General features: G+C 39.2%; 8 protein-coding genes across 24 annotated transcripts in view; 4 read left to right on the forward strand and 4 right to left on the reverse strand.

Moving 5' to 3' along the window:
• The first annotated feature begins 1,304 nt into the window (after positions 1-1,304).
• Positions 1,305-2,234, forward strand: LOC131325358 (E3 ubiquitin-protein ligase RING1-like). Its single transcript, XM_058357568.1, has one exon. The coding sequence runs from the start codon at positions 1,495-1,497 to the stop codon at positions 2,050-2,052; it is 558 nt and encodes a 185-aa protein (XP_058213551.1). The 5' UTR covers positions 1,305-1,494; the 3' UTR covers positions 2,053-2,234.
• Positions 2,235-3,152: 918 nt separating this feature from the next.
• Positions 3,153-7,578, reverse strand: LOC131325359 (vacuolar protein sorting-associated protein 2 homolog 1-like). 2 transcript variants are annotated; one of them, XM_058357569.1, is made up of 5 exons: positions 7,415-7,578; positions 5,910-6,040; positions 4,661-4,765; positions 3,890-4,150; positions 3,153-3,521 (listed from the first exon to the last, which is right to left on the reverse strand). In XM_058357569.1, the coding sequence occupies exons 1-5, from the start codon at positions 7,449-7,451 to the stop codon at positions 3,375-3,377; spliced, it is 681 nt and encodes a 226-aa protein (XP_058213552.1). In that variant the 5' UTR covers positions 7,452-7,578; the 3' UTR covers positions 3,153-3,374. The 2 variants fall into 2 exon arrangements, with proteins under 2 accessions (XP_058213552.1, XP_058213553.1); XM_058357570.1 differs by lacking the exon at positions 7,415-7,578 and adding an exon at positions 7,093-7,333.
• A 9,130-nt stretch (positions 7,579-16,708) lies between these two features.
• Positions 16,709-19,508, reverse strand: LOC131325361 (protein BIG GRAIN 1-like A). Its single transcript, XM_058357571.1, has 2 exons — positions 18,610-19,508; positions 16,709-17,576 (listed from the first exon to the last, which is right to left on the reverse strand). Exons 1-2 carry the CDS (start codon positions 19,165-19,167, stop codon positions 16,953-16,955), a joined length of 1,182 nt encoding a protein of 393 aa, XP_058213554.1. The 5' UTR covers positions 19,168-19,508; the 3' UTR covers positions 16,709-16,952.
• A 2,924-nt stretch (positions 19,509-22,432) lies between these two features.
• LOC131325362 (protein Brevis radix-like 4) lies at positions 22,433-30,172 on the reverse strand. 7 transcript variants are annotated; one of them, XM_058357576.1, is made up of 7 exons: positions 29,940-30,172; positions 29,745-29,829; positions 29,380-29,602; positions 28,849-29,228; positions 25,572-25,707; positions 24,685-25,085; positions 22,433-23,008 (listed from the first exon to the last, which is right to left on the reverse strand). In XM_058357576.1, exons 3-7 carry the CDS (start codon positions 29,500-29,502, stop codon positions 22,915-22,917), a joined length of 1,134 nt encoding a protein of 377 aa, XP_058213559.1. In that variant the 5' UTR covers positions 29,503-29,602; positions 29,745-29,829; positions 29,940-30,172; the 3' UTR covers positions 22,433-22,914. The 7 variants fall into 7 exon arrangements, with proteins under 7 accessions (XP_058213559.1, XP_058213556.1, XP_058213562.1 ...); XM_058357573.1 differs by having other exon boundaries at positions 29,693-29,829; XM_058357579.1 differs by having other exon boundaries at positions 29,936-30,172.
• A 3,148-nt stretch (positions 30,173-33,320) lies between these two features.
• LOC131325363 (alpha/beta hydrolase domain-containing protein WAV2) lies at positions 33,321-40,895 on the forward strand. 4 transcript variants are annotated; one of them, XM_058357583.1, is made up of 8 exons: positions 33,321-33,786; positions 36,819-36,854; positions 36,988-37,066; positions 37,212-37,266; positions 37,366-37,482; positions 38,564-38,728; positions 39,298-39,541; positions 40,531-40,895. In XM_058357583.1, the coding sequence occupies exons 1-8, from the start codon at positions 33,549-33,551 to the stop codon at positions 40,545-40,547; spliced, it is 951 nt and encodes a 316-aa protein (XP_058213566.1). In that variant the 5' UTR covers positions 33,321-33,548; the 3' UTR covers positions 40,548-40,895. The 4 variants fall into 4 exon arrangements, with proteins under 4 accessions (XP_058213566.1, XP_058213565.1, XP_058213564.1 ...); XM_058357582.1 differs by having other exon boundaries at positions 40,627-40,895; XM_058357581.1 differs by having other exon boundaries at positions 33,410-33,786; positions 38,561-38,728.
• Positions 40,896-43,099: 2,204 nt separating this feature from the next.
• On the forward strand, positions 43,100-47,264 carry LOC131325364 (PHD finger protein ALFIN-LIKE 4-like). 2 transcript variants are annotated; one of them, XM_058357584.1, is made up of 5 exons: positions 43,100-43,362; positions 43,542-43,574; positions 45,331-45,559; positions 46,375-46,510; positions 46,748-47,264. In XM_058357584.1, exons 1-5 carry the CDS (start codon positions 43,281-43,283, stop codon positions 47,009-47,011), a joined length of 744 nt encoding a protein of 247 aa, XP_058213567.1. In that variant the 5' UTR covers positions 43,100-43,280; the 3' UTR covers positions 47,012-47,264. The 2 variants fall into 2 exon arrangements, with proteins under 2 accessions (XP_058213567.1, XP_058213568.1); XM_058357585.1 differs by having other exon boundaries at positions 43,126-43,362; positions 46,766-47,264.
• A 3,829-nt stretch (positions 47,265-51,093) lies between these two features.
• On the forward strand, positions 51,094-54,275 carry LOC131325366 (ankyrin repeat-containing protein BDA1-like). Of its 2 annotated transcripts, XR_009199671.1 has the most exons (3): positions 51,168-51,869; positions 53,113-54,028; positions 54,208-54,275. XR_009199671.1 is itself a non-coding variant. In XM_058357586.1 (2 exons), exons 1-2 carry the CDS (start codon positions 51,288-51,290, stop codon positions 53,953-53,955), a joined length of 1,425 nt encoding a protein of 474 aa, XP_058213569.1. In that variant the 5' UTR covers positions 51,094-51,287; the 3' UTR covers positions 53,956-54,275. The 2 variants fall into 2 exon arrangements, 1 of the variants encoding a protein (XP_058213569.1); XM_058357586.1 differs by having other exon boundaries at positions 51,094-51,869; positions 53,113-54,275.
• Positions 54,276-56,617: 2,342 nt separating this feature from the next.
• LOC131325367 (protein PLASTID MOVEMENT IMPAIRED 1-RELATED 1) overlaps positions 56,618-61,311 on the reverse strand; it is a 5,845-nt gene continuing 1,151 nt past the window's right edge. For 3 of the 5 annotated variants that reach the window (XM_058357592.1, XM_058357587.1, XM_058357590.1), the window contains 2 exons: positions 58,717-61,160; positions 56,618-58,149 (listed from right to left, as the gene is read on the reverse strand). In XM_058357592.1, the coding sequence (XP_058213575.1) occupies positions 56,991-58,149; positions 58,717-61,160 (3,603 nt within the window). In that variant the 3' untranslated portion in view covers positions 56,618-56,990. Of the gene's footprint in view, positions 58,150-58,716; positions 61,164-61,311 lie in introns of all 5 variants that reach the window. The other 2 variants (XM_058357591.1, XM_058357589.1) reach the window with 1 other exon arrangement.

Below are 61,311 nucleotides of genomic sequence, written 5' to 3' on the forward strand. Positions count from 1 at the left end.
AGATTGGGCGAGAGGGATGCCTTAAAATCCTTCCCCTCTCGTAACCTAGCTCCCGAACCCATATATGGTTATGATAGACCGGTGCTTTCACATTTTCAAATCAAACAGCGCAGCAAGCGTTTCAAGTTCGATTCCTTGGGTGTCAGACCTTCAAACTCAAGTGACGACTCTGAATTGAGCGCTCGTTTGAAAAAGTGCTCCTCAATCTGCCTTTTGTTCTTAAGGGCATGTCGCCCACAACATGCTACTACAAAAAATAACAAAAAAATTTATCCTTTTATCCCGTGCATCAAACGGAGACAACAAAATTAAAAATGCGTAATTTATTTACCTTCCTTATATGATACTGTAAAACCGTTTACCGGTAAATTATTATAGTTTTGGTTCCACTCCCTCATATACAAGACATAAAAAGTTAAATGGTTGCCATGATAATTAGGTTGCCTTGCTCTACCTTAATCTAAATACTGTGCCGCATTAGCATCAGGTGTCATGTAAAAGTACATAAAAAAAAAAATTAACGCGTCTTGGGTCACACCAACTTTTCCACCTCTAGAAATAGCCTTCTTTGTCCTTCTATAAAAGATGGCTAGCCACCCAACCCTATGTCGAAGAAAATGAGGGGTAAAATTTGTAGCCGGTATACGGCTATTATGATAGGACTGCTTGTGTTCCCCCACATTGGAGCTATCTCTTTCGAAAGCCTCAGAAGCACACTTGCAGACCATGTGATTATTAAACACATTCTAGCTAGTAGGACAGTTTGATTTACTCCCAGAGATTAATTAGACTTGAATTTCCACTTCTTTGTGTCTTTTATTAGTTTTACTTGGTCTAATCCGTGGTAATTAACCATCTTTAATTTTATAACAACATTACCTATTAATGCTTGCTTAATTTAGTCATAAATGAAAGCTGGGTGTTTCATGCTTGATACTTGGTACTTACTATATGATTTCCTTTTGGTTTACGACATGATGTAGACCCCACAAGAAGTGTAGCAAGTTAGCTACCGCTATACGTTAGCTAGCGGCACTTTCAAACATACAGGACTCTAAAAAAATAGAGACGGCCAGTAGAGATGATGGAAAAAATAATACTACTCCAATAACGAGTTTGGTGTGATGAGTACATTTGTTTTTAACTACTAATTTCATCGCAATATTTTTATACAATATATATGTCACGAAAGTTTTGATAGTTAATATATTTAGCAGAATATATGACGGCTAGCAGAATATATAACGTCGTTATCAGTCTTTCTTCAATTTTCCAGAGAGAAATGAGAGAGGGAGAGAGAGAGAGAGATTGTCTAAAAGTCCTCTATTTTTAATTTCTTAGCCCTCTAATCTTCACATCATTGTCAATCACTCGTACTAAATATGCAATTTTCTCTTCAATACTCAACACAAACCATTGACTTCTTCTTAAAACTCACATTTTTCCATTTTTCCCCCACCCCCCCCAAAAAAAAAAAACTACTAAACTGATCATATGCCAACCCATCTCTCCCCACCACCACCTCCGCCGCCGCCACAATACAACATGCCCGTGTTTTACTACGGCCTGCTGGTAGTCGGAACCACCGGAATCATCCTCGCCCTCTACAACCTTATCATCATAAGGTTGTGCACTGGGCAGCACCACCACCTCCACCGCCAGTCCCGGCCCGGTCCGCCGCGTCCGGCTAACCGGACTCCGGTACCAGGCTCGAGCCGGAGCTTTGATAATCAGAACACACGCCTGATGTCGAGTTTCAAGTACAAGAAAGGCGAAGGAGCACTGAATGGTCGTCAGGATCAACAGGATTATGAGTTGGAATGCCCTGTTTGCTTGTCTGTTGTTGAAGAAGGGGAAGAAGTGAGGCAATTGCCAAGGTGCAAGCACTCTTTCCATGCCCCTTGTATTGATATGTGGCTCTACTCTCACTTTGACTGCCCGGTTTGTCGGGCTCCGGTGGAACCGCCGGTTCTCCGGCTGCATACGGCCGTGATGGATCATCCATCAGAGAATTCCAGAGAAGGGATGATAGATGCAGGCAACTTAGTTTAGTCTAGTTGTTTTCTTCTTTTTCAACGATTTATTTCTGTCTATATAAAGTTGTAATCATGTGCATTATCTGTAGTTTTGTGAACAGAAAAATCTGAGGGGACAGATTCCAATAGTCCAATGCAAAATGTTGGGTGGGCTTCTTCGTTTTGGTATTTGGATTTTGGATTTTGATTGGGAAGAGATAGAGAGAGAAATAAGAGCAACAATTGAGAGAAATTTTATTGAAAATCGTGCACAGTGAGAGAATTCAAAATCCCAAATCCTAAACCGAACAAGCTCGCAACTTTCTGGGTCAATCATGTTACCCTACTGAATTGATGAGGAAGATGATGTAGATTTTTGTAAAAAGTTAGTTGGACCTAACCCCTCTTTCAGATTAAATGTGAATCAAATATCAAAAATCCTACGAAGTATGCTAATGCCATACATAATACAACAGTATTATTGATCGCATCACTGTCAGTTCTACACCGATACCAAATCAAACTAAACCGAGCCTCAAGTCCCAATCAATTGGGTCGGTTACATGAATCATTTTTCTCGATTGAGCTCCGTCAAGGGCCGCATAAGTTCTACACCGATGAGATTATATATCTTTCTACCAATAGTTTCATCAAACAAACAGGCCGTGAAGTTGAGAAAAACAATCTTCTTTGGGGGCCATATGCATAAACATTGACATACAGAATCTTACTCTAACCCATAAATCAACACAACCCGCCCAGATGATCAGTCTAGCAGTTAGCCTAAGGGTTCGAAACCGAATATGTTGTATTCGACTCTAGCTGACGCCGCCTCTTCTCATTCTGTTCGCGGGTCTCAGAGATTTTTACCTTGGTCGGTGAATTCAATGCAACCTTTCAAGATTGAACACATTGCCAAATCCACTTTTCAAGATTGAATGAATAATCACAGTAGTCAAGTCTAATGGCAGACTTCGAGTCTGATAGGAGACTCTACATAAACACAACTTAATGAACCACACGTCTGTTTTAGCTAGAGAAACCGAGGTTAATTCCATACCGAAAAGAACTTCGAAACTAAATTGAGAAATTTTACAGAACATAAACTCAGTGAGTCAGAGGTAAGAATGAGAACAATTCAGGAAGAAATAATGGTATTTGGTAGACTTTGATAAAAAGAAATCAGGAGAGGCATACTCAACCTCTAGATGTAGACACACAAAGGCCATATTAATAAGCATCAAAATACAATTTTGTTGCAATATATCAGCTGTACGAAACCACAAGTGACAAATTCTCCGCGAATAATACAAGGTCTCATTCTTTTAACTTCCCCCGTCAATCTATACAAGCAGCAAACTACATTCTTCTCAAATTGTCTAACCTTGCCTGCAAATCACTGTCTATCCCAGTGTCGTCAGTTCCTGTCGCTCCTGTCGCTTCAACTTGTGGGACCTTATTCTTCACAGCTGGGGCAGCTACGGCTGATGATGGTGCATTTAGAAGCTGCACATAATATAGGAAATCCACAACATCAGAATTAATCAAATAGGTACGGTCATGGAACGGGTATGTATTTGAGTGTCGGATTCATTTCATTTCTATCTCAAGGCCATGGAACAAGTTAAGATATTCAAATTCTTAAGTATAATTGATTATTGTTTCTTCAACGAGTATTGTTTACAATGTGCTTAAGGGCATCATGGATATTAGGAGTTCTATGCGCACTTTATAGCAATGGAAAATGACTGTCGAATTGAATACGTCAAACACGGATACCGTATCCTTCTCAAAGTGATGAACTTCCAACATGAATATTTTGTGCATTAAACATCAACCATGTAATAGAGGTCATTGGGTGGTAATAGAAATACCTCTGAATTTATGTCGATTCCAATCTCATCAAGAACTTGGTTAACGAGATCTTCTGTTTCTTCTTCTTCCTCATCCCCTTCCAAAGCATCATCAATAGAGTCTCCCATGACCTCAGAAACCATTTCCATCTTTTCATTCTGCATCTCAAATTCCTGCATTATTTTCTGCAGTGCTGGCAAATTCATCTGCCTATTCATCTGGCCCATTGCCTTTGTTACACCTTTCATTGCCTCCCCCATGGCTTGTGTTGACTTCAAAGTCTGATTTTCAAAACAAAAAGAAACCAGAACTTCAGTACCACCACAAGATAACGAGAAAATTCTTATGAGTTTCGAATAAACTAATTAACAAATAAAATTTACCTTTGACATAACTCAAGCATAAGGACCAAAACTTGGTCCAAATAGCAAACATAGTTCAAACTTCCATAGTGGATTACAACAAAGCATCAAGTCCAACTTCAAATGTCATAAGAAGCACAAATGTGCAGAGGACCAGAATTCAACTATGGAGGAACAAAATGACAAAACCCTTTGATGAGCACACAACTATACTCAAGTTTCCTGTTCAACTCAAAAGAAGTACTATAACTTTTTCATTTTTCATGGAGCAAAATGTCCAAGAAGCATATTCACGCTAAAGGACTCAACCTCCAACACCTAGTGTAGATGAAAATATAAGTAGAAACGAATCTTATACTACACAACTTTAATGAAGGATATGATCCGAAAAAAAACTTCAATGAAGGATTGACAAAAATTAGAACATACCTGAATCCTGAGAGAAACACCTTGAAGCTGGGATTTAAGCTTATAAAATTTTTCAACCTGATGTCGTGTTCTGATAAGGTCTTTCGCCATCACCTTAACAGCTCCCTGGAAAACCAGTACTTCAAATCAAATACGTATGCTTGAGTTATGGCGTAGCAAAACTTGATCCAAACGAATTGGAAAATGATGTTATAAAAAACAATAAAATCCACCAAACATAGGCTATCAACATACAGAAAACAACTCCTCGCACTATAGACTAATGATAGCCTAGAGCATTCTATTAAATTACCGGAAAGAGGGAGGAGACGAAAAGAAATCTTTAAATCTTAGGCATCATAATTCCAATGGTAATAAACTCTATTCCCACACACATTCACATGCATGTGACTCTCAAACAGCAGGGAAAAATTATTCATTCACGGAGCTAAGGATGAGTTTATGAACGTATATCACGTGGCGGGGACTGCATATCAGAGAATTATGAAAAGTAATAAAACCGATTAGGAAGTAATCAAGTTCACAATCCTGACAGTTTTTTGAAAAACCAGCCAAGCTCTTCAGACTTGCTGAAGATAAAAATACACACAGCTGGATAAAGAATACTATCATCCTCATGCTGTCATCAAGAAGAGACTACAAACTTCTGCTGCACAATTTAGTTTACACTACTATCTCGACATCAAACCAGAGACCACTTTATATTATTATGAATTAGCAAAACCACACCAACTGTTCACAAGGAAATATGTCACTGGTACATTCACTCAGCTAAGTTTAAAACTATTGCTCATTGTTTTTGGCCACACACAAAATTGAAGCTAATATCAACTCCAAATGCACATAAATAGGACAAAAAGGTGACACTTGTCAGGAACTAAGGCCTAATGTGAAACTCATGCTTACATGGGAAAATAAAGTAACCAATATGTGTCATCCAAAAGACAAAATTAAACATCTGTCTGCAGAAAATATCTATCTCTCCTCATTGGCAAAACCAACTGGGAAAATTTGGACTCCCGCACAAACATAAACTTCAATTCCATATGACTCAAATTTGCTGTCACATCTTAATTGAATCATCCCTCTAAAAGGGGCCAGTGAGAAGACGACAAGCTTCCAAGATTTTGATCAGGTCTCAGATAACTATCAGTCTCTCACATAATTTTTTTTTAATGGCATCAGTCTCTCACATATGATGTGTATATGAAACTGAAAAAATGGTATTCAATCGAACAAGAGCACGTACCATCTGCCCTTGCTTTGCATTATTCTTTATCTGGACAATCAACTTCTTCTCTTGTGCTTGTAAACCTTGCCTCTCTCTTTCTATTTCTCGTATAGATTTGTCCAGCATCCTCTTATTTTCACGCAGGAGTTCTGAGAATAACATCCACAAATTGAAATTGTCAGGGTCTCAAAATTTGTTGACCTCCTACCATAAGAGGCAATCAAGCAACATGAAAAACCAAAATCCTAAAGGAAACTATCCTAATTGACTGTACAAGCCAGTCTCGACTCTCGAGTGCTATGGTGATAACTAAGCCCCAAAAGGCCCAGTTCATGACCAGGCTATAAGGCATGAGGAGATGATTAAAGTCACCATTCATGACTGTCAAATAAAAAGAAGCAATTGATCGACACTAATATATCCTCTATTTGATCAAAAGAATACCAACTTAACTGAATCCGCAACCATCCAATGTATACATGCTGACAGAGCATTACTCAACAAAGGAGATTCTCAATACCAGATATAAAAAAAAAACGCTTGTAAATAGAAAAATGTAAATTATACTCCTGATGCAGTCACGATTCCTAAAACTTACTTGAATGGACATGATAATATGCATATAACGAAGGAATACTAAGTTTCATTGCTCTAAGGTATAGACCCTCGGTTTGTAATCTAGAACTTTGGTATACGGTGATATTACAATGTAAGCTTCGTTAATTTGTTTACACTCGTCTCGTTGGACGAAGAAGAGTTATTTAGTGGGTTGAAATCAAGCAGTTTCCGCATCAGTTGGTTAATAGACTTTACAGCAATTCCTAAGTCAACAAGACAATCAATTGTCCCATTTGGTTACCAGCATCTTGCATGTTAAATGGATCACAAATACTGAAAAATGAAAATATTTTGGAAGTTTGGCGCATAACCATTTCTCTCGAATTGAACCCCTCAGAAGGTTCAGCTCTGAACTAGGCTAACTAGGCTTTCTGCAACCCAGCATGGCACTCTAACTAAATTAAATACACATTATACACACCTCAAACGATTAAAAAACAACTCCTTTTAAATCAATTAGAAAATAAATTCAACCTGACCAAATTAAATACTTTTCAAATTGCTACTAGTTTTCATCTGCAGTAAGTATCTGCAATTACTAAAATTTATTCTGACAAACAACTGGGAAACCAAAGTTCAAGACCTATATACTATGATCACGATCAGAAGATCCATCTGGCACGATCACAACAATAGAAGCCTAAGATTGCGTTATTCTTTGCTTACAATCGAAGTAAAAACCATCATCTAAACACCATCTTTAAACAACGACGGATCAATATTGTACAATCCAATTACAAACTCAGTTTTGTCGCGTAACGATGAATCCAAGCAATAGATATTTCAACAAACGTAGCACGCAAAACCTAACAAGAAACGCGCGCGATTCCAACCAACATATATAAGGGGAAAAACATTCTTTTTCTAAATATCAGCATATGTATGTATACAGATCGAAATTGAACCTGCTGGCGTCTTCCGCTTTCCAAATAAGAAACTCATCGCGTCGAATTCCGGTGAATCTCTCTCTCTCTCTCTCTCTCTCTCTCTCTCTCTAAATCCTCACAACAACGCGGTTTAAACAAACAAATGGTAGTTGGAAAATGAACAGTTGAACACGGAGAAATATTCCCCTTTTATGATCTGACGGTCCAAAACAATCTCGTGTTCGTGTGGCGGGTATCTTAGGATTCGATCGGGTCGGATTTTGATTGGATCGATGGCCCTGGTGGAATGGACTTTTGAGAGTTCAAATGGGCTGATTGGGCCAGCACATATATGGGCTTGTATTCCATGAAAAGATTCAATCTGGTTGTACTTGATTAATGTTGATAAACGACACAAGCTACTCGAGTTTGAGTATATGTTCGTCCGTTAAAAACTCGTTCGAACTCGGTTTGTAATAAAAAACACAAACCGAGCTTGAATAATTTTTTAAAGCTCGTTAAGCCTTCAAACCAAGCTCGAACAAGATACTATTCGTTGAGATCAGCTCATGTTTGTCTCGATTAAAGCTCATTCAAAATCGGCTTGTCTCGTTAACAATCTAAGCTTTAACATGTTTTGAAGCCCATTAAGCTTCAAACCAAACTTGAACAACTAATTGCTCGGCTTGTTAGGTCCATTTAGGACCCCCACATTTGATTGGATCGATGGCCCTGATATGGCCGGGCTTTTAATATTTCAAATGGGCTGATTTGGGCAGCACAGATATGGGCTTGTACTCCATGGGCCCAATGCACAAGCCTATTTCGTTGCATTAAGTGAAGGAAAAATGGCAGCCAATAACGTGTTTTGATAATTAATACCCGCCAAGGACATTTTCAGCATTAACAAATATTTTGAGCTTGTCTTTGACAAGTATTAATTATCAAAGCACGTCATGAACCGTCATTTTCCCTTAAGTGAATGGATCGTAGTATTCCCCGATTGTCGGCCCATTTGGGAAGTCCCACTAGTCATTTATTTTTGAAATAACTTAAGTTTTCTAAATAATCTTTTCATTTTTTTACACCAAGATTTTGGAAAATTATTTTTCCAAAGTACGTTAACTTCTGCATTGTCTCCGGTGGATATTTTGAAGGTATGGCAACTAGACAATATAGAGTGGATATCACTATTCCTGAGCCTATCTCTCGGCCCTGCCGCACCCCAGACGAGAATCCAAGTGTGAACTCATGGAGTTGTAGGCAAAGCGGGAGAGAGATAGATGGTAACCCAAATGTTAGTTTTCTTGTTACAATAGTGGATACAAGATGTATGTAAAACCAAATTCCATCACGGACTTGTTGAGTTTTCTTCGACAAATTTTGTTTAAGAAAGCCTACGAAGGTTGTCGGAGGTGAATGAGGCTCCTCAAATCACAGAGAATTAAAAGTGACTTATCGAGTGTCAGAACGAGAATAGAGGTCATTAAACACTTGTGAAGGTCCTAGAGGTTCGACGATGATTCCAAATGGATAACGACTCAAATTTGAGATGGATTTTGTGAGAGGCGGGAGGAGGAATTGGGGAAGAGAGTGTGAAAACCCTAAATTGATCCTATAATAAGTGTAAACATATTAAAGGGGTATGCCGAGTAAATACTCGGCAGAGATCAGTATAGGAATATGTAAAATCATTTCTAACTCTATCTTTTCTCTTTGAACATTCTACGACTCTTATTCGATCCCTGGATTTTTGATTTAATCGAAGTAAGAACCGAGGCGTGAGCGATCAAATCAAGGGATGGCAATCTCTTGTATTTGGTTCTCTATACCGTTAGTTATCCGAACCGTACCAATCAATAATTCAATACGGAGCGGACCGGATGGAATTATCATTTATTTGTTTTTTTGGGAAAATTACTGTAGTACTGTATATCATTTGTTGCATGCCACTGTTAAAGCTCAACGGACAAAAAAAAGAGAAGTTTAAGTGGCTGTTTCCCATGCGCAGAAAGGAAGCTGGCAAAACTGAAAGAAAATCTCTCTCTCTCTCTCTCTCTCTCTCTCTCTCTCTCTCCCAACCGTGTGAATTTTGAAAGCTGCCGCTGAAATTTTTGCTGGCTCCGACACATGGTGCAGATAGAGAGAGAACAGATACACGTGCGCACGAGGTACTACTTACGCTTTTGGAAGGGTGGACGTACGGCTTTGCCCTTTTGTTTTCCCTCTCTCTTAGACCCTGTTTGGAATCTTTGGATTAAAAGACTCCGTTTGGATTTGAAATATTCGCACAACCTGTACTCGTCTATTACGTCTATGCCTTTTGTTCTAGTAATACTGTACTATGTTTGGAACGGGGCCGGATCCAGTCCATTTGCTCCGGACCAGTTCGGTTCATTTGGTACATTCGAGTCGTCTAAAGAGTCGTCCAAAAGTGTTTTGAATGACTCAGATTTAAAACACGCCTTTAAATCTGAGCCATCTAAAATACTTTTGCACGGCCCGAATGCACCCAAATGAACCAAACTGGTCTAGAGCAAATGGACCGGATCCGAGCCCACTTGGAACTAAGGCTCTTTTTGGAGAACTTGGGGATGGAAAGGGAAAGAAAAGAAAACTAAGAGGAAAAGTTGAGTAGAAATTAGCGAAAAATTTGAACCAAGTATTTTTTAAACTTTTCTTTCTCTTTTTTCTAGAAAACCAAACAATGGGAAGAATTTTTTTAAGATTTTCTCTTTCTTTCCATTTCTTTCTCTTTCCAATCAGTATATTTATTTTTTCTAGGAAGACTTAATAAGCCAATAATCTGATAATCTTACTTAGGCTGCGTTCTTTTAAACTTAATTTAAACTTAACTTAAATCTGTGAATTTTTTCCTTATTTGAATTTCTTTCGTATTTGTTAGTTTTGCACCAAATTTTTGTGAGTTATTGATTCGTCTCGACAAAGAGAATCGGAAAAGTAATTTTTTACTTTTACTCAAGTATTTTGAGAAATAACCACTTTTAAAATTCAAATAAGAAAAAAACTCTTAGATTTAAGTTAAGTTCATAAGAACGCAGTCTTACTACTCCCTCCATCGGTCCGTCCCGATTTGTTTGTTTAATTTTGACATATGTACTCTTCAAAAAATTATCTACATCTCACAACCTATAACGTTTTACCACATAATTTCGAAAGCATCATGTTATAGAACTAATTGAAATATATCAAGTAAGCTCCATATTGCATATAAAAAATATTATAAATTAAAACATATAGACAATTTTATAGTAGGTCCCAAATAGTAAATAGGGACAAATAAATCGGGATGGAGAGAGTATCTTTTAGGCCAAACCAACCATCACATAATCATTCCTTGGGACTTGTACTCTCAATTTAATCACCATTTCACTTGGCTCATTTATAGAAGCTCGTTTAGTAAACTAACTCATGAGATCCAACAACCCGATAACAAGCAAGTCAAACCCAAGCTCTAGCTAGACTGACTATGAACGAACCGAACTCAAACACTTTAAAGCTCGATTCGATTTGACTCGTTTGAAACCCTATATATACATGTACCTCCCGCATAATCTAGCCCTTCAGGTCTTATGTGCCGTAGACTTGTGCATGATTGGTGGGCAACAGGATACTCAAGAACTCAAAAATAATAGCACTGATCATAAAGGACCAAATTTGAGGAAAAGAGACTTTGTTTGAAATCGGAACAATTTTCCGGGGGGCAGTACAGTATAGGAAATATGAAACTATCCAGAAATGAAAATGAATGATTCGTATCTTAAAAAATTTAATGGACCGTTTTTCATGTATCCTAACTTTTTTGCAATTTTCCACCTTAACTATATTGTATGAAGAATAGAATATAATTATTCTCTTCGTTTGAAAATAATTTTTCATATTTTCTTCCATCCTCCTCCAGCTCCAACCTTAAGCATGGGTCGCCCCCATGGCCCCATCTGCTACCACCCCCACCAAATAGGCTTTCTTTAAGCTCAACTAATGTAGCTAGCTAGATTCAAACTTTTTTTAAGTAAACTCCTCTTAAAAAACACTTTTGTAGAAAATGTAATATCCGTTTCTCCAAAATCTAAAGTTGATGAATTGTGAGAGAATGATCTGTTTCGTAAAGCGAAAAATAAGTATTTACAAAATAATAACCTTAACGGAACAGGGCCAGTCTCAAAATTTAAGGTATAATGTTCGTCGTAAACATATCCATCATCATTCTCCCCTACATTTTCTTCAAAACACAGCGTGCAACAATTTAGATCACGCAAACTTTGTAACAATACCAGAAGAAACCTCATAACGGATTTATACATAGACGAAGGAAAAAAGAAACAAAAATATGCTAAAATGACAAGAATATCTATAGTTGCTACCAGCCTACCACTCACTATTAAAGATCGATGGAATACAAATGTCACAACCCAAGGATTAACGGGGATACATGCCTTAAGGATCTTTCATCATTCAAAAGAATTCACTTAAGAAATACAGAGACGGGGAACAAGAAATAAACATGGTACTTCTCAACAAGTCAAACGCCATATATATTTTACTCAAATATACTCTACCCATTTTATTCAGATCAAAACATTTTATATTATATAGCACACTCTTGGAACATCCCTGCTACGCTGTCAAATAAACTTGTATTTTGAAGACAAAACTTAACGAAAATAAATATAATTGATTAGTAAAAATTAGGACGATTTTTGTAGAACTTAAAGATACTCTTCTATCGACTCAAGGATTCTTTGATTAGCAAAATAACTTCAAAGACTTTGACCAGAAATTAAATAGAATTAAAACATTTTAAAATATTAGATCGTGCCTCCATTATTTCCACCGCGCAAACCGATCCAAGTACTGGATGGCTACGAAGTCTGCATCAAAACCATGTTAATCTTCCTAGTGGCTTTTCTGTGTGATATATATATATATATATATATATATATATATATATATATATATTTGAAGTTTTCATATGCTATACAGTACCATAACAGATAATTGGTTTGATTAATCAGAGATGGAGATTGGAGACCACTGAGTTGGATCCTCCAATAACCAAGGGAATATTTATATAATCGAGTGGATGTTTTTTTCAAACCCAACTACCCCTATTTGCCTTTTTTTTTAGTCGCAAAAGTGAGTTTGCAAATCTACTTTTTCTATGCTCCAAAAGTTGGTTTGCATGTGTGCCATAATAATTTATGATCCTGCCATATTTTGACTTCTAAAGATTCCTTAATCATGGAGGAGTGTCCTCGATCTGTGTCCACCCATTACTCCAATGTTACATCAAGAGTTTGGATCGCTCTCTCCGGTCCAAATTTTGGATCAACGAGACAATAAAAATTTGGACCATATATACATGGATATAATCGATAATTTGAATTTGTTAAAAGTCAGAGTTTCTGAACAAATTCGAACAATTAATTGCAATAATGTATGGTCCAAATAAATTGTTCTGTCCGGTCAAAATTAAATACCGAAGAGGACCCAATATTAGCAAACCATATACTATTCACACCTATTGCCAGATGGTGTTTTTTTCTTCCTTGTGGACACAATAAGTTGATTAACAGAAAATTAATCATATTCTGCAAGAGAAACAATACCAATGTCAAGTGATGCTTAGTCAAAAGATTAGCATAAAAGATCAATTTGGGACGAGTGATGCTATTCGGCCAGCACTGTGTCTGTCTAAGTTGCCCAAAAGATAATTTTTTCCAAAAATGGTGAAGGTAAGTTGTGAACTAGGTAATCCTCTCTCTCTCTCTCTCTCTCTGACTTTTAATTTGCTGGGGGTGGGGTGGCTGCCACCTCCCCTTCTCCTCCCCCGCCTTGACTTCCCTTCTCTTTTTGATATCACCTTCGTTCCACTCTTCCTTGAAGGATCTTTGCCCTCCTTACCATTCCTTACCTCTACCTCCATCATTTAACCCATCTCCGGTGACGTTAACTCAAATTTGGTGGCTTGATTTTGCTCCAGAGGCTACGATCTTATGCTCTTTCAATTCATTCAACGTTGTCTCTACTCGGTCCGGTTTGTCTTTGATTTCTTCCTTCCACCTTCAACCCTAGCAGTAGATGCAGATCCGACGAGTTTGGGGTTGACGGAACATCGGCCAAATAAAAGAGACTGGAAGCCGATGAATTTATTTACTGTATTTTTAGTTTTTTCTCTGTGGAGTTGTTTCTCCATGTTTACTGTTTCTTTTCCCTCGGTGGGTTTCCCTAGTCTGGTCCCCGAACTCTAGTTTCCCTAGATCTAGTGGTGACTTTTGGGAAATAATATTTTCGATTTTGGTTCGTAAGTTTGGTGCTAGTGTTGGTTCACCAGCGTGCATCCAGTGTCCGTTCGCAAGATCGGGATTACGAGGTTTTGACGTTAGAACTTGAGAAGTTAGGCCTCATGTATGGTTATTGACTCATTTTGGGAGTGATAACTGTCTTTTTTATGTGTTCGGTTATTTTGTATGATTAACAATGAAACTTCTACCATTTTGAAAAAAAAAAAAAAAAAGATATTGAAGTAGGTAAAATTCCTACTTTTAAGAATCATTGAATATTATTCAAAGTGTTTAATTATTTGAGGTTTTAGTTAACACTCAAGTTGATTAAATTGTTAGAGCCTAGGGTCTAAGCCCTCGTTTATAATCTTTGTACATGGGATGCCATATGTGAGCGCAAGAGCTCAAATTCTCTGTACCCAAATTTTCTTGTATCGGTGTTCCGGTGCATTTTGGCTATATCGAATCACGACAAATGAGAATTTTCTCACATAATCCGATAACTAAAAATGCACGGATTTACTGTTGCATATATGCATTATTGAGTGCAGAATATTTGAGGGGAAACCAAATCTTTTGGGAGTATTTTCTTATTATTTCGTTGATGTGCTGCATGCTAGCTTTGTCATTTAAAATGCCAATGCAATCCCAAATCTTCTTTAAGTTGATTTTGTGTTGATTGATGCACATCTCTATCATCTCAATATCGCATTTAAACGTTCCTCCATCACGGATGTGGACTTAATTCGTTTGTAATTGGGCAAAAGAAGAGAAATACATAAAATAAAATAAAAGGTGGACTAGTAGTCATGGCCCGAAACACAAGAGTTTGCTCTTTTTTAACTTTTCAAGTTCGAAATCTCTCAAGTGCTATCAATTCCTTTGGGGACAGTTCGCGGAGCATTGTCTCCGGTTTTAAGGTGTCGTGGACGGTGGGTGTATGGTCCCTAGCTTAGATTAGTCAAGGTATCGTGCGAGTAAGCTAATCCGGACATCTGGCTGTTTAAAAAAAATTTAAAAAAGATGGACTTTTGTTCTCTTAATGAAGTTTTGATGTTGAGATTCTCACTCATGCAAAGCACAATTCCATTAAATAGTATGAAACAATTCCCCCATGATGAGGGGCGGGCGTTTAATTCCACTTCTGGCATGCTGCTGTTCTAAAGGCGTAGACTACAAGCCAAAGCAAATTATTTTGCTTCACATTCAAGGTATATGTACTTTCACTACCAGGACAATAATTCGGACTGTTCATGACTGTCTAAAATTGAACAACATTGTAACTTTTGACTGATGAATTTGAATAGAATTAAGAAAATTTTAAAAGACTAGATAGACCAATAAAAGAATAATCCACATACCCGACTGAAAATAAGTAACTGGAATTAAATTAAACTCGGTTAATTAACATTCAGCTAGTAGACCTCATATATAAGACACTTCTTAACATAAGAAGCTTGTGAAAATTATGGAGAAATTGGGAGTTGAACTCGTCACGGGGTGGAACAACTCCTTGTCCATCTACCACTGTTCGATTCTTAGTCTATTTTTCCCACTTTTTTTTCTAAACTTTCTACAAAATAGTAAATATGAGAAAGACCCCTAAGAGGTTGGCTTATTCGTCAATATCTTCGACTAAGAAGTTTGCTTCCTCTTAAAATTTCAGATTCGAAATCTCTCAGGCGCTATCAACTTCTTTTGAACGAATTAAACTTTGTTTTGACTTTAATCGAGACTCCACAAGCAGGCAATGGAATGATCTCCCATGGCCTCAAAATTAATCCGAAGGTACGTGTAAACTAACCCGGCCAGATGACTTGCCAAAATATAAAGATGAGAAAGATGGCATGAGAGACCCTCTCTCTGGAGCCCTCTTCTGAGAAAGGTGGTAATCGGGGATGCGTCACCTAACCCGGGATCACCGTTAACATAATCAAGTTGCTAATGCTAGGGTGGATGACAGTTGTTTTTTAATTTTTTGATTCTGGCGGCATTTTTGTCTTGTGTCTTCGTAGGAGGAGTACTCTATTTTTCGTATTCCTTCCCTACGCCCCCTAGCTTCTTTTGTTTATGTTTTTAGCCCTAATTTACACTCAGGCATGTTGCTTTCTAATTAACGTACGGTTGTGGTAGCTTAGTCGGTGGATAATTCACGCTTAACGTCCAAAAAAAATTAGAGTTTCAATATGCTTTCCACATGTATCAATGTACTTTTCTGAACATCTACGCATATTTCATAGATATCAGAGCACTTTTTGCATATTAACTATTGTCCACTAAGGTGAGGATTTGGGGGCCTAGATTTTAAAAAGAAATCTTCCAAAAAATATTTTACTATTCATACTGTTAGTTGTCGAAACGGACGGTGAAATTGAGCGTTGCTATATGCTGGCTATCATTTTCAATTTACACAAACTTTGTGATTGTGAGGTTTATTTATTGTTCTAGACTAGGTGTAGTACTTTGTACAAGCTTGTGACTTGAGCTAGCTAGCCTCGCTTTTCTATACTCCTTCCGTCCCCGTTCTTAATTGATTCCAATCATTTTTTTCCATTTCAAAAAGATTGTCTCATTTCAAAACTAAATGGATAATATATAATGGATTTTCTCTTCTACCCTTCCATTTTTAAAAATTGTAGTACAAAAAAGTAAGAAAATATAATGATTGAAGGATAAAATGAGAAAAATAAATTTCCAAAAGTGTAATGATTGTGTTTTCTTAAATAATTGGAATCCCCAATAGGGATTAAGGAATAGGGACAGATGGAATATTTTCTATTTGGAGTTCAACCTATAATAATTATTTGAAGAAAGGTCAAGTAGTCCTTAAAAGTGGCTTAAGTGAACAATATACGATAAAATTTAACAGTTTTACTATCAAGATCTTCTATTGAACACCATTGTGACTTTAGGTTTTTTTTCCTCTGCTAATGTCCTTAAATTCTGTTTAATATACTCTTTTTTTTCCATCCGCAGTTTAATGTACCTGATTACATATTAACGTAGCAATAAGAACTAGACTTCGATAAACATTAAGGAACAATTAATTGTTAATCTCGCAAAGTCGACAATCTCCCACAACAGTAGTACTGACGTACCCACATCCTAAATACTACATAATGTGCATGCGTTAGAGCGAAAACGCGCAAAAATATAAGCAAACTGTTAAAATTCGCGACAGCAAGAATTCAGAGCGCAAACGAAGGAGTCCTACCGAAAGATTACGCGACCAGCTCTCATCATCAGCCATAGAACTAGCTAGTACTATCAAACTAGAGAATCAACCCATTAACAATGGCGTGATTCTTCTTCAGACTAGTAGTTCCGTACACCGGCAGCTCCTCCCGGTACGCCAATCCAACCCCGCCGGTCGCGCCGATGTTCTCCAGCTCAAACAGATCAGAGCTAGTGCAGCTCATTCCATCATCGTATTCCTCATCATCTTCATCCAAATCTTCGTCCTCGAAACCCCTCGATCGACATTTATCATTCATGTTCTTGATCACCTCCTTTTCTATCACTGTAATCTCAGCGATTTTTCGAACAATCGGGGTCGGCATGATCCTCGGATCCTCTTTTTTGCCGCATCGACGAGGATCTTCGTCAACGAGGCAAAACCTGACGGACCTCTTCGAGCAATTGTTATTACTGCTGGTAAATTTATTCGCTCTCGAGGTAGAAGAAGGCGGCAGTTTGTTGAGGCAAGAAGACCTCGAAAACGAAGACGACAGCGAGCACGTCGTCGCTTGATGATGATCCTTCACGGATCTCGATCTCCGCAGCGAACTCAATCCGTCGAGCGATTCCCCGCGCTTCCGATTCTTCGCGTTCCTCGAATTGAACAGCGAGTTGAGGAAACTCGTGATCCGACGGCCGGGTGAGATTGGCTGTTTTACCTGGTGGAACATTTTCATGAAAAACAATTTAAATTCGCAAGAAGAAAAAAGAGAAAACAAATAGTAAAAAATTACTTATTCTTTGTTATTCTCCAACATTATTACGCCACTGTTTCAAAATAAGTGAATACTGTATTTAACTTCTTCTTTTTTGCTCATCGGGGTGTCCGAAACATTTTGTCTCAATTAATTCTTCGGATACATGCAGGGAAAAATGACAGCTCAAGACGTGTTTTGATAATTAATATACGTCAAGAATAAGTTAAGAATATTTATTAATACTGAAAATGTTCTTAACGAATATTAATTATAAACATGTCTTTAACCGTCATTTTCCCTAAATGCAGTCCCCGTCTCACATGTACCGGATAAATTTTGGACCTAAGCCTTGTGGGTAATCTCAAAGGGAGGAGTGAATCACGGAATTTTACCAAATGTCCTCCCCTTAGAATCAACCATAGACCTTTAATTTCATTTGAAAATTCTACTTTTTGCCGCAAAAGAGTTGATAATAATAATCGATCTTGAGATGTTAGGAGAGAGCAACCTCTTAAGTGGCCAAGTCCCAAACTACAGTGAGATAATGCAAGAAAGTGCAACTATTATATATATTTTGGACATCTCGGTTCTTTATTTGTTCAAATCTTTCTAGTGGTTGTAAACATTGGATGCTTATGCTCTGGTTGAACCTCAACAACGAGAGAAATATTAACACAAGAGAATAATTAAGTTATGTACGGATATGGGGTTTTCGTCTCCGTCATTTGTGGGCTCTATCATGCGTTCGGTAATTTAAACCATCCAATTTTACAAGGCCCGCACAAATAGTGTATTCACGCAAAAAAAAAAAAAAAAAAAAAACCTGATCAGACATTTATATGAATATAAAAAAATTAAATTTTGGTTTATAACTTACTCTCATCCGGAAGTAACATACAGTAGTTTAAATTTTGTTTAAATTGTTTCGTGTTCTAATTATATATGCTCGTGCTAAAACCACTTTTTTGAAAAATAGTTGTAAAATTAAAATTACCTTCTTCAGATCGCCGTAGAGCTTCAGAGCTTTCGACTTGGTCCTCATCAACAGCCTTCCTTCGCGCTTCGGCGTATTCTCGTACTCCGATCCAACAGAATAATGATCGCTTCGAACTTGCTTAGGCCTTTGAATCGTGAAACTAACCGATTTCGAGCCGTCCCTGTGAACGGACTCCGTTTCGGAAGACGAAAACACTCCCCCGCAGCTCGAATCCGACGAGCTCGAGGCCGAATTGTACGTTCTAGTAAAACCTCGAGCGATAATGCGGCTCCGTTTCTCGTCGTTGCTCTCCATCCATTTCTCGAACGTGAGAGCTTTTCGGAGGCTCCTTTCGTCCTCCACGGCATCGTTTCGGTTTGAATTTGAGTTCCTCTGTTTCTTCGCTTTCGTTGTGGCGGTTGTTTCCGCGGCCTCGTATTTGGATTCGTCGATGGAGCGGTACATCGCGTCGAGGAGCGAGGAAGAGAACGACGGTGTTTTGCTCCGTTGCTGATGCTGATGCTGATGTTGATGTTGATATCTCTCTTGACGCAGCGATCTCTCCCAGTCGTTCATTTTACCAGTTTTTACTTCCAAAAGTTTTATAAAAAAAAATGTGCGGAATGAGGTTAGAATTCGAAATTCAAATGTGCTTGATCTCTGGGAGCTTTGAATGTGTGATGGTAGAGGAATTCAGGAGCATATGAGAGGAAATAATTGAGTGATGGAAACGTGGGATGAGAGAGAGAGAGAGAGAGAGTGGGAATATGATGGAGAAGCAATGAGCATTGAAGATGGAGGGACTGTATTTTGATTCTTTGGTTGGTTGGTTGGTTGGGAGAGAGAGAGAGAGAGGAAAGCCAAAATCCACGGCTTGGATTTTGGGAAGAAACAGAGAGAGAAGTGACTGGAGCACACAATGCTGCAAGTGTGTGGGGGTTGCTCTATTTATTGGGTGCTCCTGTGCATATTTGCGCCCCGTTTCGCTAAAAAAAATGGTACTTACTTTTTAAATAAGTAATATATTTATTTTTTGAATTAAATGTGATGTATTTTGAAATATTGATCTGTCTCATAAAATAAAAAATGAGTACTCACAAAATAAGAACCTTAGCAGAACAGAACCTTGTGCGACTATCAAATGAGTGATTACTCAGTTCTCCTCGAACATAGTCATGTGGTGTTGTAGAAAGAGAAATTTTTGGTGTCGAGCGGATATTACGTGGCAGTATCCGTTGGCGATCCGGACCGTCCAAACGTGTTTTAGACGGCCCAGGTTTATTCTCTCTCTCCTCTCATCCCACCACTCTCTCTCCTATTCTTCTCTTTCTTAAATCCGGACCGTACGAAACATGTTTGAACGATCTGAATCGCCGACGGAATATCTCGTGTGTGATACTCTACCGGCACCCAAAAATTTCTCGCTACAAAGACCTCTATCACCAAATATTTACGTGGAATTCATGTACTTGGTCAATTAATACGGGACTTACTCAAATGCATAATGGTAAAGACTTTCAGAGCATAACGTGACGGAGCTCAAAAAAACAAGTAGTACTAATATTCTTCCCTCTCCAACCCTCTTGATGAGAGGGAACAGGTCACCTCAAGACCGAATCTCTCGATTATGTGGGTCTCGTGAGAATCTTGAGACATTGATCTGAAAATTATAAGTTCAATTTATACCCAGTACTTAAAATTATCTTTTTCCTGAACGAACATAATCCAGTTAATAAACCACCCATTTAAGATCTGTTGTGTATATCATAATCGAGCATATAGTTTTGCCAACACATTTTCTAATTTTGGAGTGCATTTATAAAAAAAGTTAACTGCAAAAATCATTTTTCATTGATCGTCGAACTTATACAATGATAACACACGTCAAAATAAAAATAGGCCCCAACCTGCGTGACAACAGATTCCTAAGTTCTTGGCGCAAAAGAATTGTCGCTCCGCAGTCCTTGACGCAAAAGAAGCATCAAACAAGCGATAGTTTACAATCACACACAAACACTTATGCAAATTCACTCACATCACATGTGAACCAACGCCAAAGAACCATTGAATAAGCAATATTCCTATAGTCACACATTAATACTTATGCAAACTCGCTCACATCCCATGTGGGCCTATATGAGATTTGAACGAGTTTGCGTAAATGTTTGTGTTGCAGTAATATTATTGCCGAATAAGTTCCTGTATATAAAGGAGTACCCGCGCTTGAATGCGATTGTAAATCAGAATGTGGGTCATGACAACTTGGTTGACTCTGCGCTGTGTGGAGGGTCAATTCCCTCTGTTATTACGAGTTTACCACCGTTTTCCCCAAAGTCCCGGAATCCAGTCTCTTCAATTTCGAAAATTTATGTACCTCTGTGTTGAAAAATTTTTTGATCTCATACAATTCAACAGTTGAAAAACCCCTCGTATGAAAACAAGGGTTTTCGGCAAAGGATCCTGCCTTCAAAGTCCCACTCCACGCATGCCAAAAGGCCCAAAACAAACAATTGGTGGCGGGACAAAAGTCCAAAAAGTAAACCATTTTCTACTGTGACAACTGTCGATCTAACCACGTACAGCTGAAATTATTCGGATCCTGAAAACTTTCAAAAGGACAACATTATTCTTTTTGGAACTTTAAAGTTCATCTCGAATTAAATTTTGATGATCGAAATCGTTCATTTTACAAGGAAATGTTAATAGAATACTCTGTAGACTTCGAGCAAATTCAAGTAAATCAGACATCGGGAATCAATAAGTAAATCATGTGTTTTTTTTTTCCCAGCTACTAAACAACGTATATATACAATTTAAAAGATTCGCAGCAAGAGTATTTGATTCGATCAGTAAATTAGTGTTGCCCGATCGACTCTATTTTCTCTATTCCCCATCTTGAAAAGCGTAAAACGTTCTTGCGATTTCTGCGAATGTCTATTCCTCATCTGAAAAAGTATAAAATCTTCTTGCGATTTCGGATAACATCAAAACAAAATAACATAATTATACATTACCCAAGCTTCAATAGCCTGCTTAGAGCAAGTTTATCAGTAATTAGTTAAAAAAATTTGTAAACAGTGCATATTTTTTATGTTACCTACTCATATTTCTTTTAACACTATACCAACACTATCTATTTAACCTATCATCTATTAAAATATACTTCTTTCTTTCTCAAACAGTGCAACAAAGTACAGTTTACAAAAAAAAGAAGAAACAGGAAGAGAGAGGGACGAAGAGAGGAGAGAGAAAATAATGTTATATATTACACATCTGATAAACAGTTGCTAGGTAAAAGTGTCGAAGCTCTGTTCACAAATTCATTTTAGCTCTTTGTTTACCTAATCAAGTGTAGGGCTACTTTTCCTCTTTTGATGAATTAAAACGGCTATAAAGCTAATTTAGCTTTGCTGGTAAAGTTGCTCTTAGTTATGTTGGGATTTGTCCCACATTTGTTAATTATCTTCTCCAAAACTAGTATATTAGTCTGGATGGCCTCTCCACTTTTTGCCAATTGGTTTGGAGTTAAATGCTTTAACATGGTATCAGAACTAAAGTTTCAGAGAATTTATTCCCCTTACTTGTGTCACAAGTGCACCGTTATTTGTTGTGATCCAAATGTTATATGGATCATTTGTTTACCTCTCCACGTGCGAGTCGGGGGTCGCACCTTGCGGGAGAGTGTTGGGATTTGTCTCACATTGGTTAATTATCTTCTCCAAAATTAGTATATAAACCTGGGCGGCCTCTCCACTTTTTGCCAATTAATTTGGAGTTGGATGCTTTAACATTTTTTGGTCTCATACAATTCAACAGCCGAAAGGCAAAAGAGATATGCATGTCTTAATTAAGAAAATCTTATTTGCGGAGGAGCCATAAATAAAATTTATGGCGCTCAATATCGACCGTTCAAAATACTTTTAGACAAACCGAGATTGCGCAGAGCCAGTGAATAAGTTTCCCTTTCACATAGTTTGCAGGTCAAAATCCAGTACTCGTCTTCAACTTGTATACCCAATAAAACTCCAAATACAGAACTCATATTCTTTTGCAGTAAGCATTTCTACATCACAAGGATGATGCAGAGAGAGAGAGAGAGAGAGAGAGAGAGAGAGAGGAAGGGGGGGGGGGTGGTGGTGTTTAGAAGTAACTGAGAACCCTGGACGCCTCCAATATGAATGCAACTCTTCACAAATAATATAAAGGTGCTAGCAGCATCTTGTCATGGTCTTGAAGAAGAAACTTCAATGGGAATCACAAAGAAGAACTTACGGTGAAGGAACCACTTCCTCTATCACCAGACCAAAAACTACTTGAAACCATCTAGTCACAGAGTCGATCCAAGTATTGTCTGTGTATCCTGGTTCGATTCTCCTCCCACCAGAGTCTAGCATGCACCTCCCCAAACTTTTCTCGACTGCAAACCCAAATGAAATTTAGAGCGAGAACTCAATACGGTCACAGACAACAATACAAAACAGGATTAAGGAGGAGCGAGCAAAAGTATTTTTACCATGCTTCATGATTTTCGCCTTTAACTTGAGACACTGGACAGGTAAAGGAGGGGGGAGGGGAAAAAGCAGCATAAGCTATGAAATTTCATTTCCAAGTTAAATTTCTAATTAGTGCATTCCGAAAGCTGAAACACTTTAGAGTCATGTTTGGTAACGAACATCAGTTTATTGGCCTAGACATTGGGCACGAATAAAGCCCTTTAACTCCCTATGTCAAACTTGTTCCTAAACCTAAAAAAGGAGAATGTAAACTATGCTACAACCACGCACTGCACAAACAGTTACACAAACACTCACGTGATGTGGGGGCAGCCACACACACTGCACCAGAGTTTTCCTAATCCAAGACTACGGCAGCTGCAAGAAATTCACCAAACTCAGTTTGACTCCCAAAGTGACTCACACGCGGCATTGTCAAGTAGTTATGGTTAGACTTGAGAGTAAGCAACTGACTGCATTGAAAGCCAATTGTATTTCTACTGCAGAAGAGAAAGTTCCACCGGGACGGATCATCTTTAGCGCATCAAATGTATCTGTTCTCTAATACCTAATTCACCGAGTGACAAATCATTTCACAATCAATCTCTCTCTCTCTCTCTCTCTCTCTCTCTCTCTCTCTCTCTAAATTCTCTATAGAAGTTACAAATAATCTGCAGCAATGGCTCAAGCGACCTACTTTTTACAGTAGATTTAGTACCACGCCGCTGATGGCTCAAGGGACCTACTTTTTACAGTAGATTTAGTACCACCGCTGACCAACTTTCGCGTAAGCTACCAACACGCAACGCAAGTTCACTTGACTTCTCCTTTCTATCCTAATAGGAAACATATAAGGCATTTGACAGTTCAACTGTAAAATGACCCCCCTTGTTGAGGTAGTATATGCTGGTCAGCTGGTGTAAAACAGTGGGTCGCCCGCTTAAATCATCAAACCTTATTTGATTTCTCATCTATCCAGAATTAGAAATTGGGTTTGATAACAATTTACCCTACCCATTGACACTGCCACATTGACATGTTTATGATTGTCTGACAAACTGAGCAGCGTTTTTAAGAAAACAGATTAGTATGTTTCTTCCATCTTAGTTCTGCCATCAACATAGAAGGCTGCAAATTTGCACCTTGACTTGCCTCCTTCAAATGAGGAATCATTGCGACGATTCATTCAACTCAATTACTGAACAAAGCAATATGGAAAACAAGAGACATGATGTTCATTCTCTACCAGATGGCTTAAACTACATTTTTCATTTATGCGAGCTGAAAAGCAGAGTGTGGGTTCATTGCTGGGCTGTCAACCAGCACAATAGAGCTTGTCTAGGAAAACTTATTACACTCAATCACCATTCACCAGCATTACGCAGCAAAGCTCCTTCATGAGAGGATTTAGGATTCACCACTTTGGGGTGCGAGCCTTTGGAGTTTTGTGATTATCATATATATGACTCCCTAGTAATAAGCAAAGAGTTTTCTGGAAATTTCAGGAGTCCTTGGATCTAGCACCATCTTTACTAGGATACTAGAACAAGGTATGCCCGCTAAAACAAAATTGATATAAGTGCTTACACAGAAAACTAACCTGAATCTGACACGTCTGAGTTCCCTTTTGCCACCAGGCAGTACTCTGATCGTAATATAAACCCCTGGTTCATCCTGCTCAACCCATTCAGTCTCTAGATCACTGGCATTGCTAACGGATAGCTCTCCAGAGCGATCTGCATCTCTTGATGAGCTAGTCCTTATTGAAGCATCTATTGATGATGTTTCAGTCTTTGCTCCACTAATGCTCGATAGTTTTGGTGTTGAGGTGGTCAGTCCGGAGTCATAGTTGTAGCGTGATTGCATTGGATGGTGGTCAAGTGAATCTGAGGATGAAACACTCATTCCAGTTCCCATGGGTCTATACATAGTACGAGGTAGGCGTTCTCTGCTCAGTGCCGGTGTAATTGGGCTGTCTTCAGCTGACTCAATTTTTTGACACTGTAAATGCAGGATATGACGTAAGACCATTAAATGAAGATATACCCTTTGAATTTATGCTACAAGTGATGACACGTTAGAGCTTCTACATGGCATGGGTTACTATTGCTATATTTTAGCATGAAGTTGCAAATTTCCATCTCCCGTGACAAGCTAAAACACATGGTATTATAGCTATGTCTTGTGGCAAATTTGACAAAAGAAATAACTATTGCTGTAATTTACCATGCTTATTTGCAGAGCCTTTCCCATCATGTTACCCTCATATAGCAACTCAACTATACATTATGTGCAACAAATAGGAGAAATAGCACTTGCACCGTTGGAGCAACAATAGTAAGATATAGCATTTTAACACTATTTGTTGCTAAAACACAGCAATAGCTACTCATTTTGCTATTGACCTATTTGAGATGCTCTTAAATGGCCATTGAGGATTTATATTCAACGTTAGTTCCGTAGTGAAGCACAGATTCAAGAGCACACCTCATCTTCGGATTTGGGAGTGGTTGGAAGCGGAAAAGCTTGGCGGCTTAATCTCTGCACATTATAAAGTTCCATTACCCTGTCATAATTCTCTGTCCACCATCTTTGGGCTTGCCATTTGTTGAACATTTCTCGGCTAATCAACAGATATAAACTTGCCATCAAAAGTCTTGGCTAAGTTTGTCAAAATAATGGACAAGTGAGAGAATAACTTAAAAAATGTCGATTGTCTCCACTATTCATGCGAAAAAAGGTGAGGCAATCAAATGGCGGGGATGATCACCAAAAGTACCTAGTCCGAAACTCAAGGGCAAGAAGGCCGCCAAATTTGAAAATATTTGATTAAATCCATGTGAAATAATATTTTTTTAACACATTGTTAAAGTGATTCAGGCCTATTACTTAACCAATAATTACGAGGAACTCCTAATCATCCTACTAGGTAATTTATATATAACTGTTACTATTTTTAAGTGTCTGTCCACTAAATTGGACCCACTGGAAAACTTTTATTGACAAAAGGAGTGCCTACTATAAAGCCAAAACCTTAATTGCCTTTAGTGGAAGGAATATGATATACTTGCAATGACTTTGCTTAGTGGGTATCTCATTCCTTAACAAAGCAGCAACGACATACTTAATTACGTTCCTCATGACACAACCAAATCACACAAACAATATCATGTGGCGGATATATGTTATTTTTGGTTTAAGAATCTCCCAAGGGGTGTCGACGAAAGCCATAAGATTCTTCATTCATTAACTTTGGCCTTAATCCCTTGTGGACAAGAGTCATGATTCCAAGATCATCAATCAAATATACAAAATGCACTCTGTAAATGCAATAAGAATTTCCTGCGGATGCTTATGACAATGCAATCAAATCAGAATTGTGTCATCTTATATTTCTTAGTAAACAGACAAATCTGACAGCCCCATTGCCTTGTCCCTTGTAGTAGCCCCATTTCAGGCCCGCTTCTGTTATCACCCTACTTTGTAAGTGACAAACAATACAAATCCTGCTAGGTTGTCCTGTTGAATCAGGATGTGAAAGCGTGATTAAAATAAATAAATAAAACAGGATGTGAAAGCTCCATGGGCCCATGGAGCTTGGGTGGAGTAAGAATTTTCATTCGGTGGAGCAAAACTTTTCTTAAAAATTCATTCATGACAATTTTAGAATCTTAGTGCACAAATGGAAGAAAAACTACAACTATACATCTATACAAAAGAACTAGGGCCCTAAGAACTACTAAGAATTAGGGGTTGAAATCAAAACCATAGCTAATTATTAGGGACGATTCGATGACGAACTTTCAGAGCCATATATAATAAGGTATAGTATAGTAACTTATTAAGTGGGTTGAATTGACTTATATGTACATAGCTAGCCTGCATACATAGCCATAAGGATGGGAATCTAGGCAGTCCTTCATTAGTTACCAACAAAATAATACAAATTTGCCTTGCAGATGGATTTGTGTTTTCCCATGGGTGCCTAGGACCTAACATGACATTGCAACAGTATGAGAATCGTTGCTATTTTAATCTTGCTAAACATGAATGTGAATTGGTTGTCCCATTTTCAGGTCCCCCTTTGTCATCACCCAACTGATGAGTGAAAAAAAACACGCACCTACTACATAGGAAATTTGGAATAGAGCTATATAGCCCTGACTGGAGAACAAGAATGTGAAAGCTCCGGTAGTTCGGTTGGTTTGCTCCTTACACAATTGATCAAAGTTCACATCTCGAAGTCAAGCATGAGTGGTTTGCCTTTGATAGAACCGGAGAGAATTAGTCGAGGTGCGCGTAAGCTGACCCTAACACCCTGAAGGTCAAACCAAAGGAAAAATAATAATGTGAAAGCTCCATAGCATTGTCCCTTGTTAATGAGAGAGGATGCGGATACCATGTGGTCCTTTGTTAGTATTGCCAAACAAAATGACAACAAACAGTCAAAAGGTGACAAGGCAAGGAATTAGGCGTGATGGAGATTGAAAAAGATGGCAAGAGACCAATACCCGACAGGACAGCAACACTTGGTAAAAGCCTTCACCAACACAATCAAAGCACACCCCACTGAGAAGTTGCAATGAGTTCTCCTTTTGGACTTTCAGAAAGACACCCATTTTGGATCCATTACTTTGTGATAGTGGGCGAGTAAAATTACCACCAACCCAGGAAACTTTTGAAATGAGCAGCAGTTTCTAAGGCTCTGTTTGGATGGAGCTCCCACGTTACGGTTCCGTACTTTGGAGACACCTTTTTCTATAAGGTGGACCTAGACACGGATCCAAAATCTTACATGCAAATATCTACACAGGGAGCCAAATCTGAAATCAATCTTAATAGTTAATACTACATTTTTAGCAAGACTATTGGTAATTGTTCTAGGGTAGCATTTTATTGTGTTTCTTGGTAGGGGAGCATACAGTATCTATATTTGTCCCAAAAGTGTAAACCGCCATTTATTATGACACACAGAAACGAAAATACAACACAAACCCGCTATCATACATGAAGATGTAGCCTTATGTGCTGCTTTACTCCAACAAAAGAACCTGATAACTCTAAGAATATCACTATTAACCTAAAATACCTTAATTTGTCAATGAACATAAGAATTCTTCCAAAAGTTGTGTTTTTTTTGATAACCAGGCGTTTGAGTCAGTTTACGCCTACCCTCCTTTCACTAGCAGGGTCCCACTTAAAAGCTATGTTTGGGACATTTCTCATATTGAACTAAGCATTCATGCATCCGTACAACATGCCCGAGGGGCACTTTCGTCAGTGAAAATGTTTCAAGAAATAATAATGCATATCAACTACCATGGTATGATGGTAAGCATGCCAAATCTATATTCATTGAAAACTCTAGGGGAAAAAGAAAAAAGATGATAAAAGGAATAGGTGGTTAGGCGCCTACAAATCAAATTATCAAAGTGCCACACTAATTAAACCCATTTAAAAAAAAAAACCCAAAGGGTTTTGAGCAAGTAGGTATAGAAAAATTAATACGTGCTTCTCCTCCTTTGGGTCGTATATTCGAATTCTACGGAGGTTAAACATTTTAAACCTTAGCCATTAGAGAGTTTGTTCAATCATTAACTTCAGTGCTCCGAAATTACTCAAGATGCGCAAACTTGTCCGGACATCCGGTTATTAAAAAAATAAAAAGAAGAATAAAATAAACCCACTTACAGTATTAAACACTGAAGACACGTCCGAATGACACGTAAGAAGATCAGGACCGTCAAAAAACAGAATCAGTTACCTAAACCGGATGCGCTTGAGATCGTTGCCGCCACGTGGCATCGAAACGAACGTGATGAGAACTCCGGGCTCCACCTGAGCGACCCACTCCTTCGGCTCGTTCTCCTCCACGAACACGATCGGGTCGACCCGGCGCCCGCTCGCCGACGCCGGCGTCGCCTCGCCGCTCGATATGCCCTTCAGCCGCGCCTCCAGCTCCTTCCCCCACTGCCTCGACGAGCTCGAGCTCGAGCTAGCCGTGCGGCGGTACGACCACCGGAACCTCTCCGACGACTCCGACTCAGCGTAGCCCTTGCTGTTCTGGTGCTGAATCGGTGGCGCCGCAGCACACGGGTTACAGGTCCGATATGCTCCTGATGCCTTCAATGCCATGTCCTTTATCTGCAAATTATTCAGAACAGTGCGCGAAGAACAATTAAACAAGAAACAAATAACACATTGAACAATCAAGCAAGAAGCATTTGACTTCTACGTGGTTCCTAGATGTATGTAGTGTAGATATGTAGTGTAGAGAGAGAGAGAGAGGAATTGCCTGAGTGGTGAGAGATTTGATGGCTTGCTTGCTACTTGCCGAGTCATGGCGGTCGACTTCCTCAGGTTGATGAAGCGACTCATCGCCGCCGGGTTGCTTCGGGCGAGCTACACACGTCAGCATTCTCTCTTCTCCAGTAGCCGATAACACAAACCCTAATGCGTTTAGTTTATATGTCTACGTACAGAGATGGATTAGGAGTTTATGAGCTCGTTCGAAACGCCTGCACCATTAGATACATAATCAACCCAATGCTTTCACAGAGTCATGTATGGATGCAAAAATACTACTATATACGTATAGAAATTGGGACCTCTGAAAGGCAAGAAATCAGTAAATGATGGAGGATTGAGCTTGGAATTAACTGCAGATAACGAGGCATCAGTGTGCCCTTCTGGGTCAGGCACTTAAATGCCCCACCATAAATCACGCTCAGAAACACCCAGATTCCTGGAAATTCAATAACTACAAGTCAAAAACCCAAAAAAAGAATGGAACCAAATGGGGAAAAAAGGAATCAAATTACGAACGAGCTTGATGGAGAAAGTATTTATACACACAGTCTGTATATGGTATCTGATGGATTTTGTATTTGTTTGTGGATTTGGAATGGGTCCAAAATTCTGATGCGGTTGGTGGTCTGGGGTTGAGGAGGGAGAAGAGAGGGTGGAAGATGTTTGTCCTCTTTATGATGTTTTTAATGGCTCCCCTTTTGACAGGTAACCGGAGATGGAACCGGCTGCGACAGTTGGTGGTTTGGCGGGTTGATTTGTGTTTGAGCTTTTGCGGCAATGGAGAGAGAGAGCTGGCTTTTGGGCCTGGGCCATTTTTGGGAGAGAAGAATAGGATTCGTTTTGGACCCAAAGTTCGATGCCAATTACGACGCTGACAGCCTTGAGGATTAGAAAACCTTGAGTAGTCAAAACTATGTTTACAAAGCCCAATGAACTTTGTTTCAGTTATATGGAAATGATACGAAATGATGGAAAAATCAATTTTTTCTATAATTTTTCACGTGTTGTTATCAGGTTTGTAAGAGCCCATTTTAGAACACTTTTTTTTTTTTGATCCGCACATTTATAAATAAAACGTCATACGGCATCTACAAATTTCAAAACAAAACCACGAAAAGGAACAACAAGAAGAGCAGGAAGGACTAATTGTAGCCTAAGACCAGGAACCTTTTCACACCGCCACTTACTCAAAGGCAGGGTCGGGACACGTAGAGTATGAATCCAGACAATAATTCCCTTCGAGAAACAAAACCCTAATCGTAGTGATCAGTGCAGCACAGTGAAACCTATCATCCCCAATACAGTAATCCAAAACCAAAACGCCGGCAAAACAAACGCAAAGTTATTTGCCCACCACCGCACCCTCCGGATCTGGGGGAAACCCAGACCGAAAACAAAGCCGGACTGAAAAAACAACCAGTGAAAACAAAACCAAAACAAAACCCTTCCAGAAAGGGAAAACCCTAACCCCAACACCCCATTATTACCTCGACGCCGGCCACCATTCACCGGATCTGAGAGGAAAAGGCTGATTCTGGACGAAAACAAGTCCACCGAACTCCGGCCGGAAGCCCGAGCACCAAGAAACTGAATGCCTAGAACTCAGAACCACTTACCAAACCAGCCTGAAATAGATACACCAAACGGAGAGGAGAAGAGGAGGAGATGGAGAGAGGGGGGAGGAGGGAGGAGGAGGCGGCAGCCCCCTCCCCCAAGCTGAAGAGATAAGGTTTTGGTCGCCTGGAGAAAGAGGGGATTTTTTAGAGAGAGAAAGGGAAAGGAGTATTTAGAACACCTTCTTAAAAAATAAGTACTTATTTCACATTTTCAAACTAAAAAATAATGTAAACGAAAAATAAATTTTCAAATTTTTTTGCACCATATTAAAGATCTCATTGAGATCTCTTAAACAAGATCCATATTGCATATTTTTATATTTCAATAAGCCCATTATTTTGGAGCTTGAAATTGCCTTCTTAAAAAATAAGTACTTATCCGGCTTTCTGGAACGGGGCCTAAGACCCACCAGCTTTGACTTTTCAATGGAAATACTTTTCTGCAAAATAAGTTTTGAAAAAATGAATAAATTTTTATTTTCCTACAAGATTTCCTGTCAAAAGAAAACACACAGGAAAATAAATTTCGTTTTTTTTTACTTTACCTCACTTCACTTTTCTAGAAAACCAATTTTCCAGACAATATTCCCCTAATAATTGAACGAAGCCAAGGGTAATGGAAAGAAACAAAAAGTATATAACCACACCATGCTTGCACACTTATACGCGCATAAACGTGTGGGACGACACATTGCGGTTCCACACATTTATGTAAATTTGTTCAAATGCGCTATTTGTACAATGTTTGATGTACCCATAGCAACCCTATTAGAGCAAGTTTACCAGTGTAAATGTAAACTACCTTGTGAACAGTTCTCAATTCTATTTTAGCTATCAACTTTTCTTTCACAACTACACCAACACAATTTATTTTACCTATCATCTATTTTTTTTTCTTTTTCCAATATTAAAAATAAAGAGAGGAGAAAGGCGGAAGGAGAGAGAAAAGAAACAATAAAAAAAGAAAAGAGTATGAATATTTCTTAGGTAAAAATAACTAAGAACTATTCACAAATTGGTTTTACCTCTTCTTTTACCTAATCTAGTGCAAACAAGTTTTTCGTGATTTTTCTCTTCAAAATAGAGAAAAATGTATTTTACATTGTTTGAGGTACTTGATCAGAGGTCAAGAGTACAGTTGTGCATTTATGTGTAGTTATGACTTTGTAGGGGAAAGAAATGATATTTACATATATTAGTGGGAACCCGTGCTAAAAAAATGATGGTATTTAACTTCGAAACTTTGGTTTCCTAATGTTTTCCCCCATCATTATTAGTCCAGGGATTATCTGCATATATACTAGTGGGAACCCCATTTAATTTCAAAACTTTGGTTTCCTAAATGCTTTTCCTCCATCATGATTGGTCCAGAGATTTTATGGAGAAATATCACCAGATTGTGATCATATGTTTTCTTGGGATAGATAGAGCCGACTTATGAGAGAAACCAAAGAAGTCTAAGCTTTGTGTCTCCAGAAAAAAAGTTAAAAAATGGGGTTTCTAAATTCTAAAAACCCCTATATATATATTAGGTCAAAAAATATTTACTCTAAGCATTCTTTACTCAAAATATGTCCAATTCAATTTTTGTAATGGTAAATATTTTGTAATGAATTTTTTTATGAAAATCTTTGTTGACCAGCCTTTGTATGAAAAAATATAGAGTGTGTCTCGTTTAAAGAATTCACTCCCGACCCCTGAAAGTTATGAACCAGCTCTAAGTATGAATAGACAAACCGCTATATATTCTGGGATTGTGATCATATGATACGATGAGGTTCAAATCATATATCAACGAGTTAAATTTATAAGTTTACTCTAGCTGTTTCTTAAAAGGATATTCACACTTGATGGGTACAATTTTTCTTCTAATTATAAATCGAGCACCTGACCAAAAATAAAAATCCAAACCATGAAATGACAAAAACTAATCGCCCTTCATTCTAATAAATTTTTGGGATTTTCTATTTGTTTTCCCAGTACAGCTAAATCATCATTGAACCGTTTCCTACCCTCTTGGTTCAATCATCATTCCATAATACTGGGATTAATAAAAGAGGAAATCTTCTTTACGGAGCATTCCGTAAAGAAGATTTAAGGCGCTAAATTGCGCGAGTTTAAAAGTATTCTGGACGGATCGGATTGAAGAACAATTGCGACTGCTAACACTTATTTTTGACCGATTAAAATTGAAAACATATTTCAATTTTCAATTGCACAAATGGACGGATGAGATTACGCCGGGACTTGATCAAGTTTAAAATCGAAAAAGGGTAGGTAAAAACAACTGTTCCAGTGTCACTTTCCAAGTGTCAACCCAACAAGACGACCTCGTTTCACCGGAAAAGTAACAGCTTTTCTCCCTATAACTCTTCGCCAGGAATTAAATTGAATTGAATTTCCTACCACGTTTCTCTTCACCTCCTTTTCCTTTCCTTCCCGAGCAAAAGCATCGCAATCGATGCATTCATAGCGAGGTAGAGAGAGAGAGAGAGAGAGAGAGAGAGAGAGAGAGAGTAGAGAATTGAGAATTGGAGAAATGGTGTCGTACGTGAACGTGTTTCTGTACGGGGTGGGAGGCATAGTGGTGGCCGGGATAGCGTTACTGGTGGCGTTCCAGGAGCGGCTAGTCTACGTGCCGGTGTTGCCTGGTCTCACCAAGTCCTACCCGATCACCCCCGCTCGTCTCCGCCTCAGCTACGAAGACGTGTGGCTCAGATCTTCCGACGGTGTCCGCCTCCACTCTTGGTTCATCAAGCTCTTCCCCGACTGCACAGGTCTCTCTCTCTCTCTCTCTCTCTCTCTCTCTCTCTCTCTCTCTCTCTCTCTCTCTCTCTCTATATATATATATATATATATATAATATATATATATATACATGCGTAATATATGTACAAATATCTTTGAACTGTAGATGTAGCGATCCAATTTAGGTTTAAGCTTCTGTGCATTCTGAAATCGCGTTAGTACCAGTGAATTAGGGTTTATCTGGCCAGTGAAATTGGAAATGAAGAGAGTTCTGTTGGAGTACACCCAAGTGGAGTGGGTGTGAGTGTATGGGATAAAACCCCTTGGCTTTTCTCCCTATTTTGGACTGCCTTTCGCCAGTGGTGGTGTGTGTGTGCTGAGACAGAGAGAGGGCAAGAGTGAGTGTGAGCGTAGAGCTCCCCCGGGGGGAGCGGGGCTCCTCGGAGATGCCCGAAGAGACTGTCAGAGAGCCACCGGAGTGAGGGAGAGAGAGAGAGAGGAGTGGGGAAGCCGGTTTGTGGCTATCCCGGTGAGGTTTTTTCATACTTTATGTATGTGTGTTATATACATAGTGGAGTTTTTGCTCGGATATCTCTCGTGTTTATGTGCTTGGTTTGTTTGCGTGCTTGTGCTTGGGGGTGCGGATTTGAGGGGGTCGGGTCACGACCCAACAAGTTCTAGTCAGATGATAAGGTTGCAAGCGATTTCTGGCGAATTAGGCTTTTGAAAGGTATTGTTTGTTGTGGAGTTGGGGATGGTTCATGAGCTTGTTGTGGTCAGTGAAGTTGGAAATGAAGAGTGAAATTCAGATTCTAAGGTCACAAGCAGTTTGTGGTGAATTTGGGAATTTTTACTTTATGGATGGTTGTGGACTTAGGCTCAGTGTTTACGAGCTTGTTGTGGTAAGTGAAGTTGGAAAGGAAGAGTGCAATTTAGATTATAAGGTCGCAAGCGATTTGTGGTGAATTAGGCATTTTAAATGTATTGTTTGTCGTGGACTGGGATCAGTGTTCATGAGCTTGGTGTGGTCTGTGAAATTGGAAATTAAGAGTTGAATTCAGTTTCTGAATTGGGTAGAAGCGGTCTTAGGTGGAATAGGGTTTGTTTTGGACTCAGGGCTCATTGTTCATGAGCTTGTTGTGGCCAGTGAAATTGGAAATGGAGAGTTCAGTTTATATTCTAAGGTCGTAAACAGTTTGTGGTGAATTTGGGATTTTTTACTGTGTGCTTTGTTGGGGACTTAGACTCAGTGTTTATGAGTTGGAAATGAATAGTGTAATTTTGATTCTAAGGTCGTTAGCGATTTGTAGCAAATACAGTATAATCTTAGTACAGTGTATTTGTAGCGATCAGTTTTGGTTTATGATATTTCGCATTTATAAAGTATTTGTATCAGTGAATTAGGGTTTATGTTCTGTTCGATTTGTCGTGAATTAGGGGGTTTTTACTGTATAGTTTGGGGGCTTAGGGATCAGTGTTTGTGAGCTTGTTGTGGTCAGTGAAATTGGAAACTAAGAGTTGAATTTAGTTTAAACATTGGGGATAGAAGCGATTTCAGGAGGGACAGGGTATTTTTGCTGTTTGGTTCATTTTGGAGTTAGGGCCTGGCTCACTGTTCACGAGCTTGTTGTGGTCAGTGAAATTGGAAATGAAGAGTTCGATTTGGATTCTAAGGTTGTAAGCGATTTGTGGTGAACTAGGGTTTTTCACTGTATGGTTCGTTGTAGACTTAGGGATCAGTGTTCATGAGCTTGTTGTGGTAAGTGAAATCGGGAATGAAGAGTGTAATTTTGATTCTGAGGTCGTTAGCGATTTGTATTGTTTTTGCTATTTACATATTGTTTTTGCTGTTTGGTTCGTTTTGGAGTTAGGGCCTGGCTCACTGGTCACGAGATTGTTGTGGTCAGTGAAATTGGAAATGAAGACTTCAATTTGGATTCTAAGGTCATAAGCGTTTTGTGGTGAACTAGGGTTTTTCACTGTATGGTTCGTTGTGGACTTAGGGATCAGTGTTCATGAGCTTGTTGCGGTAAGTGAAATTGGGAATGAAGAGTGTAATTTAGTTTCTACAGTAGGGGTAGAAGCGATTTTAGGAGGGATAGGTTTTTTTTGCTGTTTGGTTCGTTTTGGACTTAGGGCCCGGCTCACTATTCGTGAACTTGTTGCGGTCAGTGAAATTGGAAATGAAGACTTCAATTTGGATTCTAAGGTCATAAGTGTGGTGAACTAGGGTTTTTCCCTGTATGGTTCATTGTGGACTTAGGGATCAGTGTTCATGAGCTTGTTGTGGTAAGTGAAATTGGGAATGAAGAGTGTAATTTTGATTCCGAGGTCGTTAGCGATTTGTAGTGAATTGGGGTTTGTTTCTGTATGGTTGGTTGTGGATTTAGGGATCATCATTCAGGAGCTTGTTGTGGTCTGCGGAATCCGAAATTAAGAGTTGAATTTAGTTTCTAGTTTCTACAGTGGCAGTAGAAGCGATTTTAGGTAGAATAGGGTTTGTTTTTTGTTTGGTTCGTTGTGGACTTAGGGCTTACTGTTCATGAGCTTGTTGTGGACAGTGAAGTTGCAAATGAAGACTTCAATTTTGAAGAAGCGATTTTGGTGCATTAGGGTTTATTTTCTGTTTTGAGTAACTCATTACGTTCTTGGGGCTCACTGTTCATGAATTTGTTGTGGTCAGTGGAATGGGAAATGAGTGCAGTTTATATCCTAAAGCTGCATTGGAAGTGATTTTTGGTGAACTGGGGTTTGTTTTTGCTTGATTTTGAAAAAACACTAGTTTGAAGTTCCAAACCCTATGGAAGCACAATTTCATATGACCTCTCAAGCTCGGGAAGTCATTTGCAATGGCATGCACAGCATGTGTGTGTGCCCTTGTGATTGCATGAGTGTAGTTTTTGCCGCTACCTTCCTTATTACTCCACCACAGCAATGGAAACTGCATGCTAGGCGTTTCCTATGGTAATTTTGTTTGGTATCTTTCTTGTCTGCACTTTCTGCATATATTGTTGGGACACCTCACAATAATTTAACAGAAAGTAGTGCATGTTTTTTGCAGGTCCAACTATTCTGTTTTTCCAGGAAAATGCTGGCAGTATCCTTTTGTTGTATTCCAGAACATATGCATTCGGTTATGTTGCATGTTTTTATTTATTCTGTAATTTTCTGCGCCCATGAAGTTTTGATGGGGCCTATTCCTTTTGGACTCCTTTACTTGCTTCCTGCAGATATTGCACATCGTCTTGAAATGGTGCGCATAATGATACAGAGACTGCAATGTAATGTTTTCATGCTTTCCTACAGGGGGTATGCACTGGTTGCATTTCTAATTCACAAGTTTTTGGTGCTTTTACTCTCATTTATATGATTCTAGCAGCTGAGTTCTATTGAATTATTTGGACTTGTGGTGATCCTGAATGGAAACTTGTTCACATTGTTCACTGGAATACAGTTATGGAGCTAGTGATGGCTACCCTTCTCAACATGGTATCACAAAGGATGCTCAGGTTTGTTTTGCAGTACCATTGTCATCTAATATTGTGTTCGTTCGACATTTTGATTTCTCTCATATTGTGGCAGACATCTTTGCCTTTATTTTTTATTAGGCTGCGTTGGATCATCTGGTTCAGAGGACTGATATTGACACTTCTAGAATCGTTGTTTTTGGAAGGTCACTTGGGGGTGCTGTGGGGGCTGTCCTTACCAAAAACAACCCTGAAAAGGTATACCTCTAATAACAATTTTTATTTTGGCTGGTGTTTAATATGTCTTTTTCTCCATTCTGATTCTTGCCAGCATCTTCACGTGACACAGAGGGTTGCCCATGAGGGAGGTTGTTATGTAGCTTGATAAATATTGTTAAACCTCTGTCCGAGCTTTTTTAATTTTTTGGGACAACTGGTGATACAACACTACACAATGCACGAGGCTCCCACTTACAATGGGGTCTATGTTGAGGTTTATACTAGGCATCCCGACTCCACTTTTTGTAGAGAAGGTGAATCTGTGAATAAAACCTCTGCCTCAGTGCTGGGAGGAGCATGTGCTGCCTTTCAACAAGTGGAGATCACAGCCTTTCTCTTTCGTGTCACAAACACCAATGACCAATGTACTAACTTTCCTTCCTTTTATGAGAAGCTGAATTGTAAATGAATTTCTCGACCTTGTACATGCCTTTTAATTGTTAACTTTTTCAAGAAATGAAGAAAGTAATGGTAACTTCATGCTTTATTTCTGATGTGAGGTATTGAAATATCTTCACTTTGCTTGGATGGACTTTTTGAGAGTAACTCTCAACTCTCGGCACAGTTTTCAATAAATCTTTCTCTCTATCTCTCTCCACTCATTACCACTCCAACTCTCAAAAATAACTTTCTAAAATCTAAACCAAACAAAGTGATTATTATTCTTTGATTCCCTTCAACAATAATACTTACTTTGCCTTGCCACAGAGAATGTGATGACTGAATGTATTTCAGTTCCTCCAAGTTCTTAGTTGATCAAGAAGCTAGTTACTACTATTCTTTTTCCTCCTAGTTCTCATGTGTCAAGAAGTTGTATTTTCTTTTCTCTTGAGAGTGAGTTAGTCGATATGTTCGAGCCCTAGTATGCTTGTGTTGCCTTTTGTTCACTATAAGTTTAGAATCTGAGGCTCCATCACATCACCATGAAAGTGGCTTGATCACTATCAGTTCTTCTGCCATGGAGTTCATTTCTTTGTTGATGTCATTTTTATGATTGCCAACCTATCTACTAAATGCCCTTGTCCAATGTATATCATTGTTTAATTTTCTGATTTAGCAGGTTTCCGCGCTGATATTAGAGAACACTTTCACATCTATTATGGACATGGCTGGAGTTCTTTTGCCCTTTCTGAAATGGTTTATTGGAGGTAGTGGCTCAAAGACTCCCAAGGTTCTTAATTTTGTTGTCCGCTCTCCATGGAGTACGATTGACACCATTGGCCAGGTGAGCAACTAGTCGGTAATGCCCTTGCTGTAATCTTGTAAGCCTTTTAGATTGGATTGCATTGACATTTCTGAAACAGTGTACAGAATGAAAAGTGACAGCTATATTCTTGTGAAGAGCATAATTTCATTTTGTTCTCAACTTTAGTTATCGCGCTCTATGATTTTACAACGCCACTGGTGATCTTAATTTACATATTGTTATTGCATGCATAATGCTTTGGAGACTGCTGTAGTAATATCTAAGTGTTGCAAGACACACTGCATATCTGATCCGATCCTTGGAACCTCTGCCAGGATATGTAATCTACTCTTCGATTGGATTTTAAGAATTTTATTTCTGTGGTAAAACATTTGCCTCTATAGTATTCCTGAAAGCGACATGTTTCCTACCTATGGTCTACTAAGAATATAATTTATCTGCTTAAAAATTTGCCTTGGTGTCTCAATGGTATATCTTAAGTGAGATTTTTTTACTTTGATGTTGCTTTCGCCATCTCTGACCTTTCCGCCTTCTTGTATGCTCACGTCTTTTGTGCATCACACTGTTGTTTGCCGTGTCGTCTGCAGATCAAACAGCCAATCCTTTTCCTCTCTGGATTGCAAGATGAAATGGTTCCTCCAGTCCACATGCAAATGCTGTATGCTAAAGCAGCTGCACATAACAGGCGGTGTACCTTTGTGGAGTTTCCAACCGGCATGCATATGGACACATGGCTGGCTGGTGGTGATCACTATTGGAGAACGGTTCAGCTGTTTTTGGAACAATTTGTTCCGCAGAACAGGGATGATGTATCTTCCAACCAGGGCAACGGTAAGTTTTTGACAATTGAATATTTTTCGCAAGTCCTACTACAGTATTACCGCTGCCCCCGCGGTTTCTTCTGAACTGAAAAGAAGAGAAACCGTAAAACATGCTTTTTGCTAGGGTCTTGCATAGAAACAGTCCACTGTGCTGTCAAAAATGATAAATAAAATACTAAGATAATGAGATTCCAGATGCACACTCCCATCACTTTTCACATATACGAACACACTTTTCAAGCTTATTGATGGCCTAGTGGCTGTTTTAGCATTCTCTCTTCTTTTTTTCTTTCTTTTTGTACGTAACAGACAGTAAAACAACATAAAGTTATGGACGGTGAGTTTTTCTGTGAGGGTGGTGAATCGTCCTCTAAGAGCATTTGAGAGCTTTGGATATCATGTTTTATGTTGAGTCCTCATATTGGCGGCCCCGTGTCCTCCACCCCACCTTCCATATTGAAAACACATAAAATGCATCTTATACAAGAAAAAGAGATCACGCATGTTCTGTAAACTTGTGTTTATTTCATCTTCTGATTCACGGATGTTGGTAATTCTGTTGGCAATTTGCCACAAGTACTTTGTGTTTTGTGAGGCTTTGTATGGCCTTGTTCTCAGGCTTTGGCCTATTGCACTTCCTTGAGGTCAATCTTTATGCAATCTGGATTGTCACTTTTACAGTAAATTGGCTGATTAATTCAGCCCCAGCTTTTAGTCATGTTGTCTGCCTGTAACTAGGCGTAGAGTTGCACAGCTTATCTTGAAATGTGTGTTACTGTTGAAAAATACTTGGTCGCCTTCTGTGATGAAGATTTCTCACAGCATCGTTTATTCTACAATTTGAAACACTCTCTCTCTCTCTCTCTCTCTCTCTCTCTCTCTCTCTCTCTCCGCTTTCAACTCGTCGTTGCTAGTTTTTTCATCATTATCATTATTTTGCCTTGTGTTAGTTCGTGCTTAGCATTGTTACCTTCAATGTTTACGCTGCACTGCTTTCAGATGCTGAGGCAAGGTGACTAGCTGAGGTTGAGACTCTTGTGGCGTAATACGTTTGGCCCCCCCCCCCCAAACTGTTTGTACCTTTTGACATTGCAGTGATTAAAAGCTATTTGTGATTGCTACTAAGAGCTGCTGCATCCAGTTCTTATCTAGGAAACGATTTTCGGTTTTCCAGCCTGCGAAAATTGACGAAATGTGAATGCCCTCGTCTATTGCTCGAATTCCGATTCATTTTACTGACGATCTTTGAATGGAATAACAAGCTGTATGAAAGACAAAGATATATAGGAGTTCTGAGAGTTGACCAGTTGAACTTTCTGTATCTGTATTTTGGTGTAATATGACATGCTCTCTTTTTTTGCGCATTTGTTTTTCAGGCATTTTTATAACTGAGAATGGTTGGTCAAGAGATGGCAGAGTTCATCTGTGTTTTCTGTTTTTCCTTGGCCAATCTTATGAGATTATTTGATGCGCACACGTACTTATCTACCCTATTGCAGCTTGTTGAGCATTATCAAAATCTTTTGTCACAGTTTGATTCGTATTCAAATAACTTGGTTTTTGGAAGTAGTTTATACAATCAAATTGCGTTAACCTAACGTTTTCAACTGTCCCTCTTACTATCCAATGCTTCGACTTTTAACTACTCGACTTAGATGCTACTACCGAGCTTCTTTAAACGAGTCAAACCTAACTAACAAGCAAAGCTTTTGCGAGTAGAGCTTTTGAGTGTCAAGTTTGGCTCGTTTAGTAAACAAGTTTAAAACTTGAGCTTGAGCTTGGCTCGTTTATTAAACAAGTTGAGCCGAGCCAAGAGCAACTCTGTTCTTTTGCTTTAATTTTTTAGGACTAGTGAATTCACAAGAAAATTCTCACGACGTGTCTAAAGAATTACTACTAGTATGTTTTTTATTTTTTTTGGGTGGGGAGGGGGGCGGACACAAAAGTTAATATCCCTTCAAAGTAGGACCACTCTGAATTCCTCTGTAGGTTAAATCTTAATATTTTTTCATTTGATCCTCGAACTTAAAATATTGTAAAATATAGAATTAGCGTAGTGATCCTTTGATCAACCGATAAACCCATCCGATCTAAGAATGTTTAGACTTAAGTCATAGCTGATCTAGTCGGGAAAGAAATTTTGATCTGTCACCAAGATTAAATTGAAGCCCCCTTTCTCAACTATCTACTCCCAAATATTGAATTCAAAATTGGTGAGAAAGGAACAACATTGTGTTAGTTGATCCAATCACTTGAAATACCAAGGAGGTATATCATTTACTCAATTAACATAGAGAGAGTAATCCCCACCTAAAGATTGATAAGGTCAGGTAGACTTGGTCTCTCCTAAAGATTAGAGGAATATTTCTCAGCCTTAACAAACTGACATTACTTTCCTAGTCCCATATATATACATTCTATATACCTAAGCGGGTAAGGGTATACCTGTTTATGGATCTGGATCCTCTATAAGGGTTTCTCCTGTGAGGATTTTGTGAGGCCCAATAAAATCCAAATCCTCTACGAAGATTTCTGATCTTGAAATGTTATACGCCTAACCACAACCCCCTCTTCCTTCGATGAGTACATAGATTCTAGTAGAAAAGATGTTGATGTTTTCTTGTTCCATTCTATGATTAAAGATTGATTTTCATGGATTATTTTGAGTGTTGGAAATTTCAAGTTGTCCTATCTTGGTGAAGGAATACCATGGAATACCATGCAGGAAGGAATACATCATGCTAAGGAGATTGTGGTTTTGCATGCTTTGATCACCCCTGCAGACTTTTCTAATCCTTTCTCGATTGATCTAATTTGTTGGATTTTGACTGATGAATATTATTTGAAATTATTGGTCTATTAGATATTCCATTCCAGAAAATGATATTGGCACTCTAAAAATTGATGCAAGCACTCCAAAATCAGTGTAATTTCAAAGTCATTTTTCTTTATTTTTTTGGAGTGTCTGCATCAATTTTTGAAGTGCCAATATCATTTTTCATTCCTATATTGCATAAAAAATTTCTCCAACAGTACCTTATCTATATATCGAAATTTCTTTTTTTAATTTTTTTAATCTCAACGAAAGTCATTTGTGTAAATAAAGAGGCTTAGGGGTGGAAAATAAACAGCAACCTCAAATCCAAATAAACGGCTAAAACTATTGAAGAAACAGAGGCAGCGCTGGTGATCGACCAGAAAATGAAATTTTTTGCTCGGATTGTAAAATTTTAACCAAACAGAGGCAGCTGGTATTTTTGATGTATTTTATTCAAATTGTAAAATTTTAACCAAACATCGGATATGTATCCCTGTTGAAGACGTAGCGCCATGGTGCTTATAATAATGTATTACGAATTTTCTAAAATGTCATATTCAGTCTCTACGTAATTTTGCTCTGATTTTGGTTGGGACCCGCGCATTTGAGTGGTGGAATCGGTATTTCAAGATTAGTCGAGATATGCGTAATCTGTCTCGGACATCTAACTTATCGAGAAAATAAAGAAAGAAAAAAAAACTGTTGGTGCATAGTACTTAAATAGGCTTTTGTTTTTTCAACATCCATTAGCCATTGACTAAAACAAAATTCTCCCTAAATTGATTATTGTGATTAGCACTAATCCTTTATCCGGGCTGCAACAAGCTCAGTATATAAGCCCCTGCAGAAGTTTTCCGACTACTTTTCTGCCGACTATAATCCTTCCTTCCTTGTCTTCTACTCTCTCTCTCTCTCTCTCTCTCTCTCTCTCATGGAAAACCCTCGGACGGTGGAGGAAGTTTTCAGGGATTTCAAGGGCCGCCGGGCCGCCGTGATCAAAGCCCTCACCGCTGGTATGTACATACATGCGTATCACATTCCTAGCCATTCGCATACCTCTATACAATTGATGACTACGATACGCCTGTTCTCTTCAAAGTTCGAGTTTTCGGATTTTGTTTAGTTCTGTAATTTTTTTTTTTTTTTGCACATTTCTGATTTGTGTTCTATTCGTTTCGTCATTTTTGCGCAGACGTCGAAGAATTTTATCAGCAGTGCGATCCTGGTTAGTTAGGGTTTGCTAGCTCTGCTTCTTCCTGTCTATTTGCGTTAATGTGTGTTTATTTGTGTGTTGATTTTGTGTTGCAATGTGGTGACTTGGTTAGAAAAATCTATCTCATCTTTGCTATTGTGGAATTCGCGATTTTGAGTAAAGGATGCTTATTGTAGCTTTAATGACGTGGCTTGGCTCACTTCATTTCTAATTATTTGTCTTTGTCCAAGCCTTGTGTTTGAAATTCTACACGTATTCAGGAACTTTCGAGTCCTACTGGGATACGTAGCTTGCATTTGAACTCGTCTCTTGCATTGCGATGGGGGTGGATACTTGGAGGTAGTGTTTGGCTTTGCAGAATGATTTGGGAAGGAATAGAATCGTCATTCTTTGGCCTCCCAATAGAATGCCCCTTCACTGAATTGGTGAATGATAATTCCGATTTAATGACCATTCTGACATTTTCATAGGAAAATCAGATCGTTACTTATCGTTGCAATCCATTTATTTGACTTCATCATATTCCTGAGACATACACTCTACACAAGGAGATGGTATTCTAGACTGTTTCATGGATGAGTTGCTTTTCTGGCCATGACCCAAGAAAAGTATAGTGGGGACTGGGGAATGAGCAAAAGGATTTGGAACTTGGAAGGAATTAAGAATCACAAGTTGCAAGGCAGACCTGTGCAAGGTCATGTATATGGGAGTCTTCTGTGGCTGTTTTAACTGGTTTCTATGAAGTTTGAGCAAATCAATTATTTGTTATTCACTCATCTTGGGAGTCTTCCGTGGCTGTTCAAATTGACTTACTTGCTTAGTGATAATGTTCTAGTTCCCTCTCATCGCATTATGGTAAGAGTTGATTTGGGAAGTGTTCTACCTACTGGCTACTACGGGTTTATTTCAACTTAAAAATGACTCCATCTGTTGTGGCTCCATTAGGTTGGCTAATTGGCTTTTTCAGATTGGACTTGTCAATTCTGGAGGAGCGATTCCTCCGACTACCATGGCCCAATCCCATACCCTCGCTATCTAATATTTTCTTGTCTCCAAGTTCTTCGTCGCTCCCTGATTTTAATTTTATGGATTGTTGTTTGCTTTTTATTTGTTTTGTACTTCTTCATAGTTGGTGATGACATTCGAATCTAGTATAGCAGCTCTGGGCTCAAGGTTCTTAAGAAAGAAAGGTTTAGAGGGCCTCAGAGACACCGGGGTTGGTGTCTTCAACGACTCCCTGACGATCTAGTCACTAACGGTAGGAGAATTAGGGTTTCTAGAAAGGAGGAAGAAGAAGTTACCTGTGCTGCACTGTTTGTTGGCCATAGATACCAGAGCTCACATCATCGGACTCACCCATGGTCTCCAACCTCCACGTGTCCTTCCCACGACACAAATTGAATTTAGAACATCGATTAGTGGCTAATTCTCCTACTATTAAATCATCGGAGGGTCCTTGAAGACACCAACCCCAGTGCCTTTGTGGCCTTTTAAGCCCTTTCTTTTGCAGGAACCTTGAGCCGGATTGACCCTTCCGAAAAGGTAATTTGGATGACTGATCCTCAGTTAAAGAACATATTCTTGTCCTTTTGCTTTGCTTGAGGGTGTAAACTTCTTCTACTTGTCTCACTTGGAGCACATTACTTTTGTAATTGTGTGCATTTTTGTTTTTGTTCCCAAAGGTGGATGTGATTCCGTAGCGATTTTGTGTATAAAGCTTTTGCAATATTCGTATTTATGGTCTTTGACCAACTGATTTACCTTGTAGAGAAAGAAAACCTTTGCCTGTATGGGTTCCCTAGTGAGCAATGGGAAGTAAATTTACCTGCTGAAGAAGTGCCCCCAGAGCTCCCGGAGCCTGCATTAGGCATCAATTTTGCCAGGGATGGGATGCAAGAGAATGACTGGTTGGCTCTTGTCGCTGTCCACAGTGATGCATGGTTACTTTCCGTGGCCTTCTATTTTGGTGCTAGATTCGGTTTCGATAAAGCTGACAGGTGTTCCTTCTTCTCTCTATCCATTTTGTGGTGCATTCGACAATTCAAGTTTTTACTTTGTTGGAATACTTGAACACTGTCTTGTTTTTCCCTTTCACGTCACGTTAGATAATGTACTGACCCTCTATATGATTGCTTCCGATCCAAGCTGGTCATTTGACTACATTAGAGTTGAGACCAATCAAAATTGTTATCACAGGATTTTTTGTGTACGCAAAATAAGCCAAAATGAAAAATGCATTCATTATGGCATGCATTTAGATTACTTTTATAGTGTTTCTAGGTACTCTTGGCCAAGTGTATGATTCATTTGACCACTGGTCTCAAAGTGATGTCCTTGCTCTAATCTATTTGAAACATTTCACCAAACTGAATCTTAAGTGAATTGTATCAATACTATTACGATGCAATGTATTTAGACTGACTCAATTAATTTGTTATGTGATTTAAACCATTTATCTTACCTTGGTTTTGATCTTGTAAGAATTTACTTGCTCAGTTTGAATCATTTGCACTATAATTCTCAAACCACTGCGCTTTTTGACCATTAGTGGACAAGAAAAACTGATTTGGTGCAATTATGAAGTGTTCGTCAGATGCCTCGTGAAACATGTTTTAGGAAATTGATAGTGTGCGATTGGCCATGTCAAGAGATGTTCCAAGAATATAATTGCAGTTACAGTTTCTGTTTTCTGAAATCTTTTGAATTTACCGGATATTTGTAGAAGAGAATGTAGATCAACATTTTCCTGTGTCCCTATCCATAGAATTTCATGGCAAATTTACAGTGAAATGTTCTGGAATCTGTGAGGCAGGAAGCGTCTTTTCAACATGGTAAATGATCTGCCAACAGTATTTGAGGCTGTGACCGGGGCTGCAAAGAAACAAGCGAAGGACAAGACATCGGTCTCAAATCACAGCAACAACAAATCCAAGACGAACCAGAAATCGGTAAGACATCCTTCCTTATGCTTCTCTGATCCATAGTGATACATCTACCATGATTTATCCATTTTCTGTGCTAGATTCCAATTTTCCAGCTTTCGCCTGTTATCATTCTATTTGTTAAGACTTTTTATACCACCGTACAACATCAAAGCTACCCTGGCTATAGTGGCCACAAATTGCATTATGCACTTCTCTTGTTTCTCCTCCCTAGTAATTCTGCCTTATTCGAATCGAAAACAGCAAGGTTCTGAAACCCAGCTCAAACCTCCAAAGGCAAAGAAGGAAGAGGAAGAGGAGGGGTTGGATGAAGAAGAAGAGGACGAGCATGGAGATACACTGTGCGGAGCCTGTGGAGGAAACTATGCTTCCGACGAGTTTTGGATTTGTTGCGACATATGCGAGAAGTGGTTCCACGGCAAGTGTGTGAAGATCACTCCAGCCAGAGCTGAGCACATAAAGCAGTACAAGTGCCCGTCGTGCAGCAACAAGAGAGCTCGGCCTTGATACCTGCTCATGACGGTTACGTTAGATGTTCGGATCTCTCTGTGTATTCGAGTACCATGGTGGCATGATAATTAGTTTTGTTTCTTCTGGTGTATCAATTGTGGCTCTGAAACGTGTCTTCAATTTGCTTCTGATTAGGAATGATATCCAGTTTCACTATTGTAGAAAACTAGCTTCCTAGTGATTGATTTAGGAAACTCTTGAATTCACTGATTTAGTCAATTGCTGGAGCCTTTTCACTGATTTTAGTCAATTGCTGGAGCCTGTAAGGTTTCCACTTCAGTGGATGGTGGGTTTGGTCCCGGAATTAGTCGAAGTGCGCGTAAGCTGGCCCGGACACCTCGTTATAAAAATAGAGTTCATTACTAACATCAAACTCCAAAAAATGTGTCTCTATATGTGTGCAATTAATCAATGTCTATTCAAGAATGGCAGGTCTGTTCGCAAATGTTTTTGTTTTGTGTCCAGAAATTTTGATGTATTTTTTAAAGCACGTTGCACAATTGGTTTTGTTTTGTGAAAAAATGTCAGTATTCTCAATTAACACGTTGATCAAAATGAATTATCAATTGCCCAATTTGAGTAACTAAATATAAATGTCATGAAACTAAGGACATGTTTGGCCGCTTCAATTTTGGACTTTGAATTATGCATTTTCGGATTAAAGGTGCTTGGCCGCAGATTATATGCTTGAGAAATAAAATGGAGAATGCAGAATTTAAAATATATTATGCACATTATCCAAACATACTTTTACAGATTTTGATTACAGTCTGAAAATCTATAATCTACAACTCGCTCGCTAATCATAAGTTTTCATTCCCTTCCACTTCTCCCTCTTACCTCTTGCCTGCCACAAGACATCCCTTTAATTGTTTTCAAACCAAGTTCTTAGAAACATGTGTGACTTACATGTCTTTTGCTGTTCACAAAAATTAATTGAAACATATGGTACAAAAAAAACTGGTAAACTGAACAAAACCCGACTTGGTAGTAAATATGAATCCGACAAGAGATGGAACTACGAGATATCTCCGGTTTTGACCGGCTTGTCTCCGGCAGTTTCCCCCGTCCAGATCTGTTTCCAGTTTGGGTTTCCCCCAGATTCGGCGAGTGAATAATCCACTGATTTTTGTTCCGGCGTGTTGGTGGTGCGGAGGATAAAGGCCGGGGCATGGCCCTGGAGCCTTTTTTCAGCCTCAAAGAGTTGAAGACACAGAGGAGGGTTGCAGCAGACGGCGCCGTGGTGTGTGGGAGCGGAGGCTTTGCCTAGAGTGGATTTCTACTCAATTCCTGTGCCCAGAGCCTGCTCATGCCAACGGGGGCTCACCGGAGATGCTTATCAACTCCGCTTGTGGCCAAGTCCCATCAGCGTTTCTGGATGCAGTGCCTGGCGGATTTCTTTCGGCCGGAGTTTGGCCGGCGTGCTAGTGGATTTGTCCATGTTTGGTGTAATTCCTGTTTTGTTTGTGTTCTCTCTTGTTTCCTTCGGTTTTGGTTGCCTGTCTTTGATTTGGTTGGTTGAGCCTTCCAGAGGCAGGTGGATGATAGGTTGCTAACTCCTCATGAACGACCCTTAGAGGAGGTGAGAAGTGGGCTTTGGCCGATGCTTAGGACCTAGACTCTAGCGTCTCTTTGTCTCCCTTTTTGCTTGTTTTTCCTTTGAGATTGGTTGGTTTAGTTTTTCCTTATCTTTGTATTCGGAAGGAATTGCTATTTTGTTGCCTTATTGGCTATAATGAAATTTGCTTCGGATCAAAAAATAAAAATAAACTTGCGCATATCTCGACTAAATTTGAATGATCAATCCCACCGTTCCTACCGGTCCTGATTTGGGCCTAGAGAAACAAAAGCATCGGGGTCATCTTATCTGGCTTTGAATATTGACAAATAGGGGAAGGTGGGTGGTATAGAAAAGTCATGAGAGTGGCTTGGCAAGTTGGCAACAAACAAAAAGGAGGAATAAATGCATTAATTTTCTTGCTTCATATTCACGACAATTTGTGACAGCCCAATAGCCCATGCCATTACTTTAGTTTACCCACAAAGACTTTTGAGACCAAAAAAAAAAAAGTTGACCCAACCCTGGTTTGAGACATTATACCTAAAGAAGCTTCTAGTCTTTGACCTCCCACCTATTTTGACTGTTTAATCACCATATTTAACGGTTTTATTTTGAAAGTTTCTTTATTCTTTGGATTCTGTCAATGCATGACTACTACTTAAGGTGGTTTATTTTTTGTTCTTATTCAAATTTTTTTCGTATTTATTAGTTTTTCGTCAATTTTTTAAGGATTATTGTTTCGTCATGACGAGAGAAATCTAAAAATTAAAAAATTACGATCGAAATCTAATTTTTTTTGAATAAAGACAAAAAATTGGCTTATTGGCTTACTTTCGTCTTTATTAAAAAATTAAATTTTGATCGTAATTTTTTACTTTTTAGATTCCTCTCGTCATGACAAGGCAATAATCCTCAAAAAATCGACAAAAAACTAATAAATGCGGAAAAAAATTGAGTAAGGACAAAAAAATAAGCCACCTTGGCTTATTTAGCCGAAATAAGAGTAACCCTAAATCTTTTTTTTGTTTTTCGAGCAACCCTAAATCTATTTGAAGAAAAATGATTTCAGTCAAAATAGTTTATTTTCCTTTAAGTATGTAAACTGTTAGGTATGAGTATTTAGTACTACTATACTATTAGAATGCATATAAGGATTTGTAGTTGGAACATAGTAGCATTAATAATGGAGATCGAAGAAATGATAGCTTGTAATCCTAACTATTGGTAAAGGTTTTGAAGGAAATTTTTTTGAATAAAGAGATAGATAAAAAGAAGTTGATAGCGAAGAAAAACTTATTGAAAATCGTGTAGAAAGAGAAAGAGAAATATTCTGAGAACACAAGAGAACGAAGCCAATAAGCTTGTGTCTTAAATCTTACCTCATCGCAAATCTTTAGCCTCTTGCGTAATTTCTGTATCTCAAACTTAGATACCCCTTCATACTAGTGAGGGGGAAAAAAGAGGTTCTAAAATGCTATCAACTGCTCTGGTAAAGCGTGTATCAAAGTACTTCCCACAACCACCGATGGTAATAGCTTGGATGGCAAAAGCCTAATTCATGTTCATGCAAGACTTAGGTTTGAGTCTTGTCAGCGGCAAGGGAATGTGGGATTTGTTCCCTTGTTATCATGTACCTAGGTGGTGCTATGCCTGTCCTCACGGACATTAGCTATGACTCGAACCGGACATTCCACAGAGGGTAGAGAACCCCTATGGTCACGCCCAAGGAGAGTTGCTTCGCTGATTGTCCCCTCCCATCTTTTTCTTGATTTAAAAAAAAAAAAAGTACTTCCCACAATTTTTCAAATTTTAAGACTAGTTTCTGATTTTTATAAATTTCCTCTTACCTATTGATAGAACTTTTGTTTAAATTTGTGCATATATGAACTTTACTCTCTACAATATTTTTCCTCCTATGAGAAATTGAAACAAAAGTGCATCCCCCCATCCCCATGTCAATTCCGGGTGGAGGAAAAATGGGTTTTTCCTCCAAACCAATACCCTTCTGCCACATCAGCATACAGTATAAAACCAAGGGGAAAATCACGTGTTGTGCTTGGACTCTAACTTGGGTTAAAATTAAACTTGATTACGAGAGTTTTAGAGATAAAAATTAATCATGATCATTTTATGATAAAATAATTAAAAAATTAATATTTTTTTACTAATTCAAACGAATTGAAAATTTGGAACACTTAATTTTTAATCATATTTTTTAATATATAAATAGTCTAAAAAACTTAACATTATAATAATAGAGAGAATGTAAAATAGAGTGTATTAGTGTGGGGTTAAAGTAGGTAAAATTGAAAAAGTGTATTGTTGATCAATAGCAATTTTGGCTCAAAATGATGCTAACTTGCTGTAAGAGGAAAATGGTAGAGATGCACGTAAATTGATCCGGACATTCACATATGTGACCATGTAAAAAAAAGGGGGTTTTGTACAGTTGTACTGTTTTATGGCGTGTAGGAGCCTTATAATTTTAACCCAAGTTGGAGTCCAAGCACAACACAGCATGTGATTTTTCCCTTGGTTTTGTACTGTATGCTTTGGTTTTGTACTATTGGCTGATATGGCAGAAGTTATTGGTTCGGAGGAAAAGCCCATTTTTCCTATCCTGGCGGAGAGAATTTATTAGTAAAATAGAGAGAGAGTGAGGGAGAGAATTCTGAGAGAGAGAGAGAGAGAGAGAGAGAGAGAGAGAGTTTCATGACAGAGGAAATGGAGAGAAGGCTTTCAGAGGCAGCAATGAAAGGAAGTGTAGAGTCACTGATCAATCTACTCCAACACGACCCACTAATTATTGACAAAGCCATAGCCTCATGCATCTCCCAATCCCCTCTCCACCTATCCTCCCTCCTCGGCCACCTAGACTTCACCACCGAGTTACTGACCCGAAAGCCCGAGTTCGCAGCCGAGTTGGACTCGGAAGGCAGCTCGCCCCTCCACCTGGCAGCAGCAAAGGGCCACCTGGAAATTGTAAAAAGGCTGCTACTGGCAGCTCCGGAGATGGGTATGGTGCGGAATTCCGACGGGCGGACGCCGCTGCACGTGGCGGCGATGAAGGGAAGAGTTGAGGTGGTGGCTGAGTTGGTCCGAGTTGTGCCCGAGTCGACTCGGATGGTGACGGACCGCGGCGAGACGGGTTTGCACCTGTCCGTGAGGCATAATAGGGTGGAGGCGTTGAGGGTTTTGGTTGAGGTTATGAGGAGAGACGGGGAGTTGGTGAATTGGAGAGATTGTGATGGGAATACCATTTTGCATATTGCTGTGGCCAAGAAGCATATTGAGGTATTTCTGCTCTCTTTCTGTATTGTTTTTCGCAATCGGACCCTCCCCGGTCCAAGTTTTAAAAGGAGGAAATAGTCCAAATCTCGACCATACATTGGGACAATCAATCTATGAGTAAATTCAAACTATTTATTATAGCAGTGGACATTCCAGATTTGGACGGTTTCCTCAAGTTCAAAACTTGGACCGGAGAGGATCCAATTCCTTGTTTTTAACTGCTTCTGGCAAAATCATGTTGCTGAATCTTTGGTTACGGCTTTTTCCAAAACAAAGAACGAAATATTTCTAGAGCAATTGTTATGTTGAGAAATTTCAATGAGAGAGGATGGATCATGGATGTACTGAAACAGGATTGCTTGGAAGTAGGGCCGTTAAACGATCCAAGCAACTTGAGCCCTGCTCGTGTTCTAGTCGTTAAAAGTTCGTTCACGATTAGCTTGTTACATAAGCAAACCAAGTGCGAGGAGAAGGATAGGTTTTTCAATTGCTATGTTGAGAAATTTTGAGTGAGAGGAGATGGAAGTATTGACACAGGGTTGCTTGGAAGTAGAGCCGTTAAAACGATCCAAGCGACTTGAGCCCTACTCGTGTTTTGGTCGTTAAAAGTTCGTTCAAGATTAACTTTTTACAAGAACCATTCAAGTGGGAGAAGTAGGTTAAGTTTTTCAATTGAGTTAAAGTACATATTATTTGGCTCGATAAGCTTATGCAGGGCCGGCCTTGAGTTTTTGAAGGCCTAAAGCGATAGATAATTCGAACTGGATAGGAACAATAATCAATTTTAGCTCGAATAGTTTGTAGGGGAACCCGGCCCTTTCTGATCCATTCGACACGTGCAATGTCTTTTCCACCGAGCCGACTTGCAATTTGTACTCGAATTCCATCTTTTCTTTTTTCACTTTTGCAATAGCATATAATGGGACAAGCTCTTATACTGTATTTATTTTCTGATATTTTGTGTAAACTACTTTCTACAAAAGCCTAAGCTACTCGAACTGGGCTTGTGATCAGCTCCACTAACTTGTAAACAAATCAAGCTTGAATATAATTGCGAAGCTCGGTTGCGTTTGAATTGGAGTTGGCATGGCCAAATTCTTTTACCTCTAATGCAATTTTGGTCTCAATCAGTAGCTATAAAGTTCTAGCAATTGCTTCAAACTCTATTCGTTAATAGCTTATTGTTAAAATTTGCTTGTTTCATGGATTTCCGTTTTTAACAATATTTTGTATCCACATTGTGCAGATCATAAAGTTTTTACTTACTAATGGTTCTGTAGAAGTAAATGCATTGAATAGAAATGGTTCAACATCTTTAGACATCCTAAAACAAAGTCCCAGAGACTTGAGAGATTCAGAAATCGAGGATTCACTTCGACATGCTGGAGGCTTAAGTGCGAAGGACTTGCATTTGATCACGGATGAATGGGTGCCTACAAAAGGTCCTCAGATCGCCAAACGCCTCTCCTCGCACCAAAAAAGTTCGAAAAAGCCTATACCAAAGCATAAGCATACAGATTGGCTCGGTAGGAAGCGAAGCGCGTTAATGGTGGTGGCATCCCTAATTGCCACTGTGGCATTTCAAGCCGGACTAACCCCACCAGGTGGTGTTTGGCAAGACGATTATCAACTAGACTCCAATGGGAACCCCGTGGATGACCCTCACACCGTTGGAACTGCTGTAATGGCGTACAAAGACCATATTCAGTACAGTCTATTCATGATCTTCAATACAATTGCTTTTCTAGCATCGCTTAGCATAATTCTTCTACTCGTCAGCGGATTACCTCTAAAGAGGCGTAGGTGGATGTGGGTTCAAATGGTGATAATGTGGATCTCAATTACTGCTCAAGTACTGACTTATTTCCTTGCCCTAAGGAATATGTCGCCGAAGAGTGTCAGTGCACAAAGCATGTTGCGCGAAGTGACTGAGATATCGGTGTTGACTTGGTTGTGTCTGATGATGGTTGTCTTCATTGGAAACATTGTTCGGATGAACTTGTGGATTCTTAGAAAGTATGGGTATATAAAAGAGAAAGAGAGAAAACAAGAAGATATTGATGATGAAGGAGAAGGAGAAGAAGAATGAGGTTGAGATTAACATAAAGAAGGTACCGGTCCTCAGTTATTAGAGATTGCCCACCATGTTTTTGTTCTTACAGGTTTGTCTATATTACTTGTGTTCAACTTCATATTATTTTTTAGCACGTGATATGTAATCCAGATACTGATTTAGGCCGATAGGATTGTAGATTACTGCGAGCGTATGATAGATGTGCTACGATTTTTTTTGTGAACCGAGATCCTGTTGATACCAAAATTATCATCTTTTTTGTATCAGAAGCTATGATTTATGAAGAAATTAGAAGTGAAGGCCTAAAACCACCTATGGCCTTTTCCATTTTCGTATTCATCGGTGCTTTGGTGCATGTTTGAGTTACTGGAATCTACCTCTCAACTAAAAAGCGAGCACAATATATATTGTAAGCGGAAGTTTTGTGCGCTGGACGGTTACTTGTATCTACCTCTCCGCCGAAAAGTAGCACGGATTACCTATTTAAGCAGATGCATTTTTTGATGACTCGGGCGTTAGGGGCTAGCTTACACCCAGCTCGACTAATCTTGGAGTTAAGCAGATGCCTTTGTGCACTGAACAGTCATCTAATTTGTTTTGGTCCCATGGTTAGAATGAATCAAGTGGAGTAGTTTGCGGAGTTTCCACAACCAGTTAGAAGTCAGATGGTTCTATCCTCATGGCCTAGTCAAAGTCCATATTCCACAAATCAAATGGGAAAGGGAAAATGGGATTGTGGGGCAGCTGTGCTTCTAGAAACAGGATGTATATAATTGTACATTGGAAGTTGGGCTATTCATACTATAGGGGTCAATTTGAGGAATGGGGATGCTGTCGAGCACTCCCGCCTTATACCGTGTATAGAGCGGTTGATCTAGCCGTTCATCTCGGTACGGACAGCTCGAATGCAATATGAGCGCATACAATTCTGAATCATTCATTGTTCGGTTAAGATTCAAACCGTTGATTGTCAAGATAAATGACCGGATCGACCACTTAATACGCTCTCTAGTACGCTCTCTACGTGGAGATGCTCAGCAGCATCCCCATTTCCAATTTTTACTTGGAAGTTGGATCTAAACATCCGATTGAGATATTTTATCTGGTAGTAAATGGGAATCTTTAGATCCCAGAAAAATAATCACACTTTTCAGTCAATTCTGACTGCTGCTGGGAAATAAAGAATGGTTCTTTTTTCTTTTTTTTATTGGTACAACGGAATTCAGAAGAATGGTTTCTTAGATTTTTTTTTGAAACTGAGGAATATATATATATATATATATATTGATAAAAACCAGTTTACAAGAGTTTAAGAATCAACAACAAGAAGAGCTACAAATATGGAAAATTAACCCTGGCTCTACTACAAAAGTGTTGAACTCCTGCATCTAGGGGACGAACGAAAGACATTAGAGCCTGCTTCGCTAGACGGTGGACCTGATGGACATCCTTGCGCTCCACTTTTGATATCCTGCAGAAAGATAATTTTTTGCTCTCTTTTCCAATTTTGCGAATCAAAGTATAGTGACAATGTGGCTCCTTAGATTGAAGTGAACAAATACTATTCCTAATTCAGGTGTCTATGCCAACTTATGCGCCCGATTAAACGTAATATATGAAAGTTGGGTGTCATACATGGCCATGAGCCCCTTCGGTACTATAATCACTATTAACGCATCGGATTAGGTACTCAATAATCCTATGAACGAATTTCCACCCCAATATTTTACAATCGTGTTAGGTTAAACGGATCAGCGAAAGTTTAACATTCTTTCTCGTTTTGTCCACCTAAATTCTTACTTGATTGGATGTATGCTTCAGAGTAATTATTCGGTGCTCCTATGCTACGTGATGCCTCATCCCTTTTAACAACCACACGTGTCAAATTCATTTACTTAATTGTGGGTCTACATGAATGTGAGATAGTGAAGAGAATCGGGGAGTTCCCCATAGTTTTTGGTTTGCTCCAAGCACGAGGGTACAAGCAGTTCTGCCGAAAAGAAGAGGGTGTGGAGTTTTGGCAAGCCACAAAACACAGTTGGTACAAAAGCTTATACCATGTGCTCAAGCTTCCCGCTTCCAACAGGTTTCGGAAAGATAGAAAATAAATCGTCACTGTGCCAACAAATTTCGACATGCCAACGAATTGACTGTTGGAGAGAAGTAGAAGAATTTGTTGACACGTTCGAACTTATGAAACCAGGAACGAGAACCTGTAGAAGCAGACAGCAGTAGGGCATCACAGGCTGTTCAAGGGGCTTTGTATGCTTTTCCATTAAGGGCTTGGAAAGGAAAATGAAACATGAGAGCTAAAAAAAGAAGACACGACACAAGAGAAGCGAAGGGTTTCAAGGCAGAAACCAAGTTCCCAAGACATCCGTGATCCACCAAGTGATGATTAGAAGCAACATTCTGATAGAAATACCTGGGAAATCCAGATTACAGAAATCTGCTGGGAGCTTGGTCGTACAGTCCGTGTTGCCATGGTTGCACAACTTTCTGTACACATATTTTAAGTATAGCTTATAACTGAAAAGAATGTCAAAAATACTGCAGAAAGCAAGCAAAACAGGAACCAAAGGCAAGGCATAGGTAGAAATGGATAACCTACTTTCGTCACATAGATCAAGAAACCTTGTAAATAGAAATATACCTGGGAAATCAATAGCACGTTGTGTGAAAACAAAACAAGCTCTATTTCATGTAACCGAACCAATGTTTACAATGTCCAAACAAATGATTCTCCCGTGCATGCTAACAAAACATATGCATTTACATTGAGCAAAACCATGCGTCATTTTCATTTACTGCACAAGAAGACATTTGTCTGACCATGTTTGAGGCAAATACAAGCTAAATCTCCACAGGCAGGACTCGCATACCGAGCCCTCTAGAACGATCCTGTGTCCATTCCACTCAGAACCAATCTTCAAGTAGGTGTATCCAGTCTGGCTGAGTTCCGAACTAATTACAATGCTGTAACCACAATTCACAAGCAAACAGCAATCACTTCCCAGAAACCCACCATTTCGAATGGATCAAAAGGAGTGTTATTTCAATCTTATAGTTTCATTTGGGAAAATCACATTTGGGTTCCTAATATGGGGATTAAGCTTAGCCAATTCCTTCCATTTAGCCCCTGTACCATGAACCCGTGAAGAGATGCTCCACAACGTCTCGCCAGGTTGGACGGTCGTTGTTGTCGCCGGGGGAGCTGATTTGCCAGCAACTTTTGATTTCATAAATGGATGCTTGTTGTTCTTTCCCATTCCATTAGCCACCAACCAACGGGACCCAGACTGTTGTTGAGTAGCGGAACCCCAAATCTTCTTTTTCCCTGGCTCGGGTTGCAAACCGGCAACATGAACTTCGGTGATTTTGTATTGAGGAATTCTTTCCTCTTCTACAATTTCCTCTTCTTTGGGAGCCTCCTTCATTACCTCCTTTTTTACAAATTCAGCGTCATCATCCTCTTCATTATTCTCCCTCACCAATGGTACGGTGCTATATATTTTGGGTTTCGGAGGGACAAACACTCTCTCCACTTGAATAAGAGCAAGCATCGGTGTACCAACTGGTTCATAATTTCTTAAGGGATCGCGAAGTTGCACCATAAGTGCAACCGTAAAGTTGTTCCCCAACAAACCACACTTCCTACCTTTGCCCCGTTTTTTATCACCTTTTGACCTTCCACGAAACATATCCGTACTGGTGGCATGATGGGCTGCAAGAATTTTGGAAGTTCGCTCGCTAATTTGATCTTCATCGTCGATTTCACCAGAATCCAACCTCATCCACTCATCAAGTGTTAGCGATAAACCCATTAACCCATCAACATCGTCGCTGCTTTCTTTAATATCCAACAGTTGCAATCCACCAGCTCCCTCCAAACCCAAGGACCCACCAATGTGTACCCTCTTCCCTTGAAGGGCCGAGATTTCGCCAACCGATTGTGGGCTTATGTTTGAAGGTGCATCCTCATCTGACATTCCAGACTGTATTCTCAACCCCTCGATGGAGAGGGCTTCAATCTTATCCATTGCCAAAGGAGCAAGATCTTCCAGTGATACATATTCTGAGTCCATTTCCTTGCCAACTGAACTAGAGTCAACCTTTTTTGACCCGTGTCCAGATGATTTTCCTTTGACCCTCTTTTGCCCACCATCCATATTTAGTCCAGCCTCCAATTCATGCTGCAGCAGCACTTGCCTGCAAGAAGAGATAAAACAATTACCACCTGCATGGTTATTAGAATCGTAGAATTCACGATTGGAATTTTCGATTTGATTCGAGGTACAACCAATTCAATGGAAATCTTGCTGCTGAATCAGAATTAAGGGGATCTTGCACTCCAATTTATGATTCATTTGGATTTACTACGTCCGTGCAGTTCAGCATGGCCTAGTTCCGTTCCTATTTTTTATTTGCATAATGTTAAAGTGAAAACGATGTAGTTTTAAGTTTTAACCTTTTGATTGCAAAAAAAAGTAAGAAACGATTAGTTATCAATTTTATCACATGATCTGTACATAAGTGGTACTGATATTAGTTGCATTTAAAATACTGTCCTTTTATGAGGTTATACATATATGAAACCAAGAGAATATCATAAAAAGTGAATCATAAGGCTAAGATTTGTGAACTATCTCATCAGAATGTCACGATTCAATTTGCGATTTGACAAGAATGACCACCTTTGCAAGTGGAGAGTGCTAGAGATAAGGAAATTATAGAGCTTCAAGCACTTACAACCAACAACTAAATTGAGAAACAAACCTTTCGGGTGCCTCCAGACTGGGTGCAGCTTCCCATGCTATTTGTTGCATTGTCTTCCCAGTAATATCTTCCAAAGGCATTAACTTATTTGCCTGCATGGAGAGCTTCTCAATTCCAACCGAAGCCAAGTGTTGTAATATCCCCATTACACCAGATCCCATCTCCGCAGGCACCACGACTGGACTAGAAACTTGCATAACCAAATTACCACCACTTTTAGCGTTGCTGAAAAGTGTAGGATTCATAGACCGCAAAAACCCTCCATTTTTGGTCTGAATGAAAGGGCCCAAGCCTTCTCCAAGAGAAGGCAACTGGGGAGGCTCTTCAGGAGAAAGATCAATGGGACTCCCAAACCCACCAGAGCTATTTGGTGGAGAATGTTGAAAAGACTTCTCATTTAAGCCCCACTCACGCATTAAAGCTTCAGTTTCCAAGTCTTCCAGCATTGAGGCCCTAGTTTTACTCCTCTCTTCTTGAGTTTCTAGTTTAAGCTTTTCAGAAAGCTTCTCAGAAAGCTTAAGCTTCACATTCGAAGCTTGAGCAAATGGATATGGATCCAAGTCCTCATTAAAGGTTTCCCATACAGACGTTGGAGCTTCATTACCGAGTTCAACCTCATCATCAATGCAAAAATCAAATAAGGAGGACCCCGTTGCTAGGCTATCCTTCTCGAATTGTCTCAACAGACGCTCTCTTGGCGACTCAGGCTCACTTTCAGAACTCAAGCCAAATGGACTATGCTCTATCCCAAGCATGTCCAAGAACTCACTAGCTACAGAGTTGGTAACATTGTCCAAACTGAGTGACTTGCCTTTGCGACTTGCTTTATAGCTTGATTTATCTTCCGCGTAATTTTTTCCGATATCGGGAATTTGGAACTCACTTTCTGGGGTATCCACCCATGTTGCCACGTCTGACTCAACATGCAAGGCTGAATCAAGATCTTTCATGAGTAATTCTTTATAGGTTGATTTATCTTCCTCGTAATCTTTTCCAATATTGGGAATTTGGAAATCACCTTCTGGGGTATCCACCCATGTTGCCACGTCTGAATCAACATGCAAGGCTAAATCGAGATCTTTCATGAGTAATTCTTTGGTGCACGAATCATTCTCTTTGGAAATTAAATCACCCACAACAAACTCGTCTCTGGGACAGTCGAATTCTTCAACCTGGGGATGAAGCTTGCTGTCCTCTTCAAGGGATGTCACCATATCTATGTTAATTTTTGGAAGGTCAGAAATTTCAATTTCAGTATCATTACCAGCCTTTAAGATACCTTCCTCTGACTGTACCCGTTCCTTTGACGACAGTTCTATCCCATGCTCCACAAAAGAAAACTCACCATCTTCGCGCTCGTTTTCGGCATTCTCCTTGCCAGCATCTGACAAGTACGAGTTTGATTTGAGGGGCTCAAACGGTTCAGAAGAATCATCAACCTCAACCGTAGGATTCAACTTCTCTTCATCAAATTTCTGATACAATATACTTACTGAATCAGAAAGTTCTGAACTTGATATTGGCAAAACCTCATGAAGATCCTTTATGTCTTCTACCGAACGAGATGAAGTATAAGACCTAATAGGAAGGCTTCCAGCACGCTGTATTGTACTCTTATAACCACTTTGGTCATTTTTTGTCAGCGGTTTGCCCATACTCGCGTTATTCCGCTTCAAACTAAAGACCTCCGGAGCATCCCTGTTAGAGGTAGGAGCGATAGAATTATTCCCAACTACCAAATAACCAAAACTGACATTCATAGTTGCTCCTTTAGCCATGCCTGATAGCTTGAAACTCGTTGTCCACTTTCCAGAGCTCTTCTCCTCCTCTAGCTCCTCCAAAGTAAGAGGAAGCAACCTAGTGAGATCAACACGATGTTTTCCCAAATCAAGCTCAGGAGCACCAACTAATGCTGCATACAACAAGAAATGCTTCGCTTCATACTTTGCTGAATGGTGGGGTCCATTTCTACTGCCATAAACCGAGCATGTGAGTTCCAAGTGTTCTTCAACATCGGCTACTCCTTGAAAAACACTAACAGGATGAGTCACCAACCCACTGTCCCGCCTCTTCCAATGCACAGAGATACTAAGGTTGTCAAAATGAGAGGGCAACCCTTCAATAGAATGGACTTCCAGTGAGAAACAGCAATTGAACCTACGATTTCTGACATGAGTTAAGGCCTTTAAGGCCTTCCAACTCCAAATGGACTTCTTATCCTTATTTAACGACTCTTCCTTAACATCCTTAAGCTTTGGTTTGGGTTCCGGCAGACGGGCTTTTCCGGCAGATTTTGATCGATTATTCAGGGTCGAAGACGAGGAGCTCTTTGAACGCGCTTTATCCAAGTATAGGGCTTTACTTATGGCTTCAATATCATGTAACAACTTCCCATTACCAGAATCATCACCAGTTTTCTTTCTAGAATCAACTCTCGACAACATCTTCTTGCAAAACCAAAAAAAAGGTAAAAAAATTTAAGCACCACAATCAGATTCCACACTGTTATGAATATGCAGAACCCCAGCACAGGATCTAGGCAGTACGAATGAAGAGAATAAAAGAATCAAAGGCACAAACACACAAGAACCACAA

Source organism: Rhododendron vialii, chromosome 5a (assembly GCF_030253575.1).
Source record: "Rhododendron vialii isolate Sample 1 chromosome 5a, ASM3025357v1".
In the NCBI taxonomy this organism is placed as follows: domain Eukaryota; kingdom Viridiplantae; phylum Streptophyta; class Magnoliopsida; order Ericales; family Ericaceae; genus Rhododendron; species Rhododendron vialii.

Coding starts and splice junctions, on each gene's coding strand:
- LOC131325358 (XM_058357568.1), top strand. CDS start 1,495: ATGCCAACCCATCTCTCCCCACCACCACCTCCGCCGCCGCCACAATAC.
- LOC131325363 (XM_058357580.1), top strand. CDS start 33,549: ATGGTGTCGTACGTGAACGTGTTTCTGTACGGGGTGGGAGGCATAGTG. Junction 33,787..36,818: donor GCTCTTCCCCGACTGCACAG/GTCTCTCTCTCT, acceptor TGTTTTTTGCAG/GTCCAACTATTCTGTTTTTC. Junction 38,729..39,297: donor CGATTGACACCATTGGCCAG/GTGAGCAACTAG, acceptor TGTCGTCTGCAG/ATCAAACAGCCAATCCTTTT.
- LOC131325362 (XM_058357576.1), bottom strand. CDS start 29,502: ATGCTGACGTGTGTAGCTCGCCCGAAGCAACCCGGCGGCGATGAGTCG. Junction 29,229..29,379: donor TCAAATCTCTCACCACTCAG/GCAATTCCTCTC, acceptor AATAATTTGCAG/ATAAAGGACATGGCATTGAA. Junction 25,086..25,571: donor CTCCCAAATCCGAAGATGAG/GTGTGCTCTTGA, acceptor CTGCATTTACAG/TGTCAAAAAATTGAGTCAGC.
- LOC131325361 (XM_058357571.1), bottom strand. CDS start 19,167: ATGAACGACTGGGAGAGATCGCTGCGTCAAGAGAGATATCAACATCAA. Junction 17,577..18,609: donor TCTACGGCGATCTGAAGAAG/GTAATTTTAATT, acceptor ATGTTCCACCAG/GTAAAACAGCCAATCTCACC.
- LOC131325364 (XM_058357584.1), top strand. CDS start 43,281: ATGGAAAACCCTCGGACGGTGGAGGAAGTTTTCAGGGATTTCAAGGGC. Junction 43,575..45,330: donor TTATCAGCAGTGCGATCCTG/GTTAGTTAGGGT, acceptor TTTACCTTGTAG/AGAAAGAAAACCTTTGCCTG. Junction 46,511..46,747: donor CCAAGACGAACCAGAAATCG/GTAAGACATCCT, acceptor AATCGAAAACAG/CAAGGTTCTGAAACCCAGCT.
- LOC131325366 (XM_058357586.1), top strand. CDS start 51,288: ATGACAGAGGAAATGGAGAGAAGGCTTTCAGAGGCAGCAATGAAAGGA. Junction 51,870..53,112: donor TGGCCAAGAAGCATATTGAG/GTATTTCTGCTC, acceptor CACATTGTGCAG/ATCATAAAGTTTTTACTTAC.
- LOC131325359 (XM_058357569.1), bottom strand. CDS start 7,451: ATGAGTTTCTTATTTGGAAAGCGGAAGACGCCAGCAG. Junction 4,151..4,660: donor GTGTTTCTCTCAGGATTCAG/GTATGTTCTAAT, acceptor TTTGAAAATCAG/ACTTTGAAGTCAACACAAGC. Junction 3,522..3,889: donor GAATCGACATAAATTCAGAG/GTATTTCTATTA, acceptor TATTATGTGCAG/CTTCTAAATGCACCATCATC.